The sequence below is a fragment of the Nyctibius grandis genome, chromosome 17 (genome assembly GCF_013368605.1).
Source record: "Nyctibius grandis isolate bNycGra1 chromosome 17, bNycGra1.pri, whole genome shotgun sequence".
Classification (NCBI taxonomy): domain Eukaryota; kingdom Metazoa; phylum Chordata; class Aves; order Nyctibiiformes; family Nyctibiidae; genus Nyctibius; species Nyctibius grandis.
In genome coordinates, this window is record NC_090674.1 from 10,407,369 (window position 1) to 10,478,417 (window position 71,049).

A 71,049-nucleotide genomic window follows, 5' to 3' on the forward strand; every position below is an offset into this window, starting at 1 on the left:
ATCTTGTTTCAGTGCTGAGTGAGATACCACGATCAGCAAAAGGCTTCAATATGCTAATACAGAGTCCTGGGCCTAAATCCTACTTAAACTGAAGCACTTTACACTGCTCTGGCAGTGAAAAATGCCTGTAAAAGCCTTTGCTTTGCCCTGAATGGCTTGAAGAGGTCATCAAGGTAACTGGAGTTGTGTCCCCGTTGGCATTGCCAAGCATGAATGTTGTTAATAGAGGGTGAAGAGGAATCAGTTGGGTGTATTGAATGGTTAAAAAGGTATTAGAGAAACAGATATCTCAACAGTTTGTGGAACCACTGGTGGCCCACTGGAGGATTAGCTGTTTTTTACCATGAGAATTAGGACATGCTATTTCTCATAATAAATCAGATCAATTGCCCATCTTCCCTAAGAATAGCTATCCATTCTTCCTGCACTGAAGAAAACTTAAAGTATCATTCAGACATTTATGGAAATAAGGAGATGGAAATACCCAAGCATATTAAATCTTTTTTGAAAAGCAATTAAACCGGTACCTTATTTTTTTTAAATTACTGTGTCATTCCCGTTGGGAACCACATGACTTGCTTGGTGGAAGCAGCGTTTGCTCAGGATCATATGGTTTTCCTGGAAGAGGGTTTCTATAAAAAAATTAGGATGTAAACAAATATGTAAAGCATGTATAGGTGGAACCTGTTGAGGTAGTTAGTGGTCAGGAGTCCATACCCCTGGGCTCCCTTGTTTCCGGAGATGACGCCATGCAAGCCATATAAAAAGGTTTGCATGTTGATGCTCACACCAGTTCATTTACTTCTCCCTCACTCATCTGCATTGGGGAACTGGTAAGTCTTTCTTGGATTTATCAGGAAGTAATGTGGTGGCTGTGTTACTTGATTGTTACTTGGTTGGTCAAGAGAATATCTCACTGATCACAGGAGAGCTTTGCTTCTGGTGTTTCTGTTCCGGGATTTGTCCTGGAATAAGGGAGAGGATGTTCGACTCTTATGTAGAGTTTACTCTTCCTCAAGTAGCTTGCAAATGTCCTGTCACCTCTTCCGAAACTGTGACTGTCTCTCATCCTCCTTTGTAGTCTATCTTCATTAATTTTTCCATACCTCATTAAGTCTGGAAATTAAATAAATTAGTGGATGCTGCAGAGTGAGTCTTGGGACTTTAAAAGAGATGGGTGGGAAGAAGCATTATCTGGAAGAAGGAAGCTGCAAAATACCCGAGGGCAAAGCTAAAGGAGACATCTGGGAGAAGTCAAGATGAGGAAATGGATTGGAAATGGGAGCTGCACCATCTGGGCCAACCCTTCTCTTATGAAAGGATGAGCCCATTAATTTTGATACAACTCCAATGATGTGCCATGATATACAGCTGGAGGATTTGGGATAGTGTCTGAATTTGTGGTCTTTGGGCTTTATCCTCAGGCATTAGCAGCTCAACGTCTACACAAAGGGGGATGTGCTCTGTGGGGTGCGTGAGGAACTGAAGAAGTAATAAGCAAAAAATAGGCCTAGGAGCCTCTGCTGATTTAATTAAGAAAATAAGGAAATGAACTATTTTCATGTTACGGCTTCTACAAAGTTTAACGGTGGGAAATTCTATAAAATTCAGGGTTTATGGCTCTAGTCTTCCTTTGATTTTGTATCTCTCTTCTTATCTTCGTCTTTAGCTTTACCATCACCTCAGAAGAATGTCTTACTTCGAGCAGCGCAAACAACCCTGCGTGCCCCCTCCCATCTGCACGCAGAGACGCACCAAGTGCGTGGAGCCCTGCAAGACGGTGTGCGTGGAGCCCTGCGGCAACGTCTGCGTGAAGCCGTGCCCCGTGCCCTGCGTGGAGGTCTGCCCAGCGCCCTGTGCCACCCAGTGCACCACGACCTGCACCACCCAGTGTGCGGAGCCTTGTGGCACCCAGTGCACCACGACCTGCACCACCCGGTGCGTGGAGGTCTGTCCCCCGAAGTGCATCGATGTCTGTGTAAAGCCATGTGACACCCAGTGCAGCACCCGCTGCGTGGAGGTCTGTCCCCCCCAGTGCATTGATGTCTGCGTAAAGCCATGTGACAATCAGTGCCCAACCCAGTGCGTGGAGGTCTGTCCCCCGCAGTGCATCGATGTCTGCGTAAAGCCATGTGACACCCAGTGCAGCACCCGCTGCGTGGAGGTCTGTCCCCCCCAGTGCATCGATGTCTGCGCAAAGCCATGTGACACCCAGTGCCCAACCCAGTGCGTGGAGGTCTGTCCCCCCCAGTGCATCGATGTCTGCGCGAAGCCGTGTGACAGCCAGTGCCCAACCCAGTGCGTGGAGCCCTGCATCAGCCAGTGCCGCATCAAGTGCGTGGAGCCCTGCCCACCCGCCTGCGTGGAGGTGTGCACCACCAAGTGCGTTGATCCGTGCGAGAAGGTGTGCGTGGAGCAGAAGGTTTGCTCTCGCCCGCGCTGATCGCCTTAACGCAGGAGCTGATGCTTCGGTGCATTGCAATACCCATCGTCTCATGAGCATCCACGGAATGAAAAACAGGTTACAGACCCACCCGCGACGTACCGAGACCTCTCCTGACCCGGTTACCCCACTCTCTGTCTTGGAAAATATTTTTCTGGATGTTTCCAGCCTGTATCTTTGCTTCCTATGACACTTCTGCTACTGCTGTGTCAGCATCTTTTTCTTGGTAGTTGCAGTTGGACAATATTATACTGCTGGGCACCTTGGGAAGATATTTAGCAATGGCTGTGCTGTAAGCAGTTGATGTTGGAAGATGTCTCACCTTCTGGTCTTTAATTCTTGTCTTTTATTGAATGTTCTCTTGTCTTTTAATGTCTATGTGCAACAATAAAAATTGACCATCAATGGCATCGTGTGTCTTCTGTCTTTCTTTCATCTCCCCATTTCCATGTCTTCAGATCCAAGGACATCTTCCTTTGGTTCTCCTTCTGAAAACTGTTATGGTTGTAGAGGATTTGTGCCTGCCATGCAGTGCTGTAAACAGAGAAAGTGTACGTTGTAACGTGGAGCAATATGTTCTAATGCCATAAGCAAAACATCATCTGGTCAATACTTTTTTGACAGGTATAAAACAAATTAGCTTTTTCCGACTTGAAAATAATGACAGAAATTTAATTTTTACCTTTATTAATGATAGAATTTTGATCTTCGTATCTCTAGATTTTGGAGGCAAATATTAGAAACTGTTAAAAGGTAAATTTAAGTGGAAGAAAGCCCCAAATCCAAGAAAGAAGGAATTGAAATGTTCTTGCTGAGATTTTAATTATTTCTTGAAAACATTCTGATGGAGATGAAAATGGTACGTTTGATGAATTCTTCCCATGATCCTCAGTCATTAAATATAGAAAGCAGGGGATTTGACTTCAGGAGATGAATCCTTTCATGGTCCAGGAATAGGTCTGAGCCCTGCAAGACTGCAGTTTTGTTCCCAGGTTTGCTGCAGATACTTTGTGTGGCTTTGGGCAGGTCTCACTCTTGTTATCTATCCATTCCCTGTCTGCAACAAGGAGAAGTCACATCCCTGACTGATAGAGTAGTTGGCATTTCGGGTTCATTAACATCTGGCAGGCACAATAATATTTTAATTCACTTATAAATGCATCATCTTCTTTATTTGGAGTCATAATTTTGAAACTGAAGGAGACCCATTGTCTGGAGGGATGCTATACCCATTTAAATACTGAGTTTCAGAGATAATGCTCCCATTGTCTTCCATGCTGTGCATGTGACTTGCTTACCTCTGTCTCCATGATGGCCACACAATTTCCATGTCTGGGATGTAGAGAATTGCTATCCACCTACCATATCATTATGGCAAGGGTGGAGAACATCTAATCTGGAAAAGAAAGGAGTTATATTTAGGTGTGTGTAAACACTGTTACCAAATCAGCTTTTAATGAAACCTTGTGTGCAGGTGTAGAGTTTAACAGCAGATTCTTTTTTGTGTTATTTCTGTCAACACCAAAAGGTGACACCATCAAACAGGAATAACGATAGGCAAAACATGTCTCAGTAAGGCAAACAAATTCTGCACCTGAACACGCCTTTCAGTTCAGGTGGACAAAGCAGGGGCAGGTGGACCAGATATTCAACAGCATGAAAATGGAGGGGGAGACTAGGAAGGTCCACCTCTAATTCCTACTGCTGAATGCAAACCTTTGGGGATAGAGCAGTGGACTCTGCCTCGCTAATAACTGCTTGCCGCTGCCACCCATGCAGCGTCAGTGCCCACTTTCAGGCATGGAAAAAGTCTTAGTCAGGAAGTCATATGCAGCCACTAATGACATCCATCCCGTAGGTTGGTCACCTGTGACTGATTTCCAAGCATCTTCATCCAGCTCTATCAGCTGTGTTAGTCATTTAAACCTTTTTTCTTCTCTCCCTCTCTGCTGTGAGCGTTGCACCAGTAATCACAGATGGGAGCACGCAGCTCTGAAAAGCCCAGAGGAAGTGGTGGAAGAGACCTGCTGGTGCTCATCACGCTTCCCGCGCCTGTAGGAAAACGTGCTGCTGACACACCGCTCTCCTACGCGCCTGTGGTTAGTCCTGAGCATTGCTGAGATTCCCCTGTGTATTTACAACAAATTAACAACATTCGGTCCACGTCAGCCTTGGGGTCATTAAGACCCCGGTAAATCAGACATGAGTGAGGGATGTTGAGATATGGGATGATGTTGGTTCTATTAGCACCTTCTGCTCTCCTACGCCCAGTGGAAGCCGTGTCCATCATCTCTCCATGTATCACACATCTGTAATGGACATTGGGCTGTAATTCGTAGGGATGAATATGACCCCACAGGGCATGGAGGAACACTCAAGGGAGGCTTGAACTATCTTGTGCATTAGAGCTAAAGACAATGTTTCAGTTGAAACATTTTCTCTGTTCCTTCCTTGGAAAAACTTCAAGGGCATTGACATGTTTTCTGAAACGTGGATCCACGCCCAGAAAAAAAGAAATTCTGCCACAACTTCAGCAAGCCAAACCCAGCGTTTGTAAAAAAGAAGTTTTAGTTGCTTCAGTGAAAAGCTACATGAAAGTGCAAGAAAAAATAAGGGGAAAGCTTTCTAATTTCTTGGCAATATAAGATGTTTCATTCCCCTTTTGGGGGAAGGAAAATAGAGAAGGACAGAAGCCAACCCCCAAAATGCAGACTGCCAAACACAGCCCTGCTGCCCTTCCCAGGAGCTGGGATGCAGCACCCAGACCTTCCCCACCCCACTCAGATTTGTGCCAGCTCAAGAACTGTCCTGGTGATCACAGCCAACACTATCGGGAAACACCTAAACGTTATGCAAACGTGTTCTGCTAACTCCGGAGCGGATCTGAGCCGTCTCTCAAATCTGAGTTCAGTTGTGGGATCTTTGCCCAGGGTCGGGACAGGATGAATTATTAATAAATTAGCCAGTTATTACCAGATTGGGTGTGCCTTGCATTAAAAACAACAAATCCCCCGCACCTGAAAGAGGAGGCATCTCTCACAGACCTTGACTGAAGTCCAGGTGTACGGAGGTGTCAGTGGAGCAGGTTCTGGTTGTGAAAGATTCTGGTCATCAAGTTAATCTGTTGTCATCAGCTCCCGGGGCTGACTTCTGAAAGCGTATAAAAGCCTCCCCGTTCAGGAGCCTTGTTAATCCAAGTGGCTGCTTCTCCTCTTCCTCCAACAGCAGGAGACACCAGGTGAGTCCTTCTGTGCACGTTTAACTGTATGGGTGGGGGTTTCTGGTACACTGCTCTTGGGAGACAGGGCTCTTTTTCTTCATTTTGTTTCTCTAGTAACAGTTTCAGCTCATCTCCCTGGCAATTTCACCTCCATACAGGTGAAAGCCATATTATGTTATTTTGAGACTTTCTGAGGCTCCAGACAGTGGCTTGCTGACTCTTTGGACCAACAAACCCTTGTCAACCCTCATCATTTTTTTCCAATTGATAAGAATCCTTGTGGATAACTCTCAGATAGTATCAGCTACCAAAGGATGGCATCTACCAGCAGCTAGTTTTGCATCTGTCAAGCAGCCGTGATCTGGTCACTGCAATCTCCTGGATCTCCAGGGCTCTGAGTTTCATGTCTTTGTATAAAATCATATCATCACTGAGCAGGAGGATGGTCCACCTGCATTCAATGGCCAGAGACATTGAGGCTCTCAACGAACTAAGCAGAGACGTGGCTGTTGCCAGAAGGGATTATTATCGAACGATTTTTCTCTTTCAAAACCGTGTGCCATACCGAAATGTCCCTAGCTTTCTGCTCCTCTTTGACTAGTTTTAAATGCTGTTCTGAGGTTCTCCTTGAACTGAGCATGCTTTCGTTAAAGTTTGTATTGCTTCTTAGCTTCTCAAAGCTGAAATGTTCAGAAAATAGTGAGCAGAGGGAAAGAAGAAAAACCCCTCTCACCGGGTCTCTTCCCTCAACCTCTGTAGCCCTTTACGTGTTTGGGTCACAACTTTGTTAGGATGGTGCTCGCCTCTTATATTGATTTATGCTTATTAGTTATGCCCTGAGGCCTCAGCAGAGCGGTTGATCTCCACAGATGCTCCCTGTGACAGGAGCCCAGAAAAGCCATATGGGGCAGCTACAGCAAACTGGGGTCAGCAACACAAATTTGGTCTGAACAGAAGCATCCTGAGGGATTTCAAAGGGTTTGGGTTTTTATTTTTGTATTTTTGCTAGTAGGATTAACTTTTAAAGGTTCTTCACTGTTGGTTTGATCTCAAAGCTGAAGAACTGACTAAAACTGTGACATCCAGAAAGGAGAAGTGTGTAGGGCTTAAAATAACTGAAATGGCACCTTGGTTTTCTTCCAGGTTTAGCGAAGATGTCTTCCCAGCAGAAACAGCAGCAGCAAATACCTTCCAAATGCCAGGAAAAGTGTGCTCCAAAGAGCGTGGAGCAATGCCAGACCCCGAAAGGGCAAGCCAAGTCTGTGAAGAGCATCCCGCAGCAGCAGCAGCAGCAGCAATGCCCAAAGCAGAAGTAGCACTAACAGCAATGGCCACAAAGTGCCACGGAAGATGCAGATACTTATTTCCAAGCTCTCCTTCTGTCTACTGGTGCTGCCAGAATAGCTAGAGATTTGCAGCACGCCTCCTTTATCTGCAAGCAGAAATTACTTCACAAAGAGATGCAATTCATTAACTTGGATTTATTCGTCATCTAGTACAGAAAAAAATTGTGGGGCCACTTTCTTCTGATCTTTAATTTGGAACATGCTACAATAAAATTATAAGTAACCTCATTACTTGCTTCCTGATATTTTTTTTTTCACTTTACTGGTGTCATTCATTCTCTTTTGCTTTCTTTTATCAGCCAGAGAATTACCTTTAAACATACACTTGTATATAAGGCGCACACACACAGGGACCCACGCACATTCGCCTTCCAGATTTCCCAAGGAATTATTTGTCCATATTTTTATTTCAGATAGATCCAGAAAGCTACAGCTTGACCAAGTAGACCAGAAATGTGAAGTGTCTAGAGCAAACAGGACATAAAATGATCACAGTGTTTAGAAAGACCATTTAAATTCAGGGTCCTCTGGGGCAGAGCTGCTGCCTGGGTGTCAAAACTGTCTCAGGATCAATGTGCTTCCCATCTCGGGGCGTTCTTGCAAGTTGTTTTCATGCTGAACTGGAGCAAAGTGGGGAAACTAATTTTTCTGCAACATATAATATTCTGAAGTATATTCTTGTGGCTCTATCCAATTAATCATGGGTTTAGGGTCTCAACTATGCTCTAAGTGCTGAAAGGAAAACGGTCTTTGGGCATTTTTAACACTGAAAGGAAGCTTTTGCTTGCTCAGAGTGAGCAGTTTCTGTTTTAAAAGAATCAGAAGGAGGATTCAGAACATTCTGGTTTCTCAGCAGGACATACTGGCTCAGCTAATTGATTTCCAGTCAGCTGCATGGCAGAGGAGGAGGAGAATTATGAATACAGAAACTGTCGAGTGATGTGATGATGGTGTCTGGCAGACAGACCTAAGCTTGCTCTGCAAACCAGGAGCCGTGTGTCTCGGTGCGATTCTGCGATCAGATGAGGTTGGGTGTATCTACCACCCATCTAAGAGGCACAGAGCCAGACGAGGGAGATTACATCACTCCTGGCTCAACTAAGTGTGGGAAAAAACACGTTTGCTTGTGCTTGCAACCTGCCTCGTAGACGTGCCCATGCCTTATGTCTGCTGCAGGTCACAGCGGGGCTGGGGATGTGTTTAAATGGGGCAGACTGACCACGGGGACAGCTGGGCATGAGCCAATGCCATGTGCCACGCTCTGGGGCGGGCTGTCTGGCAAAGAGATGTTTCAGTGCAATCAGTGTTTCAGTGCAATTAGTTTTTCAGTGCAATTAGTGTTTCAGTGCTATCGGCCCACGGACTGACCCAGCGCAGGGGCTCTAACTTGGGCACCTAAAGATGACCAGTGGACCCAGGGTCCTCGTGAGCACCTGAGTTTCTGAGTCCTGATTTGCCCAGCTTTGAGCCTAAAAAAATGACTGATTGTTGCAAGCTGAGGCTTCTTTTCATCTCTTTAAGCAGAAGCTATTAAAAATCTCCACAACTTGGTATTCAAAGTCATTTTTTATTGTTGGTTTTCACAGTGAAATAAATCCTGGATACAATATCAGCCTAAAATAATTAGAGGTAAGTACCAAATACATATGCAACAACAGTGTGTGGTGAAACACGTTCCAGGGTGTGATTGAAACAGCACTGCGTATGCTTCCTCCTTTATCCTCTCTAACAGATGGAAGCCACGCCTGAGGTTAATCTATTTCAAAACATGTCTGGATTGGATTTGGTTATCTCGATATTTTCCATAAATGATCTCAGCTTGAGCTGTTCTTTTACACATCCTAGAAAATCAAGGTGAGCTCTCTGAGGAAAGTGCTGATTACCACCAACTCGGCTAAGCAGATAATTAAGAGGTGATGGTTCTTTTGTAAAAATCTTTCTATTTCCTCTAGCCCAATAGATATTTTTAATTGCATAAAATATTCAGCACTATAGATTCTTAATTCAGAGTCTTGTTGCCACTGAGCAGAACCGCTTAGCAGCAACCTCAAATCCTATTATTAATAGGTAAAACCTCTAAATGCAAGGTGGGAGATGGCATTGGCGGACAGGGAGCTGGGGAGGAAGGCATGCAAACCAGGAGGCAGCTTGCGAGACGGGACGATGAGCTCTAGGTCCCTAACTGTGTTTGGGTTCAGTTTGAATATTCAGCTTAAGGAACCCTGAACGTGCCATCATGCTCTTTGGTCTCTTTAAGGATTGGGAGAGGGCAGAAATTCAGGCCGCTGGGAAGCTGAACGCACATGCCCACGACACCGCTTGAAGCCTTATTATCTCTTGACAGTCCCGAGGCGTCAGTTAGCTTAGGGCTGTTAGTGTGGGGTAACGCTAGCGTTAGCTGGGGGGAGCTGGAAGCTGTGCTTCTTGGCAGAAACGCTGCAGTGAAGAAAAGGGTGTTGGAAAACGACCTCTGGTTGTGAGACACTGCGAGAGGAGGTCTAGGGTTGGATTCTTCTTCTCTCTTCAGGGCTTCCCTTGTCAGCTGCGAGTTACTTCTGCACGGGCGGCCACTGGTTGGGCTGCTTCACCTGCTGCTGCTCGATGGGAGGACACTTCTCTGGAAGGGAGCACTGCTCCGGCTCAGGGCAGGGAGCAGGGACTGGCACGGGGACCTCCTTGCACTCCTGCTTCTCTGGAGGGCATGCGGTGGGCACAGGGATCTCCTTGCACTCCTGCTTCTCCTGGGGACAAGGTGCGGGGTCAGGACATGGCGCAGGGATCTCCTTGCATTGCTGCTTCTCCTGAGGACACGGAGCAGGTTCAGGGGCTGGCAAGGGGATCTCCTTGCACTGCTGCTTTTCTTGGGCACATGGTGTGGGTTCAGAGCAGGAAACAGGGGCTGGCACAGGGGTCTCCTTGCACTCCTGTTTCTCTGGAGGGCATGGAGTCGGCACAGGGATCTCCTTGCACTCCTGCTTCTCCTGGGGACATGGTACGGGTTCAGGGCATGCAACAGGGATTGGCACAGGGGTCTCCTTGCATTGCTGCTTCTCTTGGGCACACGCTGCAGCCTCCGAGCAGGCAACAGGAACTGGCACGGGGATCTCCTTGCACTCTTGCTTCTCCAGCACACACGGAGCTGGTTCAGAGCAGGAAACAGGGGCTGGCACAGGCACCTCTTTGCACGCTGATTTCTCTTCGGGGCATGGAACAGGCTCAGGGCATGATACAGGTGGGAAAGTTGGCGGTAGCTTGCATTGCTGTTGCTGCTGCTGCTCCTGGGGTGGACACTCGGGTGTTACGACCGCTGGTGTTTCTCCCTTGCCTGGTTCCACCACTGGTGTTGGCAACTGCACTGTTTTTTCTGGGCATTGTACCTCTACTACTGGGACTGGTTCTGGGCAAGGTGTTGGGACTTGGACTTCAGATTGCTGCTGTGGACATGGGACCGGCTCGGGGCACGGCACAGGCTCTTGGCTTTGCTTTGAAATCGTTTTGCTCAGGCCAGGTGGGAGAGTGATTTCCTGCTTGATTTGTGTTTGATTCAAAGACATCTTTGCAGGAAACAAGATTATCTGAAAGAAATATCAGAGTGTTATTGTGTCTGCTAAATGAACTGCATTGGGTGAAAAGATTGTAAGAAACATGAATCAACTGCAAGAGTAAAGTTCTCTTAGTTTGCCCTTGGTTTCCCAGGGCAGGTTGGCTCAGAAAGAATTATGATTTGCTCTTTCTTTTTCATCCTGCCTTTCAGCTCCTGCTCTGACTCTGTCTTATCTTGTTCCTGCTTTCTATTCTGCAATGTGGGACAGCCCTGTCAGGTCTAACTGAGGTAGAGCCTCTCCTTTGAACTTGGAGCTGATTTACACTTCAGAGCTCTTCCTCCTGTTGCTTAGCTCTTCCCAGCGTGTTAACTCCCTTTCATTTCTGTCCTGGGGAACTGATGAGAGGAGCTGGCAAATAACAGATATGCTGGTTTGATAGCGGTTTCAGAAAGTCAAAATAATAATCAAAAAATAATGAATGCTGAAGACGAACATTTTAAAAGTTTGGTGTATCAAAAAGTAGAAAAAACACAAATCTGGGCCCAACAGGATGTTTTACGTTGACAAAACTGAAATACTTAATTTGATTTTGCCCCTTTCGAAATGGTTTCCAGATTTTACTTGGAATTAGAAAGCTGAGGTGCTAAGGCCTCAAGGTGGACCTTACCAGTAAGCTGATACCTTTCTGTAGTATTAAGAGTCTTTACAGCAATAATAGGCCAGCTCCTCCTCTTGCTCTGGTTTCACTCTGACCTCATTGATGATGTAATGGATTGAGGTTACCTGTGGCACAGTCCTTCCAACTGCCACGGAAAGAATTAGCAGCGGTAATGCATCCCTATGTTTCTGGATTATCGTGGCCACTAATAATACATGTAGCTTGCATGAATCAGAATAATTAGGAGGGATTTCTTCTCCCAAGGCCAGTAATGTACAACAGGCCAAATAGGTTTTTCCTAACAATTTATGAAGCTGCCTCTGTTTCGTGGGCTGCTGAAGGCAGGCACCAGGCTCAGCTGGACTGGTACTGTGTCTTTGGTAAAGCCTGTGTTGCTGTTTTTCTAAAGACAATCTAAGGGCACAAATAAAAGGTTAGAATCACAGAAATGTTGGTTGGAAGGGGCATTTTTAAATCCCTTCAACGCAGGACTAGCACCAACACAGATCATGTGAGAGAGTGCAAGTTCGTTCTCCCATCCCCATGTTGCCTACTCCTCTCAGCACATCTTCAAAGCAAATTCATTCCTCTCTTCTACATCCTCCTAGATCCTCCAGATCAATATCATTTGTCTCTTGCTATTTTCTTTATAAGGACTTGATAAGATCTTAAGCCAAATTAATATATTGCTCTTGACATGGTTAGCATGAATGAGACAGCACACTACTTTCACCCTTCTGCTCCCTACAGCCCCTCGTACTCCCAAAACTATCTTTTACAAAATAATTCTTCATTGACATTGGAGTTTTAAAAATGTTCTTGTTCTAAATAGCAGAATCACAGAAAACAGATTTGGAAGGAGCTTTAGGAGGCCACTTAGACCTTCTCCTTCCCTGAAGGCAGGATCAGTTATACTTAAACCAACATAATTTTATCTAATCTCTTCTTCAGAAAGGATCTAATTTAGCACTTAACTATCCTCAGATTTACACCAACCTGAATTCGCCTTGCAGAGTCACTCCAAGACTGCTCGTCCTACCCCAATGCTCACAATTTCTCTTCTTTGAAAGAATCTTTTGCATATTCAAAGGCATCAAATAAAACACTTCTTTAAAGATTCTGCCTACATTAAGCCAAGCAGTAAAATTATAAACATCACAAAAAAGTATCAGTGTTCTCTGACTTACCGAACCAGTCAACAGGGAGAAGCACGAAGTCGAGTGGATGGTGGAGCACGGAGATTTGAGAACTTTTATATGGTTTCAAAGCCCTGCCTTCTGGGAATGAGTCCTCTTGGGTAATGAGCTCATTCTTTCACAACTGCCGTTGTGCATTTCCTCCACAGACTTGTTTTACACGTAGGCATTGTGAAGAGAGCCTCTTGGTGCAGAATGCATTTTAATCCCCTTTCTGACTAATCCGATTTGACAAAAAACTTTCTGTGTGAATAAAGGTTGTACCCTCAGGTTAATACATTCATTGCAGACCCCATCGAGATCAGGGGTCTTGGTGTGGTGACAACCAGCGTGGTTCCACTTCAACCCGTGCATGAGTCATTTCATGTCAGCTAATACCCCCGCTTCTTAGGATGGATTTGTAGTTTGAGGCAGGGGGCTAATCTGTACTTCTCTTGCCTGCTTTTCACCAATGAATTATCTAAATTGAATTTCTCGTGATTCTATAAACTTGTGATGGATGGATTTATTTTTTTTTTCCCATGAAGATCTTCATAGGTTTCATTCTTCTTTCATTTCAGAACAGATAATTTTGAATGCATGTTATTTTCCACGGTACAGAAGACACAGCTCCCACCCGTCTAAATGTGACAGAAGAGGGAACTGAGTTTATCCCCATGTATCATGTGAAAAGTAAAGGGATTTTTTAATTGTACACAAGATTTATCACATTCAAATGGAATTTGGACACTGGTCTCATTTAGGTGCCAGAATGGTATTTGAAAAGGTGTTTCAATCTACATGTGAAATAAAGGGAGCTTGCAGCGTATATGGTTTATTCCCTAAGCGTTATTCCACTTAAAAAAAAGTTTATTGAGTAAAAATAGGTCAGTGATTATTATCCTCAGAATCTCAGGGAGCTGTCAGAGTGCAAGTCGAACAGTCCTCATTTCTGATGGTAGGATTATTTTCAGCAGTGGAGACGACGCATCCCACACAGAGGTGAATGTCATCATATTTGCCTGTCTTGGGACTATCTTTGTCCTGTCTCCACCATTTTACCAGAGCTCTTATCAGAGCACGCACTCCAGATGCTATCGTTGCAACAGGCTGAGCTGGTACCCATCACCGGTTGGGATTCCTGGGCTGCAAAGGTAAGAAGGTGTTTCTGGCTGTGGTGTAACTTCCTCTGTTAATGATCATTTGGCAACTGAAGGACAGAACACCTGAATTTTAGACCACATCTTCTTCTCCTATAACATGACTTCATCTGTGCAACTTCCTTTCTTACCTCATGGCAGGTGGGGCCCTGCCTTGCTGGGTCTGAAAGCTCCTTAGTTTTAGTCTCCAGCCTTTGGTAGCGAGGGAAATATCCCAGCCCAAGACCTAACCCTGACTCAGGCCTCACCTGCTGCTCCGCAGGTACAAATTGCAGTCGTAGCTCTGCTGAAGGCAGGATCTGGGACACTTTCCAGCAGTGGAGAACCTGCCTGTCTGCTTTCTAGGCAGCTTCATGCTTCGCGGTTATCAAAATAGCCCTTGTGCTGAGATATGCTCCTGCAATACAGCCCTTCAAAGCAGGAAGACAGAGGGAATAAGCTCAGACTCATTAAAAAAGTCGTTTTTATCATTGTGCTTGTTGGCCTGAAGAGGACAGAGCAGCTGGGTTCGAAAGGAGACAGTACATTTCATCAGATCAAACATTGCGTTTGACTATTTGTGCAATATTCACAAGTGAACATGCACCTTCAGGTCAGAGCTCCAGTAACCTTTATATGTCCATCCATTAGAGCACCTGAGAGAAACAGGGCACGTAGCACTTGTGGAGCAGTGTTGAGGCAAAGGCTGTTACAGGCGGTACAGCCATGGCTCTGTGTTGAGACACTGCTTTTATTTAAGCAAGCAGTGAGGTTTCTGGAATATTTAGGTGTCAAGTTTCCAGCCTCAACTTGCAACATTGAGTGATTAAAGAAAATCACTTTCCATAGCTGGAAGGGAGACGACCTGAACCCTGTCTGGAGATCAGAAGGTGGAGACGTCCTGACCTTAAACACTGGTTTGGATCCAGGTCTGGAGAGGCCTGGGGAGGTCACTTCACCCTCATGTCAGCAACCTCAGCAGAAAAAATGATGGTAATTACCATCGAAGAGGCTCTGAAGTCAGCCCGTGGAAAGGGAGTGAATGTTTTTCCCATAGTAGCGGTGTAATTGCTTTCCCCTTCCATGTGAATTGCACAAAGACTATTTTTAGAGGCAAATGCAACACGCAGTGAAACCTGCCTTGCTGAAACCTTTGGGAACCTACGGGAGAAACGTGCGTTGAGTAAGGTGGCTTTACGGTGAACGTGGAGCTAAGCAGCTCCTCAGCTCTCAGCTGGTGGAGCCCGGCTCAGCTCCCAGTCGACACTGAAGTTGTACCACGAATTCCAGGGAATATAACAGCACAAGTGAGAAAAATACTGGCTCGAGCCCATCCTTCCTGGACAGAAAATTCTACTCCACACAGCTTGGGTAGGTCCTGCGCTGCTATCAGCCCATCAGTGGCCTTGCAAATGCTAATAAGGTAATTAAGTCCCCAAAAGCCTAAGATGCCCTGGGAGAGAGCCAGAAGTTTCTCTAGCAGCTCGGAGTGGAGCTCTGTAACTGCCTGCTTTGTCTGATTTACCATTGCAATGAGTCTCAGTGTCTCTGAGGGTCCTGAAGCTGTATTGCTTCAGCCTGAAAAAAAGGATCAGCTTTTTTTAGAAGTGAAGACCACTGCAGAGAACCTCAGCTCAGGGTGTGAAACACTTGCTGTGATCCTGACCTCGCGTTTGCATGGATGCTCTTTGAATTTTCTCCGTCCGGTACTTAGAACCTTTGTGCACAGAGAAAATGATCTGAGGAAACCATTGCACTCCTGGATTTCGTGTCTTGGTGTGATTCAGAAGTGGCCGAACTGGATCTCCCAAAACATGGCTCGCCCTGATGGCTTAATTAGACACTGTTTTGTTAACACCCCATCTTGTTCTTTATTATTGTGTCTGTCATCACTTTAGGGTGGACATCTTGATTAACTCATCTCATGAGACAAAAGACATAATTACCTGTTACTGAATTTCCTAGTATCGGTCTGTCTGCCTGTGAGTCCAGTCACTAAAGCACCTTCTCTCCTAGTGCTGGAGACTGTCAGGTCGTGTTAAAGAAGAGAAGCCAGTCACTCACAGGGATGGGCAAATGCTGTAGTGTCCAAGGACTGGATATGAAGTATCCATGCTTCAGTATTTTTTTTTTCTGCCTGTTATTCCATGAGTGATTCCTCTTTTTTTTTTTTTTTTGGTCACAATACAGCACCTGACCTTCCCAGGCAGCAGAGGATTTCCTAATAGACCTACATCTATGGATTAGTTTAACAAGTCTCAGGAGACACACATGGCTGAATCACTGCATTAAGTCTGTGACTCTGCATTCATAGTTATAAAACCTCGTCCATAAATTCACCAACCTCCACCTCAAAGCTTGTTAACTTATTGTGATTCCAATTTTCTAATTTGGCAGCCTCTTCCAGAGCCTGCCTGCACTGCTTCTTGAAAAGCTCCTAATTCCCTGCCTAAATTTATTCCTAACTGCCTCTGCAGAGTTACTGTGCTTCTGCAGTAAAACAGGTTGCCTCATTGAAAACCCATTGGGCACAACAGGAACACTTTCCAGTCAGCCATCACATCAAAGAGCCTAATTCTCAGTTGCTTCACTCATGCACTTGAACTCAGGAATGAACTTGTTGGAGTTTAGCCTGTCGTCACCCTTTTCTAGCCCATACACCAGGACGTGCAATTGTAAAGTAGAGCAGCCTGGGGGTCACCTTAGCTTTGTGCTCGTCTTTGCAGTGCTGCTGCTGGGGAAGGGGGAGCAGCTGGGGTACAGTGCTGCCTTTCAGGCTTCCCTGCGCTCTTGGAAGGGGATGAAATGCCACCTTGCTGGAGTACCAGCTGCGTGGTGGGCAGGCAGGAGCCTGGTGCAACAGGGAGGTTCTCGGGGCACTGCTTGCATTCGGATTAAGGTTGCTTTATGCTTCTAAAGAAGTCAGAAAAGACAGAATCACAGAATCGATGAGGTTGGAAGAGCCCTCTGGGATCATCGAGTCCAACCATTGCCCTGACACCACCATGTCAACTAGACCAGGGCACTAAGGGCCATGTCCAGTCTTTTCTTCAACACCTCCAGAGATGGTGACTCCCCCACCTCCCTGGGCAGCCCCTTCCAATGGCTAATGACCCTTGCTGAGAAGAAATGCTTCCTAATGTCCAACCTGACCCTCCCCTGGCCAAGCTTGAGGCTGTGTCCTCTTGTCCTATCGCTGGTTGCCTGGGAGAAGAGGCTGACTCCCACTCTGCTACAACCTCCCTTCAGGTAGTTGTAGACTGCAATAAGACCTTAAATGTCCCTGCGGTCCAGGCCCCACATTTTGATTTTCGGTGTGAATTTGCTGCCTGTGTTCTTTTTGTTGTTGTTTCGGGCAGGACGGAAGCCATAGGGCTTTAGAGCAGAGCATTGGGAAAACATCTGAATAAGAACAGGCTTTCATGCTTCAGGTGTGGCCAACACAACAGCCTTCTGCTGCTAAAATAGAAAATGCCTAAGAATGGGGAGTTTTCTCTCTTAAAGGTCAGGAAAAAACACCTGTTTCTGCAAACTGGGCAGTTCTGGAGCTGTGAAAAAAATACTGTTAATTAGACTTGCCATAATATGACTTACTGTAGGATTAGAGTTGGGTGATGGCAATTTCAGACTCTTCCATTTGCAAATGGAATTAATTGAGATTAAATTTCAGGAGCTGCAGGCTCTAGGAATTGAACTGTTTCTTCTCCAACCGTTTCTGCATCTGTGTAATGCCACAGATTAATGGAGATAATCTTGGTTATACCTATGCTATTCTTGTGACTTTGATGGCATCACACCGTTGCACAAGGTGATTATAGGAAGAGAATCAGGCCCAGAGGACTCGGAGATTATACAAACATGCCTTGCGTTATAATCCTAAAGCTGCTCTATTAGCTGAATTGTTATGAAAAGAGGATATTTTAAAAGCTTAGTACATCCTGAGTATCTGATTTAATAACATGTGCTGGCTGATAGAACAAACTCCCTGGGGAGGAAAAGGAAGGGGTAAATCCTAGAGCAGCAGGAAAGATTTTGTGGATCCTCACAGCCTTGCACGAGTGCTGTGTCTGACAAAGCAAACTCTGACCCAACCTTGGCATCCTCAGAGGTGTTTGGGCTGCAAAGCGACACTAACACGATTGGGTGCTGGAAAAGGGACCATCTGACAAGGCCTGAGTAATGAAAGGGACATTAAGCAGATGAATATACAGCAGGAAGATGGCTCGGGAGGGGCAATTATTGGTCTTCAAGCTTGGGAGAGACTTATCTTGGATCTTCCCCTTTCCCTTGCTCTGAGTCAGTCATTAAATCATAACAATCCTGAGCTCTCACAATGTGCTTTGTTCTAACACCTGTATGTGGATAAAGGTGAAGCTACCAGTGTTTCGAATAGAAAAGTGCTGCTTTTGCTGCTGCTTTTCTCTCCTCTCTTGGTTTGTTGTTTTATGAAAATAAAAAAAAAAAGGTGCAATTTTTTATTTCCTCAAAAACACTGGATTTTCTTTTTTCCTCTAACATTTTTCTCAGTTCCTGGCTTGCAAGAAGGATGTCCTCCCAGCTAAACCAGCAGCAGTGCAAGCAAGCTGCCCCTCTACCACCTGCAGTAGGTAAAGCCCTGCTGGAGCTGGTACCAGTCACCCAGCAGTGGCAGAGCCAGACACAGCAACAGCCAAAAAGAAATGAAACCTGAAGAGCAGCCTCCTGCTCCGAGGAGAGGCTGAGGGAGCTGGGGCTGTTCAGCTGGAGAAGAGCAGACTGAGGGGGATCTTCTCAATGCTCACAAATACCTTCGGGGCGGGTGTCAAGGGGATGGGGCCAGACTCTTCTCAGTGGTGCCCAGCGCCAGGACAAGGGGCAACGGGCACAGACTGAAACACGGGAAGTTCCATGTGAAAATGAGGAAAAACTTGTTTGCTGTGAAGGTGCCAGAGCCTGGGCACAGGCTGCCCAGGGAGGGGGGGAGTCTCCTTCTCTGGAGATATTCATACCTGCCTGGACGCGTACCTCAGCGCCCAGGTTTCTCTCCCGTTGGAAGCCCAGCTAATGGATGGTGTAGCTAATGGGTATGGGTGCTGGGGAGAGAGAAAGTTGTGTTGAAACTCCACAGCTCAGCTTAAGTATTTTAAAAGTGACCAGGGCTATTACGATCATGTAGTCAGATTTTCTATGGAGACCAACCTCCACCGAGCCCGGTAGCAACCAGAACAAAGAGGTGTGTGGGGCTACTAATTGCAGAACAGCAAGAGTTCATTAAGTAATAAAACACTTTTAAAATGAAGCAAGGAGACCAAGTGATGAGCGTTTCATCCTAATGTATGATGGGGTTAGTATTTTACCTTCAGTGCTGTTAAATCATTCAAATAGTGAGACTGCGAATTTACTGCTTGCTGGGCTAATAATATGTTAAGTTTTATTATCTGCAGCCTGCTTTCTAATTACAAGTTTGATACAATAAAAGTGCAATCTCTGCTTATTCTCTCATGTTTCCTTTATTCTCCACCCTCCCTTCCCTGCACACACCTTACTGCCCTGCAGCCATCGACTGAACAGACTCACTCCCTGGTGAAGAACACGGCGTGCGGCCCAGCTGCCCTTCCAGTGGGTGCTCTCAATGCCCAGATCCACGCATACATGTGGGCAGCTGGACTAAGGCACTCTGGCTTTTACAGTGGTGGCACCAGGAGGCTGTGTTTGGGCTGCAGGGACCATTGGCAACTCAGATTTATCTTCATGCCAATGCCTTGGTACAATAAGCTTTCAGATCTTAGGATTCTGTGACACAAAGGTGTTGGGCTGGGTCTAGTTCACAGGCTGCCAGTTTAAACTGTTTTCCTGGCGAGAAAGGGCATCTGAAGGCAGCTGCCCAGCTACCAGCATCTGGTTCTGCAAGGCTGTTGCAGGAGGTCGTTGTGTGTGCGAATGCTGCGCTCTAGTGGCTTGTACAGCTTGGAGGAAATGTCCAGGCCTTGGCAAGGCTGGAGGAAATGTCCATGCCTTGCGAGTTTGGAGGACATGACCATGCCTTGGAGAGACTGGAGGAAATGTCCATGCTTTGGTGAGGCTGGAAGAAATGGCCATGTCTTGGCAAGGTTGGAGGAAACAGCCATGCCATGGTGAGGTTGGAAGAAATGGCCATTCCTTGGCGAGACTGGAGGAAATGTTGATGCTTTGGTGAGGCTGGAGGAAATGTCCATGCCTCGGTGAGACTGGAGGACATTACTGTGCCTTGGTGAGGCTGGAGGACATGGCCATGCCTTGGTGAGGCTGGAGGACATGGCCATGCCTTGGTGAGGTTGGAGGACATTACTGTGCCTTGGTGAGGTTGGAGGAAATGGCCATGCCTTGGTGAGGCTGGAGGACATGACCATGCCTTGGTGAGGTTGGAGGACATTACTGTGCCTTGGTGAGGCTGGAGGACATGGCCATGCCTTGGTGAGGTTGGAGGACATTACTGTGCCTTGGTGAGGCTGGAGGAAATGGCCATCCGAGCCCCATGCAGGTACTTCTCCAAGGCAGATCTATCTCTTCAAGGGAAGACTCTTTTCCTTGGCTTTGCTATTGTGGCCTAACACATGTAGTGTCCTTCACTACTCACTGGTTTGAGAGCTTCACAACTCCCCGCTGTAGCTCTCTCCTGCGTTACAGCTCTTTGCCTATTTATTGGTATTTTTTTGTTACCGTTAATGCAGGAAGGCTAATTTTACACACTAGAGCTTTCAACTCAATATCCCAGATCACACCTAGCCAATTTATCTTGTTTCTTCTATCTTCTGTTTTGACTGGCTTGTTCTTCTGCCAAATTTATATCTTTGGAGCCAGCAGGGAGCTTTGCATTCCTGGTGCGTTGGCTCATGCTCCAAAATAGCTGCACTGTGACGGTGCTCCTTTACATTCCTGACTTATTAAAGGGAAGGTGGTGGATTCCCTATTGTCTCACCTGGCGTCTCCTCCAGGATGTTTTTCAACTTCCCTCTTGGTACTTCTCAGTGCCACAGCCCTGTTTTAACTTCTTTTCCCACCTTCATTTCATGTTGTTTTCCAGGTTGAGTCAGGCACGTTAAAAAAACACGGGAGAATTTCTTAGCTGCCAACCACTGCGGGGCAGGGCTGGCTTGTGGGGAGAAGGTGGCTACTACCAGGATAGGCAGATGATGACAACAGAAGCACACATTTTTGACAGGCGTTGTCATGTGAAAGTGAAAACACTCCCTGAATAGTTACATAGTGAAAGTCTCCAAAGTTGCTCTGTTGCCAAACTTAAAATGAAGCATAATTGGGTTTCTGTTTTTTTAATTTCTTTCTTTGATTCTGTAGTCTCCCAGTGTATTCACAGAATCAATGAGGTTGGAAGAGCCCTCTGGGCTCATCGAGTCCAACCATTGCCCTGACACCACCATGGCAGCTAGACCAGGGCACTAAGGGCCATGTCCAGTCTTTTCTTAAACCCCTCGAGAGATGGTGACTCCACCCTATTGATTAAGAGGGTTTAGATACATAGTCTTACACATATTACTGAATATTTACATGAAAGACAAGTTAATATTGTGATCAAATAATTAAAGTTTACCTGGGCTTTCAGGAAATTAGGCAGGTACATGCGGGGTTTCGGTCAAGTATGGAATGAAATAAAGATTTCTTTGAAGGTTGGGGCAGTGCCTGCATCCAGACTAGAATAAAAAATAATATAAAGGTGAACTGCTCCCTTTGGGTAACAGGGAGGATCACACCTACGACCTTCGGAGCTAAAAAGCAATGCAAAGTTGTGGCTTTGGATCAAAGAACCAGTTTCTGCTGGAGAGATACCACAACAAAGCCACATTTCTTGTGGTTTAGGGAAAGACAAACACACTCAGTGCTGACCAGCGAGGGTCAGGATTTGTTCCTGCTGGAGAAGCCTACGGCGAAGGGAGCATTTCACCTGCTGTCATTCTTGCCCGGCGTGGGGTGTAGTTGTCCAAGAGTTCCTAAACTTTATTCAGTTTCATTACAAAATTATTTATGGACCTTTTTCTGGCACTTAGTGCCATGATCTAGTTGACATAGTGGTGTCAGGGCAATGGTTGGACTTGATGATCCCTGAGGTCTCTTCCAACCTGGTTGATTCTGTGATTCTGTGATTCTTCACCTCAAAAACCACCTGGGAAGAGCCATTGTGGGATTGGACTAGATGATCTTTCGAGGTCCCTACCAGTCCCTACCATTCTGTGATTCTGATTCTGTGTGAAACCACCACTTTTAATAAACATACTCAGGAACTGGGTTTCATCTTGGGCAGTGCTGGATGTCGGTGGGGCAGAGCACCCCTCTGTGCTGGTCACCTCAGCTGTCCTTGTAGTCAGCAGGGAGAAATTGTCACTTTTTAGGGACATTTCATATGACAATGTACACATGAAAACATTGATTAAATCTTCAGTGACTTAAAAAAAATTAATCTCCCAGTTTTCTAACTAGTTCCTTTAATCTGGGCGATAAGAAGTTGACTCACTGAGAAAGTCACCTGCAGAACTGGAGGAAGTTTATCTGCTCCCGGTGCTTTTTGTCGTGCTGCCGGTCACGGCTTTGCCAGCTCAGATTGTTGTGCAAGGGCTGTGATCAAACGTGACTGTAGCTCATCTGAGAGTCACTGGCCGGTGTATTCCCATCGCTCTGATAACAGGTGATTGCCTTGAGATCACGGGAGCATCAGGGCACCAACAGCCAGGTGCTGCCCAGGGTTACGTGAGCTAAAAATGAGGTTCTCTGTGGATGATGAACTGCACCCACCTAAGGGGGTGAGTTGAGCTTTACTGGGAGCTCCTGGAGCGGTCAGTGCAGCTCTCATGGCATGAAGCCATTGCCATGTGTGTGCAGAAAGAGGCCACGTGATCCATGGCCCCATTTCTGGGGACCACCCTGACATTTCTGGGGACCACCAGGACATTTCCTGGGACTGTGAGTCCTCTGGAAAGCTGTAACAGTCTGCTCTGGGGTTCACCTCTGCCTTGCAAACCGCTTGAGGCAGGGGATGCCGCCGCTGCCTGCCTCTGCAAATACCATTCAGTCTTCCCATGCCAGGGAGGGTTATACAAAAGGTAATTACTCTTACTACGGGGAGCTGACATTCAACTACTCATCCTCAGGGATGAGTACACCGATGCTAGTCACTACAAGTCTTGCACACAGGACAGCTTTTGCATAGGAGCTAATAGGATATGTCGTGGGTACCTCATACCTTCAAGGCACGTTTAGTAGCTATATAAAAGCTCTCCTTCTCGTAGGGCTCACTGGTCACATCACAAAGCTGTTCTCACCAGGGAGCTGGGTAAGTCTGGTTTGCGCTGAGCCTCTGGAGCTGCTGAAACGCAGATTTATTGCTGCTTTTTTACCTATGGGAAAAGCTTTTAAAATGGGTTGGTTTGAGTTGCTGGGTTGGAGGGGGAGTGCACTCTCCTACGGTGTCTCCAGTTGGGCATCCGAGGCCAAGAGACACCCCTGAAAAGTGGGAGGAAAGGTTGTTAGGAGTAATTGGGGTGCTGCTGGTGTCGTTTGCTTTTGAGGGTGCCTGATAACAGTCAGAGCCGCTTTGGTGTATCAGGGAACAGAATGGTAGAAGAGCTGTAGGCAGGTTTGTGTTCAGTTGTGGTATCGCTACCCTTTAATTGGCTTTGCTTCCCTAATGAGCATGAACTTTGTGATGCTGGGGCTGAGCTGGGAACCTCTGCCTGCCCGCGGTGTGATGGCATCCCCAAGCAGCGGTGCCTCGGGTGCTCTTTGCCTCTCCTGCTGTGGCAGATGTGGCCAGAGTTTCGGAGCTGGTTTCTGGGTTGGGCAGGAGGGGAAAACTGGATGTCATGAGGGAAAGGCAGCTCTGAGGTCGGCCATTCCTCAGCTGACCCCAAGAGCGGTTTGCCCTGGGGAGGTGCAGGTGATGGGAGGGAGTTGCAGTCTGGAGAGATATTTAGTGCTACATGTCTCTCTTTGTGCCATGTTTCGGAGTTTAAAATAATCGGTTGGGTCCTTGGCTGCTGCTGGTGTGGTTTTGGGGCTGTGGCGTAGGAGGGACGTGTCTCTGGCACCCTGGGAAGTGAGGAGTCCTGTGGTGCGGGCAGCAGCGGGACAGCGAGCAGCTCAGCCGGGTGCCTGCCTAAAGGCTCTGCTTTCCCTCGTGTCATTCCAGTCCTGCCAAAGCCTCCCCAAGATGTCGTGCTACCTACAGCAGTGCCTCCCACCAGTCTACCAGGAGCCCATCCCCATCAAGTGCCCACCGATGTATGGTGCCAGACACCTCCCAGTGCCCACCTGGCACTCGACACTGTGCATCCCACAGCATGTGACCCCCTGTGTCCCCCGGCAGCGGATCATGTCCTCCAGCTTCTCCCAACAGCAGTGTGTGACCAAGTGCGTGCCACAGCAGTGTGCGACCATGGGTGTGCCACAGCAGCACTGTGTGACCCAGCGCGTCCTACAGCAGCCGTGTCTGCCTCGGTGTGTGACAACCTGCGTGCCGCAGCAGCAGTGTGCGACCACGGGTGTGTCGCAGGAGCAGTGTGTGACCAAGTGCGTGCCACAGCAGTGTGTGACCAAGGATGTGCCGCAGCAGTGTGCGACCAAGGGCATCCCGCAGCAGCAGCGTGAGAGCAGGTGCGTGACCACGTGTGTGCCACAGCAGCCATACATGACCAAGGGCATCCCGCAGCAGCAGTGTGCCACCAAGTGCATCCCGCAGCAACGTGTGACCACGTACACCCCAGAGCAGCAGCACTGTGCGACCAGGTGTGCCACCATGTGTGTCCCGCAGCAGCGTGCGACCAAGTGTGTCTCGCACCGGTTTGTGACCGCTTGTGCCCCGCAGCAGTGTGCCACCACGTACATCCCACAGCAATGTGCGACCAGGTGTGTGACCAAGTGTGTCCCACAGCAGCAGAGTGTGACCAAGTGTGTCCCACAGCAGTGTGCCACCGAGTGTGTCCCACAGCAGTCTGTGACCAAGTGTGTCCCACAGCAGAGTGCCACCAAGTGTGTCCCACAGCAGTCTGTGACCAAGTGTGTCCCACAGCAGCAGTGTGCCACCAAGGGTGTCCCACAGCAGCAGTGTGCCACCAAGGGTGTCCCACAGCAGTGTCCCACCAAGGGTATCCCACAGCAGTCTGTGACCAAGTGTGTCCCACAGCAGTCTGTGACTAAGTGTGTCCCTCAGCAGCAGTGTGCCACCAAGTGTGTCCCACAGCAGTCTGTGACTAAGTGTGTCCCACAGCAGAGTGCCACCAAGGGTGTCCCACAGCAGTGTCCCACCAAGTGTATCCCACAGCAGTCTGTGACCAAGTGTGTCCCTCAGCAGCAGTGTCCCACCAAGTGTGTCCCACAACAGTCTGTGACCAAGTGTGTCCCTCAGCAGCAGTGTCCCACCAAGTGTATCCCACAGCAGTCTGTGACTAAGTGTGTCCCTCAGCAGCAGTGTGTCACCAAGTGTATCCCACAGCAGTCTGTGACCAAGTGTGTCCCACAGCAGCAGTGTCCCACCAAGTGTGTCCCACAGCAATGTCAGTCGGGTGGAGTCAAAATTTCGAGTCACTCTAAGAAGTACTGCTCTGCGCCCAAATGGCCCTGGTAAGAAGGAGCAGGGGAAAGGAAGGTCCACAGAAAAAGAGCGAGGTACAGCTTCGGGGCAGGGGTTATTTATCTTCTCGTACCACCTGCCAACTAGTTCCTCTTGCTTCTGTCTGCTTTATCTCTATTTTCCGGTGCTTCCCCTGTAGCTCAGCTCTATTTTGGGCCAGGGCACCATATTATTTCCATGGCTGCACTCCAGGTGCCTGTGGGTTGTACCTTAACCTGCTACAAGGCATAGTTTAGTGGGATGCTATTGAAATCTCACCTAATTGAAATGAATAGTGATTTAAAAAAAAAAATAAAATAAAAAAAGAAATAGAAATTTCTAAGGAATCCAGATCACAACAGCATCAAGAGGACTGGCAGTGCGGCCGGCCGAGGGCTGGCCCATGCCCGCTCCGAGTTTAGTCCTGGCTTTGGGAGACAATGTACAGGTTAACTTGGATTCCACGAGGCTGCGAGTTCTCCAAAACAGCTGTTTTCACTCACGGATTTGGAAGCCGAATGTGAATTTGCCAAGCAAACGGTGTATGAGTCTTATTCCAACGGCCTTCATTTCAGAAGGCGGCCAGAAATCCCCGCTGCTTTCAAACTCGACTTCAGCAGAGTCCCCAGACAGGATTTCTGGCTCGGTGAAGTTGGTCCTTGCTGAAATTTTATACATGAAGGTTTCTATTCACTTAGTTGCTTTAATTAAAGTCGAAAACACAACTTGAAACAGAAGAAAGTGTTTGAAATGACACTGAAAGTTGTAGCACGACTGTGTTATAAATGTTTGAGCTGTAAAAGCGATTGACTATGTTCTTTACGCTGCCTGAAGATGTGTGCTCTATACTGTATTGAAAACAAACCATATATATATATGTGTATACTTATATTATACATATATATACTTAAATAAATATAGTTGTCTGACCTCAGATTAAATATCTTGCCTTTTTGCCCTCTGGTGGTTCTTCTTTATTAAATACAGCGAACTCCTGCCTGCGAAATACAAAAATCCTGTAATATGCCCATTAGGACAATGAGTAGTAGCTCACACTAAGTAGATCATGGGTATTTGGAGGCTAAAAACAAGTGTTGCAAGACGCCGAGGAGGGTGTGACTGGGGCTGGGGCACTGCCCCGCATCCTGCCCTACTCCACCTTTGCTTGGTGACCTTGGGGTGCCACCGCGGGCTGAAGGCAAGGAGGTGGCTGAGACCTGAGCATCTAGCAACTTCGAGGTGGCATCTGGCTGCTTCCCCGCGGTGCTCAGTGGGCCATGGGGGAGCAGACCCTTCTCACACCTTCTCCTGAATGTCCAGTGTTGATGCTTTGGCCCAGAGAGGCAGCGTCCAAGAGCAGCAGTGACCGTGGTCCTCCTGCTGCCTCGCAGGGCCGGGGATGCTCTCACAACCCAACGTTTTGTGTCCCCTTTAAAACCAAGAAATAAGCAACCATGCGGCCTTTTGAGGAGCTGTCACATCATTGTGGCTTTCCCCTAGGAGCCAGAGCCCAGGGGATCCTTAGGAAAATCTGCCTGGGTAGGTGGGTGACGTAGGACCTCATCTCCCAGGAGTGGAGCAGCTCTGCCAGAGCACGGGGCTCACTTTGGAGGTGTTTGCCATGGAGTCTGGTTCTGCCCCTGCCTCTGACTCACGCTGAGCCACCAAGTGACCGCAGTGCAATATGTGCCTCGGTTTCCCCTGTGCTTAATTGGGAATAATAACAGCCCCCACAACAGTGCCCCGTGTGGCACTGTGCGTCTCGCTGAGATGAAAGGACTTTACAGATGCTAATTAAGAACGTTTGGATGACAGGGCACGATGTTATCATCGGGTTAATATTTTGCTACCTGCACTGGAAACACTAAACTGAATATTAACATTACTTGAAGGCTACTTGATCCAGAGCTTGCCCAGGAACTGGATTTATGTAGCTTATAAAAATTACATTAATCTGCTTACCTGCTCTCTGACACCACCTTGATTCCTAAAATCTTGGGTCAGATTATTTAACATTAAAAAGGGCGTTGTAGTGCAGGGGAGCGAAACGCAATGAAAATTAAATCCAGGTTGAATTCAGTGCTTTTGTCTTCAGCTGCGGAAAATAAGATAAGCCTAGAGAAAGCACCCTTCCCTTTGGTATTTATAGCTCTCACAATGGTGGCATCAACTGGGAAAACATGCACTTTGTGGTCTTTTTTCTGTGATACTGAGGGAGATTTTTTTTGTTGGAAAATCAGAAATGTAAATAACAAACCTACCTTCAGGCTGCCAGATCTTCTGGTGAGAACAGAAATAGAATATTTACTCAGTGGTTCATAAGCCGGAGATCAATATTCTGCTTCAAATCATAGAATCATTTGGGTTAGAAAAGACCCTTAAAATTGTGTCCAACTATAAATGTAACAGTGCCAAGTGCACCAATAAACCATGCCCCAAAGTGCCACGTCCACACATTTTAAATACCTCCAGGGATGGCAACCCAGCAGCATCCGCCGTGCTTCGTATCAGTGAGAAATATTCCACCTACTCCATTAAAAGTTATTTCACCCCTTTTTATTTCAATGTCTGGGACCTCACCTGAATTCCCAGCGTGCTGGAACTTAATTTGTAGGTGGAAAAAAAAATGCCAGGGCCTTCGCTTCTGCAGATGTGACTACGTAAAAATGTATTCCCTGTCGGCACTCACGCCACTGTTAATTTTCCCTTGGGTTTGTGGCGTAAACAGGGAACAAAGGGAGGGATGACTGGTGCAGAGAGTGCGCAGCAGAGCAGGAAATGGGATTTGTGTTTTCAGGACACGGGGCCGGTTTGGTTGAGCCGCCTTTCCCCGGGCCACCCCAGCACTCCGGCTCGGCCCTTCTCGCCTTTGTTGTGCCGGAAAAGCGTCACCTCTTACAGCAGGTTATTCACTTGGTGGCAAGTCCTTTTTAGTAGCCGTCTTGCTCTTAGCCCAAGGCTTTCTCAGTGCCAATCATCCGTTTCTGCCCTGGGTTCCTCGTGTAAGTGAAGGAAGTCTGTGCGCCACAGTAATTATGGCCTGCAACAAGTCGCCGAGAGTCCTTCCTGGATGGTGGTTTCAAAGGCACCAAAGGGACTTATGCACACAGCTGCCGTGGAAATGAGGAGTCCCTTGGGCGGTCCCTTTGGTGGTCTCAACCTTTTTCTGGGTGGAAAGGTGTGTTTTAGCCGGCCTGGATTTGCGATGGGCAGGCAGGGATGCTTTGGCATCGTGCATGGGGATTCATAGCGTGAAGGTCACAAGCAGCCCCGGCGCGGGGTGTCCTTGGCCTGCCCAGGGCTCCACTGGTCCAGTATGTTGGGCGAGGAGGTTCCCCCTCCCGGGGCTCACGGGTGAGCCAGATGTCCCTCGCAGAGCGAGGACAGCCATTCCCGCCGGCACGAAGCTGCACGTGGCTCAGGCAGGGCTGGCAGGCAATTAGAGCATCACCCAGCCCAGCTGCCTCGCTCCCCTAGGGCACTTATTCACTGTATAAAAGCTCTGCCAGCGCGGGGCTCTCCTAGGCACTTCTCTCCGGTTGTTCTCACTGATGAAGTGGGTAAGTCTGGCTTTTAATGGAGCTCCTGAAATGCTGGTTTATTCCTGGGTGGCCGGAGCAGGCAGACGTCCTGCCTGGGTACACGGAGAAGCATCCTCCGAGGGATGCTGCCTTCAGCACCGGCATGCGCGGCTCTAACGGCTGGAGCATCTCCTCCGTGGTAAACCGAAGAGGACTGGGAAAGCACTTGCAGATGGACTGTGAAGTCAGGAGTGGGATTTGTGGGCTTTTCTACGCTTTCTGTTAGTGCTAGTCCAAAGGAGGCTGTTGACTATGTAAAGGGCTCGATGCTGGCAGGAGTCGGGTATGAGCTTGAATGCGGAAAGGCAGCTCCTCTGAAGGAAGTGGTGTGGAGAAATTTGCTGCTGTTTTATGGAATTTAAACAAAGCAACTTTTCAGATAATAGTAAGAAGCCGAGGGACTTCAGTGACAGCCAGCAGAGAGACTCTCTAGCTAAGTCTGAACAGCTTAAAATTTCTATCTAGGCTAACAATGATGTGTGAGATGCAAACAACACCCTGGGAGCAAATAACCCCCCCTATTTCAGAACCTATTTATCTCAATGAGCATCACCAGACACTTTAGCATTGTACATGTAGTAGTAGCAATTGCTATCATATTGTTTTTCAATGGGTTGCTTTTATTAGTTGATGATTATTATAATTGTAGTGATAAATTTTCCTAATGATAGTAACACATGGCATTGTTATTGCTAGTAGTCACCAGTGACAGGCTTTTGGAAGATAAAACACCTTACTGTGATTATGGACAGAACTAGGGGTGTTCAGAAAATGCAGTTTCTTTACAGTCATTTAATTATATGCCTTAATCTCCAAACAATCCTGAAATGAGAAAAAGATTTCGGTCAGAGTACCTTTCACATGTCAGTGGTTCCAGCACCTGTTGTGCTCAAAGTAATCCCGTTAAAAACTCAGAGAACTCCCTGACACTGGAGTTTTCCAGAGTTGGGAATGAAATGGGATGGTTTCTCCTACGACTCCCAGGGCCAAGGCAAAGTGAGACATTTCACAGTGGTTCAGGAGGAACGTGTGGACCTCCAGAAGGTGCCACCTTGTCCCTTCCCCAGGGATGCGGTCTTGGCCAGACACCCCTGCTTCATGCTGCTCGCACACGGGGCTGCCAGGATGAGGTTTCACTGTCAGAGCTGCTATGCCAGGTGTGTTGACTGTGGGTCTTCGGGTGACCACAGCAAAACCAGGACACTATGGCTTGCTATGAGTGTAGTGCAGGACTGGAGGCTGCTTTAAACAGGTGTAGTTCTCTCAACTGGCTGAAACTTGACCAGTTAACACCAGCTGAGATAGTGCCTTGATAGCTTCTCCTTTCCTGCTATGGTTTCACCAAATCCTTAGAAACAATCCTGTTGTATTTCCTCTTTTCTCGAGGATGCCTACACAATAATATGAAGCTGGGACCTCAAGGCTTGCAGAGGCAGCAGAGCTCTGAGCCTGTCATCGCACGCTGCCAGCCCAGCAGACCCAGGCAGGCAGGCAGGTCGTACGTGCTGAGCTCCGTGCTGCCCCAAACCTGTCCTTACCCTCAGCTAGCTCATTTAACCTCAGCTTGGGTTTGCCCACATCAACTGCAGCCACACCTGAGTATTACAGCAGGGACACACCTTTAATTTGGGCTTGCTTTTCATCTCTGGTGCTTGGGAGTTGCGGGACATAAACTCAAAAGGATGTCCCAGTGGGGACACGGGAGGTTTCCAGGAAGTAAGACAGATGGTCATAATGTCACTTCTCCTTGGTGAAATGCTTTGATGGACACTTAGCTGGTCTTTGAAGAGCAGCATGAAAACTCCCCAGTTTCCCTGGCTCCGATCCCCAATAGTTTCTGGGCTTTTAGGAGAAGGGTGTGGGGGCATGAGCTGAGAACAGACTCTTCTCTCCTCACCTGGGTAGTCACAGCCTGGTCTTGAGTCACCCAGAGCCTCTGACCTTCAGGAGAGCTCCAGTGTGGGCTTGCCACGTTGAGATGCCTGTGGGCAAACTCCGAGTCCTGCATCACCACAAATAGCCGATGCCTACGTGAACTGTCTGTCTTTTTCCTGCTTCTTTCAGGCATAAGCACCCTGCACGACCATGCACTATTATGGGGAGCGGTACAATCACCTGTACCTGCCAGGACCGGGTTGTTACACCGAAACCATCCAGCACTGCACGTCCCAGTCCGATGTGTGCAGTACCACGTGCCACCCAGTGAGCGTGATCAAGAGCCCCGTGCCGAGATGGCCGAGCTACACGCAACCTTTCACTTACCTGTGCCCACAGCCAAGCGTGACCCAGCTCTCTTGCCAGCCCTACGTACAGCAGTGCGTCCTGCTGTACCCTGAGCCTTGCGAGACCACCCGCCTTCTGCCCTGCAGGCAGCCCAGCCTGAAGCTGAGCACGCTGCCGAGCTGCCAGCCCTGCGAGACCAGCTGCCCCGAGAAAAAGCGCGTGGCCAAGAGCCTCCCACCGTGCGCGCCCAGGTGCCCAGAGCCGACCAAACTCAAGTACCCACCGTGTGGGATCAGGTACTCGTCCTCGTGCAAGGACGAATGCAGGACGCAGAAGATATCCAAGTGCTCCTCGCAGCGGTACGACGCGGAGCTCCGGTCCGTGCCGGGGGTGACAAGCAGCTATTCCCCACCCCTGCGGGGGGTCACCGAGTGTCCCCCCCAGCAGTGCGTATCGCAGTCCTTTCTGCAGGAGTGCGTGAGCGGGTTCCCCCAGCAGAAGTGCATGAAGGGCTACCCGACGCAGGAGCGCGTCACCACCTACTCCTCGCAGCAGTGTGTCAGCAAGTGCCTGCCGCAGCCCTGTGTCCCCAAGTGCCCCCCAGGGCAGGCCATAAAGGAGTGCTCCTCCTCGCAGCAACGCGCGGCCAAGTGCTCGCTGCCGCAGGAGGGAGCCAAGCACAAGAGCTCCTCCACACACCACCTAAGCAAGTCCAAGTGCCTCTACCCACGGGCCACCCAGCACTCCACGCAGCATCACGCAGCGGGGGCGAAGCGTTCAAGCCACTCCAAGAAGACTTCGAAATTTTGTGCTTCGAAATGCCTGTGGTAAAGGAGAGAGAGAAGCAGCTGTGAGAACAGCAAGCTACGTAGCTGAGGTCTGAGGTTGTTTTTCTTCCCCAGTTCCCATTCCTGACCCCCAGGGAAGCTTTGGCCTTATTTTACCCCTTATTGTAGCCGTATTAAATTCGTAGAGTGTGTTGCTTTTCTTTTATGACCACACTTCTGTTATTCCTGCAACAGAAAAGATGTCAGTGAGAAGTTAAGTAGCTCTGAGGAGGTGCTCAGGCTTTGAGCTTCAAACCGATACAGCTCTGTTATGGTGTTCACACCCCGAAAGGTTTTTACTGTTGCTGGATCAATTATATTCACCAGTTGTACCAGTCATATTAAACTCAGGTCGCACCTTGATTCCTGCTCTCTGTCTTAGTTATTTCACTTTTTAAAAAACTGTTTCTAATACCTACTACTGGAAAAAACTACTCCCCGTTGTTATACCACTCCTTTGTGTAAAACAGTGGCTTTTAGGACCAGATTTACCATCTGTGGGTACAGAGCTTGGTGTTGAAAAGTTACCCAGGGATGTAGTAAAAGAAGCAGCACAGGGTGGCATTTAGAAGGCAGCTTGAGTAAAGTAATGAGACTCGTTAGCAGCCCTCAGACAGGAGTTTACGTCTATCCAGGCTCAGCTCGTCGCAGGGGAGCACACCCCGTTTGCCCGTGGATCACACAGGACACCTTTCAGTCCTGCACCCTGGGACCAGGACAAGCTTCCCCCGGGTGTCCCCTGCTCTGCAGTTTTGTCCCTGGACAAACCACTGCTGAACAGATTGGGGAATGGGTTGTGTGGGATAGTCCCTGGTGCAGCAGGAGGGCAGAGGATGCTGCAGAAGGGCTCTTCTGATGCCTGAGCGGGCCCTGTCTGCATCGGACAGGTGAGCAGCATCAATAGTCTGTGGTTATAAAACTGTAACCAGAGGGAAAACTAACTTTCCATTTCAGTTGTTCCTTGACAATAATATTTTCGTAGACAGCAGAAAATAGTTACTGTGCTTCGTCAATATTTTGATTTGCTAGTGTATATTTATATGTAAGGGGAAAGTCCCAAAGCACCTGTCTTTGCACATGCTCCTGGGGTAGCACTGGGCAAGCAGAAGCTCTGCCACCTTCTAAAGGTGCAGTGGGAGACCCGGCAGCTCCTCCCGTCACTGCTTTCAATCAATCAATCCATCAATCAATCAATCAATGGGGTTGGAAGAGCCCTCTGGATCATAGAGTCCAACCATTGCCCTGACACCACCATGGCAACTAGACCATGGCACTAAGGGCCATGTTCAGTCTTTTCTTAAACCCCTCCAGAGATGGTGACTCCACCACCTCCCTGGATATCTCCACTGATAGCTCAAAGCAAGCACTAAACAGTGCCTGAACTTTTTCTCTTTCTCTGCTTGAAGGTGGTTTTTATGCTCTCTTGGTCCCTTTCTCCTCCCACTACCTGCTCTGGCAGCAGACCCCGCTCTCCCTCACCAAATGGATTAGCAGGTGGGATCTGTTCCTGGAAAATTATGAGCACTGCAAAAAGAGGAGCTGGTGTCCCAAAAGGTGCCGTGAGGCAGTGCTGCATCCTCGTGGCAGTGAGGGCCAAGTGCAGGCTGGGCTGCAGGCGCCCAGGCAGCAGCAGGAGTGTTGATCTCCCTCCAGCTGGCACTCAGGAGGCCACATCCAGACCTCCGTGTCCTGTTTAGGGTGCTGAGCACAAGAGCCTTGGCCAGCCAGGAGGGAGTGCGATGGAGGCTGTGGGGTGGTCAGGGCACAGGGTGCAAGAAGAGAGAGGCTGGGAGAGCTGGGTATGTTTGCCCTGGAGAAGGAAACACTGAGGGGACAGTTTATTACCACCTTCACCCACCAACTGAGTGTTTAGAGCAAAGAGGGGCTCCACTCCGAGGTGGACAGTGACAGGGTGAGCTACAAAGAGGCTTTTTCTTTTTTTGGGGGCTTACCTTGCACAGCCTTTCCATGCAACCGCTGTCCTAAGGGGTTCTAGTGCAGGATCCTGCAGCTGGACAGACCCCACATCGCCCAGGTTATCAAGAGGTAGAAGATGTTTAGCGTTCTGTTTCTACTCCCATGTCCAAAGGTGTTTTTGTGCAGAAAGCATCACAACTTCTAGAAATTAAACAGCAACCTTGCTGTCTTTTCTTCTTACAAGGAAGACTGCGAGGTGTAAATGAGTTCCCAGTTCGGGGTATTTGGATGCTCTGCAGGTCAAGTGGCGTAGAAACAGGAATTTCCTTTTTTTCCAGACACTTTTCTCATTTTTAAGGAAGAAGGGTCTGATCAGAAATTGGTTCAGAAGTCACCAAGAGATCCATAAACTGCATGAAATTGTCAAAGAATATGAAATGTGATTTTTAACATATATTGCCAGCAATCTCTAGTAACAGAGCTCCATGGGGTTAGTCTCTGTCGTGGGCTATGAATTCGGGGCCTGGCTTTTTGGATAACTTTGTATGAACTTTCCATTGTCTTTTGTGAGAGGATGGGGAAAATAATCCCAACAATTAGAGACTGGTGAGGTGAGGTTGCACACAAGAGGGAATGTCAAAACATTTCAAAAATGTTCATTACTGATTTATGCATGCAAAGTGGTTTATCGTTACAATATTAATAGTATGTTATCTGAGAGAAACCCCTCGGGGCTAAGAGCAACTTCAGAATATGTGTTTTTTTGATGGAAGTGTCTCAGTTGTTCTCATAAACAGGATGTTGTTTTCGAGCCCTGACAACTGAAGGCGTTTTGCATTTTCATTAAACAGGGCACTTCGGTTTGCATTCAAAAGCAATCATTTCGCAACGGGTTAAAAGGCAGCTGCGGTTAAGCCTGTGGGAGTTGTGACTCTTAACTCTGACAATCCACCCGGATCCTTGGGAAATCAGTGAGGCTCCACAAAATTCAGCAATTCCCCTACATCAGTAGCCACGTGACTAAAAATTTTTCCCCATACTTAAGTCTCCCTTGATGCACTTTGAGCCCATGACTTCTCTTGTCCTCAGTAGGTGCAAAAGGCAGCTAAATGCTTTCACCTTGGCATCTACCTTTTATCTGCAGAAATTATTACCTTATCTCCTTCTAATCTTCTCTTCTGTAAGTGGGCATCCTTCAGAGGTTGTTCCTTAGCCTTCTGATCACGCGTGGCGATTGGAGCCAGGCACTCGGCAGCTGGTCAGTACCTGGAGCAGTAGTAGGGATCCCCGAGCAGAATGACATCCTCCAGCTGAAGCTGTGACAACAGTCACTGAAACAAAGGACAGAAAGCAAATAACCAAATCCGTTTCATCGGGGGAAAAAAAAGGGGTATGTGCAGTCTGCAAAATACTGTTCTCCACGCCTCCCTCCTCCAAGCCACAGCCCCATGGTGCTCCAACTAAATGCTACAGTGGATTTAGGGGAACGAATTAAAATTCCCCACCTAGCAGCAGATATGGCCAATATATCTTCAATACATCGGTTGCTGCCTGCAAACCACTGCTCACGTGGTCAATGTTTAAGTCAAAGCTGAACAAACTGGAGTGAGCTGCATCCCCACATTAATACAGACAGAAGTGGTAGAATCACTTGGACATCACTTGGTAGAATCACTTGGACATGGCACTTGGTGCCATGGTCTAGTTGACATGGTGGTGTCAGGGCAATGGTTGGACTCGATGATCCCAGAGGGCTCTTCCAACCTGATTGATTCTGTGATTCTGTGATCACATCAGCAATTAATTTAAACTGTGAAAATGTAATACAAAGGGAACCCCACAACATGTAACAATATGTACCATAGAAACTTGAATAACGCTGGTAAACAATGTTAAAATAATTATAGTAATTATAAGTGTTACACATGTGGAAAAAATTGTTTGGGAAGTAATTAAGACCTCACGCACAAAGATTGTCTCATCTTCCTGGGAAGTTCAAGAAAGCATATAAAACTCAACGGATTCAGGGCTCCTCTGGCCATTTCTCTTGACTTCTTCCTGGAGAGCTGGTAAGTCCCATTCACCTCAATCTAATTATACTGAGTAAAACATTGCTTTAACATGAGCTGGGGTTTAGCAGCAAGCCACTCTGCGGTTTCTAAAAGTATTAATGAGATTCTTTCTTGAAAAGTCTGCTAGAAATTATTTAGTTGTATACTTGGATGATGTGCAGCCTTAAAATTATGTCTATGGGAACTTGCTTTGGGTTGGAAGGGACCTTTAAAGGTCATTTAGTCCAAACCCTGCAATGAACAGGGACATCTTCAAGTAGATCAGGTTGCTCAGTAACATTAGTATTAGTATTTTTTCATTTTAAAAATTGGAGAATATCTGAGATGTTTAAATTTGTTTTCCAAAAGTCTTTATTCATAAATCATAAATAGGGACTAAAATCTTACCTCCTTCCTTTCCTGCCAGAACAATCATGCTTGCAGCCAAAACACAGCTAGAACAAAGGGTTCATTTCAGTAAGAAGTGATGTCTCCCCAGTTTTCAACTGGTCCTTCATAGAGGTCTGTTCATGGCTGAAGCCTCCCTCTTGGGGTTAAGGCACCTTTATCACAGCACTATTAGGAGAAAGAAACTCTGCAAGGACAATTGTTTTCATACTCAATGTCTTCAGGGCTTTTCTGACAAGAGCATCTGATGCTGAGCATTGACATGAAAAGCTAGACAAGATAAGTCATGGGATCCTTCTTAACCTTTCTATCATAATCGGTGCAGAGAAACAGGCATTTCCCATGAGTTACTTAAACATCTACCTCTGAATGGGCTTGACTGCACTCTGAAAGTGCCTGTTTTTCTCCAAGGACAAAAATAAAGTGGCTGCTTTATAGGTAATCATCTACATCACACAGTTTTTAACTTTGACAGATAAATCCCACAATATATTTTTGTAATTAGTTCCAGTTGAATGACCTAAAAGACGGATTCAGGGTCTAGGCAAAAAGGTAGGCACCAAAAATCTCTATGAAGTTCTTGGCTCTGCCACAAATGGTCTCCGCAAACCATCTGGAGGTACCTGAAGGCAAGATTTCCCTAGGAGCTCAGGGGCTAGCATGCAGAATGGCACCAAAATCGGGTCCTTCCACCTCCCACACAGCAGTCCCCAGGTTGCAGAGCGGGATAATGTGTTACCCAAATGAGGGCTGGGTGTGCTCTATCACTGAGACAAACAAATTATCGCAGGCAAGGACATTCTCCAGCACAGGGATATAAAATACCCATTCCTGTATGACCGGTGGCCTTATGGCCCAAGCAGTGGCTATGCTGGAGTCACTAGCCACAGCTGCAGAACCTCTCCAGTCGTCCTTGGTGGACAGCCAGGATCTGTAACGGGGAGAGGAAAAAGAGGCACGGTGTAGGGGCAGAGGTGGAAATGGCCTGTGGGAAAGCGATGGCAGTGATAAAATGGGATGGAGGATGTTTAAACCTGGAGCCCTAAGGGTCCTTTTTGGAAGGGTGGAGGCAGGGTAAGAAGGGCTCAGGGTGATGGGGATGGGGTGAGTGAAGCAAAGGAACAAGCCTTTGCATTTCCTGAAATCACAGGCTCATGTTGTCTCTGCTACAGCATCTACATTATCTGCACAGCCCCTGTAACTAAAATACCTGAGCTGCTCTCTTGTCCACTTGCACCTCTTGTACCTTCTCCTCCACCACAGCATGTCCCCAGCCGTGGCTCGTGCCTCACCCTCCCTGCAAGGAGGGCAGGAGAGGAGCAGGAGTCCTCCCTGAGGCGCAGGGGTCTGCAGGGCGAAGGGCAGGGTGTGGGTTGCAAATGCTTTGAGAAACACTCCTGTGGTCTTCGTTGTGTGCTGCAGGGTCACCACCATTGCTCCCAGATGTCCTTCGGTGGGGAGCGGGATGCAGGACGGGGCTTCTACTCATGCGATGCGCAGTGCCCACAGCCTCTTGCTACCAGCTGCAATGAGCCATGTGTTGTATCCTGCGGTGCCTCCAGAGTCATCATATACCCCCCTCCCGTCGTCGTGACGTTCCCGGGGCCCATCCTCAGCACGTGCCCGCAGGAGGCGGTGGTGGGAAGCTCTGCAGTCCTGGAGGGGGGTGCACCAGCCCCGCTGACATCTCTGAGAGCAGAAGTCCTGTACTCTGAGCCACCTGCAGAGAGATACATCCCAAAACACGTGCCTCAGCACGCACCACGGTGCTCCTACGTGTTTTCTTCCCACTGGGTGCATCCTTGCAGTAGACCCGGTTACAAAGACCACCAAGCAGCTGAGGGCGAGGGGGAAGAGCAAGCTCCAGAGAAGGAGAAGCCAGAAATTGAAAATACAGATACAGAAAATGAGGGCAAAGAGACCTCAGGAGCATAACACGGTCGTACCAACCCCAATGACCAAGTCCAAAGGCCTTGTAGACTCCTAATGCCTCTCTAAAGCAGACTTACCTCTGTCTTCTTTAAATTATGCTTTACCTTAAGTTAATAGTTTTTTTTCCTCAGGTACATTCTTGGGTGGGTGATTAGAGTAATAAAATGCTCCCTTATCCTAATTTGTGTTAACCTGACCTTTGAAACATACAGTGTCTGTTTCTCAGGAACAATTTGTTCCTTTTCCATTGCTTTCCAGAAAAATGAAGGCAGCAGCTGTTTCCAAAACACCACAAATGTGGTCAGTTGAGACATAACAAACCCTTTCACTGCTAGACCTAATTAGTCTGGTCTCAGCATTTAGGAGAATTAGTCACCAGGAAATTTACTTTCCCCTTTGATAAATATACACACACAGAGACACACATCATTTGTTTCTGGCTTTCAGTGTCATTGAAGAAGTGTAGTGGAAAAGAAATTGATCCTCTCTTTATATTTAATTTTATCTAAGAAAAGGGAAAAAACTACTTGATGAAATGTATCCCTTGCATATAGAAGTCAATGCAGCACACAAGAGTCTGCAGCTGGAGCTGTTATTTATTCTGTTATTTAGTCTTGTTCTGTCCTTTCCCTTCCCATTAAAATTATTCTGCATCATCATGGTGGTTTTCTTGTTTTCTTTCTCTTGACTCTTGATTTGCAGATACCTACAGGTGAAATTTAGACAGCAAACATCAAAAACAAATCTGCCAGTCCTGCTTGCCCATGAAGTGAGAAAATAACCAGCTCCCTCTTGCCCTCCTCAGCCCCGTTCACAGGCTGCTGCAAGAGGCTGTTTCATTTTCACTTTCCTCCCACAGCTTTCACTTTTTCCTCATCCTGTTAAATAGAGCTTGTGGCTTTGAGAGTTCGTGGCTTGATGTGTCAGCTGAAAAGCAATAAGGTGATGAAAAGGAGTGACACCCTGAGAAATTTTCCTTATTATTCGCTTCAGGGGAATAAAACCCAACCAGCTACTCCCCTCTCCTCCCTCCCCCTCCTCAAATTCTAGGCTTCTATTCCCCTAAAGATTTCCACGCATTTTAACTGCAAGCATTGTCCTTTTGGTGCCAAGAAGAATATTAGTTTAGTTATGATTGGGCACCTCTGCCAGTCTTTGCATGCTAAAAGCCCAGTATAACAGAAGTGAAATAAAATTTATAGACAAACTTGTCCCTAAAACTGAAATGTGAAAGGTGGCTAAACTCTAATTCCCCATTGTCGGGCTGGTGAGTTTTGAGAGCTGCTATTTAAAAATTTGCCCTCACCTGTGGAGGCAGATGCCCATGAACATCAGGGTGTGCACCTTATTCTGCAAGCAGCCCATGCAGCCGCATCCAGACGCAATTGTTTTCCCAGAGGCTTCTTCAAAGAGAAAAGGGATTGCAGAAAACTTCACAGCAATGTTAAAACATCCCATGAAAACATGCGAAGCAGCCTGGGTTCCTGCCAGCATCTCTGCTTACCCTGCCCTGCCTCCCTGGGAAGCTGCCAGCCTCTGAGGAGACAGTTTGCCCATCCATCAGCTGCAGCCCCCAGGGTTTCACCTTTGCTGTGATCTGCTCTTTGCTCAGCCAGCTTACCTGGACACCTGCCTGGGAGATGGACAGCCCGTCCATGCTCCCTGTCCACTGAAAACCTGCTCTTTCTAAAAGGATCCCCTCAAATATTTGGTGTATATATATTTAAATCTTTCCCTTTACAAGACGAGAACGCCTATAAATCTGCTTGTTTATCTTGCAGACATTAGCATGTGCCCTACTTTATCGATCCAGTATGAAGATGTAATTACTATATCTTGGAAGATTAGCTTGTGAACTGTGTCTCCATGTCACGCCCTAGATAAGCTGGGAGGCAGGGCAGAGATAGCAGCTTTATTGATTGCCTGGCTCATGCAAAAAGTGTCGTGAAAAATTTGGTAATGAGGTCATGGGCAAGGTGGAGCTCTCAGGAGCCTCCAGTCCAAAAGTCCCAGTCTTGGCTCATTATCTCCACTCCATCCAGTCCAGCAGTTCAAGAAGTTTAAGAATAATCTAGTTGTACAACAAGATTCAGGAAATTATTTTCACCTGCTGAAGATGACTTGCAAATTATTCCTTTTTTTTTTTAAAAAAATGACATGCCTGAAAACCTCTAACTTGGTTCCCCTTGAGAATGAAGTAGCTTGCCCGAGACAGTCTGTCCTTCAAGTTCCTTGCTGAGGCTTTTTAGGGAAGATCCATTAACCTTTCAGCCTGGGAACTTTGAGCTTGATCTTTTTTGAAGATATTCGTGTATAGTATCCATCCTGTGCACCGTGCTGCTGTGCTGTCTGAAACGCAGGCACATCATTTGGGTCCATTCAGTGTGTATTGACACGTCGCGTTTTCAAAGAACCCTCCATATTCTCTACTCACCTGCCTAAGCCATATCTCAAGACATTTTGATTAACAGCCTAGCAATAACCCCAGTATTTCTGATAATACTGAATCTTTCCGCCAATTTGGCCCTCACTTTTGGTCTTTTCTCCTTTGCCTGCCATTTAATGACCCCCCATTTCATTTGTTTCTTTTACACTGCTCGTTTCCATGTTTTCCACCCATATCGCCTCGCATGTGGGAGCCCAGCTGTTCCTCTACCTTTCCCTGCTGTTCCAGTCGTTATAAAGGATGCCATGTTTCGTTGTCATTATAACACCCCACATCGTCTTCTCACTGCTTCTTGCATACCTTCTTTCTCTTTACACTCTCTGTCACAGACAATGATCATCTTATTGTGGGATAACTGATGCCCAAAAGCCACCTGCCCTGTCTAAGGACACTCAATGCATAAGGGTGGATCTAAGACTTAGACACACCTAATTATTATTAATCTTATTACTTATAACCTGTCATTATAATTCCAATATTGCACACTAGCCACATTTACGATGGGGTCAGAGAGACAAAGGCATGGGACAGACACAGGAGAAGGGGCAGAATGAATCCTGCATGGGATGCCCAGAAAAGGTGCTGGTGCAGGGCTGCTTTTACTGGTTAAATCCCTTTTCAACTTGGGACATGGGTTACCAGGAGCAAGGCAGGAGTGCACTGGCCTTTGGGGCAGCTCTCTACTCAAGTTTTAGCCTTGTTGACCTGGAAGAAGCAGCCTTGTACAGATATCTGCAGCAGAGGAGGACCTGGCACCATAATTCAGATATTTCCTCTGGTTAGCAGAGCTCTGCTTTCCCTTTCCTTTTGTGAGAAGAGCCTTCTCTGTCTCTAAGCTCAACTATAAATTCATTTATCATGGTTCTGTACCACCAAATCAGCACTCTTTTAGTCTAATAGCCTTGAAGGAACTGGAAGTCAGCTGCCAGTTTTTCTTGCTGAGATTAGCAGGCTTAATTAGGTAATGAACCAGAATGAAGATTTAATTAATAGCTTTAGAATTAATAGATTATTAAATTGGATATTAGCACCACACCTCTGTGAGCCATGAGGTGATACAGGAATATGAATCCACTCTAGCAGTATCAGCACATACCATGAGCACTAACGAAGTATTAAAAATTAATTATTTGCAAGGGTGGGACGTCCAAGGCACTCCACTCTAAATAACCCAAAACTTGGACTCATGAGCACCCACCTTACTAAGAAACAGGTCTATACACATCTCTACTGTACTTGCATTTTAAGAAGGTCCAGCCAGCCCCACACCCCTTTCATCATGGGACAAAAGTGCTATTCCAGGCTGTCTTTGTTTGAATACACAATTGCCACTCCAGGGAGTGCACATCACTATGTCCTTCTCACCTCTACGAGCCTCTTGGTTCAGTTCTTGCTGAGGTCCTTCACCTCTTTGCAACAGCTCAGACACAGAGAAGAAGGTACAAGCCTCCTTCTCAGAGCCCGGGTCTTATGGGGTGGAGTGGGGTGAGGTGGTACAGGGCTGGGCTGGGCTGATTTATTGAGCAACCCAGCAGCCTTATCAATGCTGCTACATCAGCTCTTCCCACACCTGGGGACTTCAGGTGCCCCAGTAGCCCTCCGAGTCCTACAACCCTGTTGCTGGTTGGGCAAGGTGGCTCTGACCTGGAAAACACGCTTGGGTGATGGGTATGTTGTGTGGTACACACTGGCCAGCTTTTGTACAAGGCTAAATTATACACAGATGTGCAAGCTGTGGTTACACCTTGAGCTGCAATTTCACATACAGGTTTTACTGAGGAGAGCAGCACTTGTATGTTAAAGAGCATTGTTCTGGTTTGTTTTTAACATAAAGATGGTAAGACTGCAGTGGTGTAATTATTCTTGAGCTCCGAGCAAATCTCATTTAGTAGGAGGGAAGAATTTTTTCAGCTTCAGAATTATTTGTGTGTATCATTATTTAATCACCACTTTTTGTTGCACTGTAGCTAGAAAACGTAACCAAACCTATCCGTAAGAGAGGAAATCCACATAACAAGAGCTCTGCATTTTGCCCTTAAATACTTAAAGATGAGACTAGGTATTCAGGATGCAAATGAGAGATGAGTAGACTGAGGTCACTGACTATGAATTCCCCCTGGGATCAGGGTGAATTTTGCTGAAAGGGGATGAAGAGAGGAGTGTGGAAAAGGCAAAAAATAGAAGGAAGTCATCTTAGTGCCAGTGGAAAAGGGAACATGCAGTGGTGGCTGAATACAGGGTCTCCATATCAGCAGGGTTTCTAAACTTCCAGTACCCTCAAAGAACAGCTAGACAGTACTTCAAAGAGATGGCAGAACTGCTTGATTGATGAAATGTGAGTATTTATGGAAAGATGAATGCATGGATAGATCTCCAGGCTCCACCAAATGTCTCTGTTGACTGTAAGAGAGACTCAGATAGGTATTTTCAGACACCGAAGTGTAACTATCTCAATCTGGAACTGAATCTAACCCCCATGTCCTCCTTTCTCTTTTGGCAACCACGTAGTTACACAACCAAGTCCAACTTTCAGGCACAACGACTTGTTTTACTTTACTGAGTGACTGACAGGAGAAGCAAGTAGGGGTTTAGGTTCTAACAAATGGTTACTGGAGAAGATTGTTATAAGACAAAGCCCGAGAAACAGAAGGCAGATGTGGGTGTGATTTTAAGAAGAAATGAAGTTCCTTTGATTTTGGGAACTGGTGGAAGTATCAGTTTTTCTGGAAAACTACAAATTCTGTCATCAATCTAGACTCTTCTTGGTTTTTTTTCTGTTGTCTTGTGCTCTGCTCGGCCCACAGTCACGAGGTTTCCTATACTTACAATAGCATAATCTGAGTAAATCATCTCCACCAGCTCCAAACACAGGGAGAGGAGTAGGCTGCCAACAAAGAAAGATTTTTTTTTAATTGAGATGAACAAAGGGAATTAAGTAAATGTAATGTACAACTTACAATGACCATAAAAGTACAAAAGTGAGATACTACTATGGTCTGAGCAATATAATAGCACTGAATATACAGATAATGAAAGAGCAGACAGTGGTGATCTAGTCCTTTACTTCCTTATTTCATCTTCAGTCTTGCAATTAGGCAGTGAAAAAGCACTCTAATATTGACCCTCCAGTTTGAGCAGTTTTGGAAATAGGTTTCCAGGTGACAGGTCTTAGACCACACTGGAAACCTGTGCCAAAATGTGGCTGTCCAGGACCCACAGCAGCCTTAAGTTTGCCCTCTTGCACAAGGATTCCTGTATTTTAGCCTATTTGTTTTGCTGCAGGCTGTTGGTTGTTATTCTCCTACAAGCACTACCTGCCGGGAATTGCTATGATAAAATCTGTGGAAAAAATGAAGGTTAAAGATAACGTTTTGCTACAATCTGTGGTAATAATATAGGCTATTTCCTTCAGACAAGTGAGCTTTCAGACCAATTTAGAAAATTATAGCATAGGTGAGAGCAATAGCAATTAAACCAGCTTCCTCTTTAAGATTTAATCTTAGCATGCAAAGCAGCTGTGGAAGGATCAGAGCACAGTACTGGGAATTCTAAAACCAGAAAATCAATGAAGCCGACAACAACAACAACATGCCAGAAAAAAACAAGATGAGGAATCTTTCAGATAATGCTTCAGAACTGCTTTACTCGAGGTGAGTTTAAACCTAAAGCTGTAAGCACCAAGTCTGGGATTCCTCAGCCAGGCCAGACTGCTGGTTTATCTAAGTTTGTTGCTCTGTATATGAAGCAACGAAGTCTTTAGAGAGAAATACAAAATTCCTGATGTTTTTTCATCATATTTTCAGAAGTATTTAGCTTTTTCCTGGTGAGGGAGGATATCTATTTCTCTATCTTCAAAGGAATCCTTTCATGTAAGGCAGCTGAGGCTCAGGTGATGTGAACAGGGATGTTGGACCAATTGCTTTTCTGCATTTTGTATCTTATATTTTTAAAAGGGTATCTGTAGGTATGAGGGCTGACTCACTTTGAGCTTGAAAGACTGTATCTGCTCTTATGGCTTCCTACCTTATGTAAAACATGAATTCCCCTTACTTAAAGCTGCCCCAGTTACAGAAAGCAAACCGTACCTGTGGCCAAGCCAGTGTGACTTTCTGCAGCGTGTGTTAACAAGCTGTGTTTTGAATGAGTTTTCTATACATTGGAAAAACCTCAAAAACAATGAGATACTTACTAACTTTTATAAAATATTTGGTTCGGTAACTCCTTTAATTGTCAATCGCTGTAATTATTAGTTACTTCTCATCCCCATAAATTATGTGAGTCATATTACTCTGTGCAGCTTGCTGTCATATCTCTATCATCTGCATACATTCCTCTGCTCATTATATTGATTTAATGGCCATGAAATGTAAATAAAGTAATCTGTATTTTTTTTTTTTAGCTTTAGTTTTAATAATTTGCCACGAGAACATAGCTAAGAGGGTTTTTTAAACGTAAATGTGATTATGTGAATCACACTATCAGCATTTGTCAGGCCTTGCAAATATATTCTAGCTGAGGTTATGGACCTGTACTTCAGGTAATATTTCCTCTGGATCCTCTAGTCTCACAAATAATGTATATTGTTCATCTCCTCCTATTGGCCTCCAACAAGCATGCTCAGAAAGGAAAATTCAATTTCTTCACAGTTATTAGTATTTTTTGGTGTCTATTCTGAAGGCATCTTGGAAGGGCATGATTCCTTGAGATGAGGAACTGATGATAAATTGTAAAGCTTGGACAGATGCCTCTCTTTAGCTGAATTTCTAATTGGATTATTGTGCCTGATCCTAGTGCTCACAGGAGAGTCTGTGAACTGCTTTGGTATCTCTTACTTTCTACTCACTTGGGACGTGGTATAGTCACGTAGGAGAACATCTGTCCAAAGGACAGTCCCAAGCCATAAACTCCAGACCCAAAGCCCTGGCGTGAGTACACAATGCCCACGGACACTAATGGCTACTTCATGTAAAAACATTTCCTGCCTTTAAAGAGGAAAAATTCACAAGGCCACTGGTTACTATTACCTGAGATAACAAATGATAAGCTGGAATCCTGTGCTTACTAGCAGCAAGTAGTTTACCCATCTCTGACCTACCTTCTCAAGTATTAGCAAGTATTTAAGAGAAAACCAATCTCAATTTATTGTGAGATTTTCAGCGAAAAGACAAGATGGGTGAAGCGCGTGCATCATGCTGTGTGGGATTGGAAATTATCGAATAATAATAAGCTGTTATCAAAACAGTTGCAACAAAGGAAGGCATCACCAGCAGAAAACATTCTGTTTCACAAGATGTAGAGGATGGTTGCGTAAAGGTATCTGCCAATTTCTATTCTCTATGACAGCATATAAAAGTGCTCGTAACTCAGGTGTCAGAAGCTGACTTGCTGACTTGCTCTTCTTGGTGACTGGGTAAGTCTGATTTAACTGGATCAGTTCATAATTATAGATATGGATTTATAGGTAGCATTAATATGACGTTATATATCCTACCCTATTTTAGGGTAGGACCTCATTCTTTAAAAACATTTTAATTGGAAACTGTGACTTGCAAATAGAGTGGATATAGACATCACTATGCGTGGGGGAAAAAATGACTGGGAGTTTCAAAAATGTGGATGGTAGCAATTGCTAGGAATGGAGTAACTATGGAGACGGGACACTCCAAAAACATCATCGGGATAGGACTGACTCCTAGACAAAAAGCCCAACACAGGCAATGGTGTGAGAAACGGGCAGAGAGACATTCTTCCCAGAACTCATTTTGGGAACAGGCTATGGGGCAATGGAGCACTAGAGAGGAGTGAGAGTTAACTTAGAAGCCTCTACCCATCAAATCATCTCACTTGATTCGTGAGATCTGTAATGCACAAATCTACTTCAGAGTAGAATGGATTGTGCCTTAGAAATAGTGATTTTTTTAATTCTTTTTTTTTAATCACTCACTCTTAAGTTTAGTGTGGATGACTCGGACATATATCTGCATCTGTTCCGATGAGTGCCATTCAACACATCTACACAACCCATGTTACTATAACAGTTTGTTCTTTCACTTCCCTGGCTGTAACTTTACCAGGCTAGTGCACTCTCTGTCTTTCAGGTTGACTTGCCTTCTGGAAAGATGTCTTCCTATGGACAGATGCTTAGCTCCCGCTGTGCTGAGCCATGTGAAGTGTCGTGCCCGCAGCCGTATGTCAACTGCTGGAATGAACCATGTGTCAGCTCATGCGGAGATTCAAGAGCAATCGTGTTCGCGCCACCCGTTGTCGTGACTTTCCCAGGACCCATTATCAGCTCGTGCCCTCAGGAATCTTTTGTGGGAACTGCCATACCTGAAATTGGTGGAGGAATGGGCTCCGGAGGTGGAGGAATGGGCTCTGGAGGAGGAGGAATGGGCTCTGGAGGAATGGGCTCCGGAGGTGGAGGAATGGGCTCTGGAGGAATGGGCTCTGGAGGAATGGGCTCTGGAGGTGGAGGAATGGGCTCTGGAGGAATGGGCTCTGGAGGAATGGGTTCAGGAGGCGGAGGAATGGGCTCTGGCGGTTCCTGTGGTGGAGGCAGCTCCTATGGGATGGGGTCTCATCATTCAGGCAGTTCTTATGGTGGCATGGGAGGGGGCTCATATGGTGGGGAAGGCTCATGTAGTGGTGGAATCTCCCGTTTCGGAAGCTTTTACCGAAACTCATTAGTTTCAGGATATGGTAGAAATAATTTCCCCTATTTTTCCAGAGGGTACTATAGGTATCGCTATGGAAACTACGGGCCATTTTAAATCTTTAAGAAAGAGTCATGACTGAAGGAACAATAAGATATAAACTAGTAGCTGACATATAGACCTGGAAATCAGACATGCCAAGCGGCCTCTGCTCCAGCCAATATCGGTAGGAGCTGGGGTTGCTTGGGATCTCTTTGCGCTATGTTCTACCTAAGGCTTACAATCCCAATGTTGCCTCGCTTTGTCATTTGCTTATGTTATGTTTTGTTCTTTCTGAACCTGAAGAGAGTAAAACAAATAATGGGACTAGGCTATGAAAGTGTCCAGCTGAAAGAAGGATGTCCTGTGAGCCCTATGCTCCTCTGAAGGACTGATTGATTGTAGTCCCTGTTGAAATGGAAATTACATTCTTTGTCTCTGCATTGCCTCATTCTGCAAGAATGTATTCCACTTCTTGTTTGTATTAAAGGCCTGTTGCATCATAGCACCGTCTTCTGGCTTTCATTTCTCTGTGGTTTCTTAGTTACAAACCAATTTGAAAGAAGTTAACTTTGTGGATCAATTCTTATGCATTAATCAAGGATTATCATCAGAAAATAGTTAATTCCTCTGTATGGCACATATAGTTTTTCAGAAATACTTCATTAGAGTATTTTTTCCCCTTTCGGATATATACCATGGCATACATACTAATTAGAACCGAATCATAGAATAATTTAGGTTAGAATGACCTCTGGAGATAGCCTGGTACAGCTCCCACTAAAAAACAAGGTAACTTTGAAGCTAGGTCAGTTACTCAGGGTCATTACCAGTCATTCCTCAGGGTCATTACCAGTCATTCCTTGAATATCCCTGAGGAAATTGTTTTAACACTCAGCGGGAGGTTAAAATGACTGCAAGTGTCCTGACTCAGTCAGAAGGCAAAGTTGTGCTCTGATTTATCTAGTCTTGATGGTAAAATAGTTTATCTGATTACAGACTGCAAAGGGCAACGGGTCAGCCTAGAGTATTGTAGGCAGGCAGGGCCAAGAGAAATGGGAAGAAGTTATCTGTATGCAATTGAGAATCAGACTACACATCTTGCACCCTGCCTTGAAGCTGAGAAATTCACCCCAGCAGCTGTATCAGTATTTTTCTTCAGGAGCCATTTCGATTGTGCTGCTGTTCTCGACAAGAGAGGGCTCGTGGGTAGGCTGAGCAAGTGCTGCTGTGCCAAGCATAACATTCATTTCCTTCCTTTGATTGTCTTAATCCTTGTGGTTTGTTAACTTAATTGACGCATTTATGCAGCAAATGATCTGAGCTTGTCAAGCATCACCACGGGATCCCTCAGGCAACAGCTACAAGGGTGCCTTCGTGCTGTCTCAGAATTAAGGATCACAAAGTGCCTCATGCACAGTCATTGCCAGAACTACCTGAGAAACAGATTCTTCCACCACAGCTTTGCATCTGGTTTTAAATTTTTTTTCATTGATATCTTTTACACAGATCTCTCAGATAACATGTCTGTGAGTCTTTTGTTGGAAAAGGAATTTCAATCAGAAAATCTTAGGAGAAATATTCAAATAGCTCTGCCCATATTGTGGGCTTATGCATGCAATGTGCTCCACCATAACTTTAACAGAATATTGCCTGAATTATATCACCCAGCGGTAATGACATTAGTTTACAAGAAGCCTATCAAGCAAAGTAATGATGTTCTGCTAGTTGGATCATAATCCATAGACTTAAGTAATAATATATTTTTATTGTTAAAAAAGCAGAATTGCTTTTATTTGGGCATAAATCCTTTCTCCTAGTGCAGAATTGGTATTCTCAGCTGTTTGAAGACATGTACAGAGATGTGTGTGTACACACTACAGTCCCAAAGTACCGAAGAAGTTACTTAGGTGTTGTATCCAGTTTTAGTCTCAGCTCAGGAATGTCTGACTTTAGTGCACCGCAGATAAGATTGTAGCAGCAATGCCCCAGCAATTTTCACTCTCATTACTCAACATTTCGTCCCTCAGCCTATTGAGTAAGAACTGTGTGGGGGTGTAACTCTGCATTGTAAGTTGTGAGGCATCACCTTCACTGAAGTCACGTGTTTGGCAGTTTATATAGACATTCCTGGCTCAGCCTCAAAATCACTGACTGATCCTCTTAGTACTGTGCGAGTGCAACTGCGTGAAGCTGAATGTAGGTGCAATTATCACTCATCCTCTGCAAACCACATTATCTAAAATGTTCTCCAATTGAAATGAGTGCTCAGGGATGACTCCTTCCAGGCTCAGCCACTAAGATGTGTAGAAAAACCTTCCTACACAGAAAGAACAGGGAGATTGGTGCTTTGTGCAGCTGCTCATCAGGGTATTGAATTCTACTTCCCTTTACAAACATGGAGCTCCACCTCCTATTTTGACTCCCACTGAGTTCAATTTCACTGAAACTAGTTTGTAAAGCAGGATGGAAGAAAAGGAAAACCACAAAGCTAGTAATATGATTCAACAAGACTTTTAATATGACATGAAGTGCTACAGAATAGAATGGTGCAGTTCATGAATGGTCTCTTCTGTAGTCCAAAGGCAGCCAGACCATCCGTGTCGATGATAAAAGGCACTGCACGTTACAAGGTAAAGCTGAAATCTTTGCAGCAAAGTCCCACTTGCAAATTCTGAAGCATTTCCATTCCACCAGAAAGGACACGGTACAAGACTAATAAGAATTTAAGGAGAGAAGCCATCATATGAAACTGCTATTGATAGAAGATGAGGCATAGCATGGAAGAAAGAGGCGTGGACCCTGTTTTCAGAGGTACTGAGCAAGGGTGGCTCCCGTTGATGCAATGGGCTTTCACCATCTCTGAAAGCCAGCCCCAGCTGCGGATCTGGATCTTGCGTTTTCATCTCCTAAGTCGTTGTGCGGGTATTCGGGCTGCCTTAGAATGAGCCACAGTTTCCAAGGTAGGATCCACGCCTGGTGCTGTAGGACCTCCTGCTGTAACAGCTCCCCGTCCCTGAGGAGCCTCCATACCCAAAGGAACCCCCAGATCCAAAGGAACCCCTCATCCCTGACATACCTCCATACCCAAAGGAACGCCCAGATCCGAAGGAACCCCTCACCCCTGACATACCTCCATACCCAAAAGAGCCCCCAGATCCAAAGGAGTGCCCCATTCCTGACATGCCCCCAGAACCAAAGGAGCCCCCCATCCCATAGGACTCATCAGAGCTGTATGAGGTCAAAGCACCATAGGGCTGGGGAAACAATGTTCCCACAATGCACTCCTGAGAGCAGCTACTGAGAGTCGGGCCCGGAAAGGTGAGGGTGACCGGTGGGGCGTACACCACAGCTCTGGAGTCCCCACACGATGCCACGCAGGGCTCAAGACTTCTGCTGTAGGCACATGGCTGCGTGTACATCACCTCACAGGTGGGCAAGCACTCAGAGCTGATGTTGTTCAACATCATTCCTGGAGAGTGGAGGTGAAGCTGGGAAAGACAACAGTCAGTCAGGAAACCATCACAGTCAGGTGCCAACAGGTTTCCACTATGAACCAGGTGCACCTTGTCCTTCTCCTCCAGTTGCTCATCAACTCCCAGTTCAACCCTCCCTCACAGTCTCCATTTTCCCTCCTATTTCCTTCCTGACTGACCCCTTTTAAGGCTTCTCAGTTCTTCTTCCTTTGTGTACCATCCACATCTCTTATTCTTCTGAATCTCCCAAAAGTTATTGCTCTTTCCTCTGGGACTAAATTACCTGATCCTTATACAATTACTTGTTCAGAGAAGTCCCATTCATTCTCTTTTCAAAGTAGACCTACAGGAAGATTCGCCTATAACTTTAGAAAGACTCCAGAGGAAAGTAAGAGAATCTTGCCTGCTCTGTTCTTCCCTTTCCCCCAGCTTTTCTAAGAATTCTTGCTAAATCTACTCTTCTCTTTAGCTCAGCTTTTCTAAAATTGCTAGCATTTTGCAAGATAAAAAAGAAGTAAGCTTTAAGTATTCTACAGCTACAAAGTGCAACAAGTTAGACTTACCGTGTTGTCTTGGAGGAATAAGTCAGTGGAGCTGGCAGAATAGAAGATTTCTTAATTCTCTACACTTTTATACACTTTCTTAGACAATAGGGAGGATATGAGGTCATCCATTATTCACTGAATTCTCATCACTTACCAAGAAAAAGATACTCTTCTAAGCCTTGCAATTGTTTTCATTTCAATTCATACTTAGTGGTACATTTACAGCCCTACTTTGAGTGACATGCATCCACCACCCAGCAGTTTCCCTTTGTCTCAAACTTAATGGAAAAAAACCTTTTGGCATCATTCTGGTTCCAACAGAAACAGGAGTTGCTCTCTCTGTTTACTCCTCTTTAATGGCATTAAGGAAGGTGGCTTACTGATGTGTCAGGCCCACAATTTATTTGTAAGCCTTAGATTTAGGTATAATACCTCCCAAATGGAATCATCCAACCCCACCTTGGTCAGCGTTCTTTGCAACCCCACCTATAGCTATTGACCGAATGGATGATACAGCACCATGACAGAATCAGGCCTCGCAAATTATTCTTGAGCACTGGCCAGGACAAGGCCCTGCAAAAAGTCTTTCAAAACACAGGTAAATGGCATTGAAGTGACACATGACATCTCCTTATGGTCTGAGCCCTCTGAGTAATTTTACCCAAGTATGTATCAACATTCACTTTGGGATGTTACGCTTAGAGCCTTGTGATGAGGCTGACAGTGGGGCCACTGCAAGGGCGTGCCCAAAGATCACCAGATCTTTTTGCTCCAAGGTGGATCTCAAACTTGAGAAGTGAGGTTGAACTTCAAAATTATCTCATGTTGCTCAGCATCAGGGTCTCGCCATTGTTGCAAGAAGATTTGCAGGACTGATGTTTCTGGAGGTCCCTTCTTGGTAAACAGTTAGCAAAAAACAGTAAGCAGGGGTCAATCAGTTTCCATCATAAATCCAGTGTAGTCAGTGGAATGATATTGCATAGGAGTTTGGCTGTACAACGTCAACACAATAGAAAGCCCAAATTTATTATATGAGAGTCATATTGTGTACGTCTGTGGATGATTTACTAATTAAAAACTATGAAAATAATTACAGGCATTAGAGGAGTCACCCAGAAAAGAAAACTCATAGTTTGGTAAGTGCTAGAGATTTTATGAGATGCTTCACATCCCTAGAGTTGCCTGCAAAAAGGTATAAAAGCAGGAACAACTCAGGAGTCTCCTAAAAACTTCTCCTGACTTGCCTGTCCTGGTGCTCTAGGTGAGTTTGATTTAAGCTAATAATTCTATATTTGTCATGTCTCTGTAGGGATAGTTTTAAATGAGGACTCTTTCCTGTGTCTGTATTTTGTGGTTTTAGCAATGAGATAAGATGTCGCAGTGAAATCTTACTTTTCATAGGAGACTCACTGCAGTAACTTGTAGACAGTGGCAAGCATCAATTTTGCATTTAAAGATAGAATTTTAAGAGTTACTTTATTTTTTCTTATGTCTTTCAAAACTTGAGGTGCAAATATAAAGCTAAACCCTACTGAGTAAACAAAAGTCCTAGGCATTCTCCTCAGGGGCAAGAAGGGAGGAGGAAAAAGGATCACAGGACAAGAGGACTTGGGGGAGGAATAGGAAGGATGAACAAGGATCTAATCTGCCTACCTAACCCCATTGCTGTCACGTGTGTGATGGGCACCCATCAGCACCTGATTGTGATGGTTTCCTGACTACACGTTGTCTTTCCCAGCTTCACCTCAAACCCTGAGAACAATGTCCTACAACATCAGCTCCCGGTGCTTGCCCGCCTGTGAGGTGACGTGCTCACAGCCGTGTGCCTACAGCAGCAACCTTGAGCCCTGTGTGGTATCGTGTGGGGACTCCAGAGCTGTGGTGTATGCCCCACCGGTTGTCGTCACCTTCCCAGGCCCAATTCTCAGCAGCTGCCCTCAGGAGAGCATTGTGGGAACATCGTTTCCCCAGCCCTATGGTGCTTTGACCTCGTACAGCTCTGGGAGCTCCTATGGGATGGGGGGCTCCTTTGGTTCTGGGGGTTCCTTTGGTTCTGGGGGTTCCTTTGGTTCTGGAGGCTCCTCGGGGATGGGAGGTTCCTTTGGATCTGGGGGGTCCTTTGGGTATGGAGGCTCCTCAGGGATGGGGGGCTGTTACAGCAGGAGGTCCTACAGCAGCATCTGTGGCTCCATCCTTGGAAACGGTGGCTCATTTTAAGGCAGCCTGAATACCTACAGACCACGCAACAACTTAGGAGACAAGAACGCAAGATCCAGATCCGCAGCTGGGGCCGGCTTTCAGAGATGGTGAAAGACCATTGCATCAATGGGAGCCACCCTTGCTCAGTACCTCTGAAAACTGGGCCCACACCTCTTTCTTGCATTTTTCACTTGGTGTATTATTAACGACAGCTTCTGTTAATCATCTCACGATGCTAGATCCCTGTTTTCTTTGTGGCAATGTAAGGAAAAAAAATAATTTGAAAGGCCTGACACAGAGTTTGTCAATAAAAACTGTGACAGGAGAAGGACAACTGGTGGAAAATGGACTCTTCGTAGGCAGTGAATGTTGTGCCCTTCCTTGGAACTGAGGAAGCGTCTGCTTTGTGTTGTGTGCCATCTCATTCTGCAGTGTATCCCCTTTCCCCTTTGCATTAAAATCTTCCTGCATCATCAAATTTTGTTCAGCTTTTCTTTCTCTGCAAGACTGGTTGGTCCTATGCTTTCCACTAGCTCATTAGGCTTCCTAGAACTGGTTACATAGCCTGTGAGCAACAATTATGTGTTTTTATGGTAATATGATAGTAATTGCTTAAGTAACAAAGGTGTTGTGAAAGGGATGGTTGAATGAAGTATGCAAAATCGGAGCACACAAAACAGTTCAGCGTTGTTTCTCCATAGGGCACAGAGGTTTCTGAAGCTGATGTCTCAATACCTTGCTCTGGTGTATGAAAAGACAGTGAACAGAAGTGCCCTGCCACAGATAACCCTCAGATAACTAACTTTTCATCAGGGCAGCTGTTTCATTTCATGTCAAATGAGGGATGAGATTTAAAATGCCACATTCACAATCAAAGTGGTTTGTAGGTGAAAAGGTGAAAAAGAAGAACATTAGGCGAAGGTACTGATGCAGCGTAGCTTTAATGACAGGGAAGCACGGGATACATTGGGTGAAGATGGGCACGCAGAGCACAAAGGATGTTTCCCAGGGCTTTGGCAAGTGATGCAGCTCCACGCGTGGCAGCAAAGTCGGTCGCTTGGACATCACCGGGCTGCAGCTTCCCTGCGAGGTCAGCACAGCCCAGGGCTGCTGCAGCACCAGACGTTGCCCCTTCAGAAATAACCGGAGCCGCAGCTTCCTCCACCAAACCTCCTGTAACCACTGTAGCCCCCACCGCTCCGAGAGCTCCCCCCACCCAAGGACCAGCCTCCTCCAAAGGAGCCCCCACCGTAGGAGCCGCCTCCTCCACAGGAGCCCCCAAAGCCCCCACCATAGGAGCCAGAGCCAAAGGATCTTCTGCCTCCGTATGAGCCCCCAAATGACCTGCTTCCTCTGTATGAGCCCCCAGAGCCAAATGAACTACCCCCTCCATACGAGCCCCCCATCCCCATGGAACTACCCCCTCCATACGAGCCCCCCATCCCCATGGAACTACCCCCTCCATACGAGCCACCCATACCCAGGGAACTGCCCCCACCATAGGAGCCCCCCATCCCCAGGGAACTGCTTCCTCCATATGAACCCCCAGATTCAATAGAGCCTGTTGCCCCTGAGAACCCCCCAATGGGTGATGGGAAGGAGGAGCCCACGATGCTCTCCTGAGGGCAGGAGCTGAGGATGGGGCCTGGGAAGGTGATGACCACGGGTGGTGGGTAGACCACGGCACGGGAGTCCTCACAGGAGGTGACACAGGGCTGGCTGCAGGCATCTGCGTATGGCTGTGGGCAGGTCACCTCGCAGGGTGAGGAGCATCTACTGCTCAAGAGCTGTCCTCCTGAAGACATCTTTTGTGATCTAGATAAACCTGCAGCAGGAGATAAAGCATAAGTACAATGTCCAAATGCCAAAGGGAAAAAAGCTTGCTCTGATGTCTTTCATGAGCATGAAAATAGGGTGGAAGAAGAGTGTTTAGAAAGATTCAGGTTTCTCTCTCTTAACATGTTTTTCTGAACACGCATGCACTAACACCTGGTACTTCCCAAAGTATTTTCTGCTGCTCTAGAGATACTGGTAAACATGGACAGCAAAGCCAAACTCCATGTGTCTTTGGAAGCAGCTCATCTTCAAGATTTTGTTGGATTATAATGTACATAATTAATGTACAGTATTGTTAGTAAAATACTGTACTAACTGACAGTATTGAATTCATCCAAGTGCCCATCAAAATCCAGTTTATAATTCATCAGCTGTGTCTAGAGAGGCACACATTGAAACGACTATAAAAATTAATGTATGACAGAAGGCAAACGGCGTTGCTTAGCATTAGACTTTCTGCAGAAGACTAAGTCCTCAGTTAACTACAGTTAAATACTGAAATTCTTAATGGTTCATATAGAGAGCAAAGGAGATCCAACTCACCAGGTCTGGAGAGGTGTAGACGAAGAGCTGTCGTTGATGAAACTGAAGCATTCAGAGCACTCTTATATACCTCTTCAGACCACCAGTGGAATGTGATCCATGCTTTGTGCAAGAGCTTCCTACGTGTTGCCAAACTATGTTTTGCTGTATGGATTATTTCTTTAATTGTTCTAATTGTTGTCTTAAGTGATGTGATCACGACTTAATTCTTAATTCCAAGTCACGTTACAAGCGTGACTTGGAATTATTTTTAATTTTTGGAAATATTTTTAATTCCTCGTTTTTATTTTATACCCTACTCCGACCCCGACAAAGTCGCCTAGCAGCTGATATTGTCCCTGGCCCTCACTGGAGTTGGAAGTGGGATGAGAATAGATGCATGTGAGGGTTATATCGACTTGATAAACAGGTTTTGTACATAATATTCCATTTTTCTTCTTCAAAATTTGGATTGCAAATAGTTGGGTGGTTCATAGAAATGCTACCACTTGCCAGTGGTGCTGAAATGTGAGGAACAGCAGCAGCGCCCAGGGTGTTCTTCATGTAAATTGATATTTCTCAACCCAACCGTAGGAAACCAGGAAGATTTACATTAACTGAAGAGTTAACGAAGAATTGCTGACTAGCAAAACTCTCAAATCAAGGGCTGCCCACTGATGCCTGACAGGACTCGTTCGCATTCTGATGCAAGATCTTAACCGTATAAGCTGTTTTCTAATCGGGCTTCAAAACACCAGAAATATGCGGATATAAATGATATAAACATTAAACACAAACTTTATAATGATATAAACATTATGTGTAGAATGATAAGCGGAACAGGCTGAAAACCCAACCATTTAGATTGAGATAGGCTGCCGTTGCTTTCCTCCCACAGCTACGACTGAGAGTCAAAATCTAGAATTGCTTTAGTTTACTTTGATTTAGAAGTAAAACATTTCAGTTGCGTGTTCGATATCATTGGCATTAATCCACATGCTCTTTGTCTGTTACAACCACACAAAAATATTGATCACATCTAATGTTCTCACTAGGTTTCTGGTTATTGATAAAGGAAATTTTGCTTAGAGATATCTCTTCCTTTTTATACACTTGTACCTCTGTCTCCTAATACATGAGGCTTTTAAGTACTAGTCCAGGAATACTGCTGTGGCTTTCTTGAAAAACATAGTCCTTGCCATTCCTTAGATGCTTTTATTTTGTTTTAGATTAAATCATCTTTATACACTCTACATGCACCCATTCCATGTCCAAAAAGACTTTATTTTTTCTCAAATGGTGCCGTCTGGACAATAGCAGTGTGTCTTGCTAGAATACCACAGCTCTCCTGAAAGGTGACAACAGGAGAAGGATGATAATAAAATTACTACATGTTCTCACACGGTGCTTCCTTTTACTGACTTGGATGACAGTGGGCATTTGATCAAGCATTTCTGTAAGCAGTTATTTGGGTGGATGTTAAACAGGCAGAAAAAATGACCCCTCCCGTCTGAGGAGATATAAAGATTAAATTTGCAGTTTTCCCAGCTCTGTGCAATTCTGAATTTCAATGGAATATTCCTCAGAACAGAAACTATTTCTCCTGACAGAGCCAAACCAATGTTTTTATCTTGCTTAAGAGAAAGACTTAAGGGAAAGCCTTTACCTTGCGAAGCAAATGGGGCTCAGTTCGTTACCATTGCAATTCAAACGAGGTCAGGAGATGGCACTAGTCATAAAATGGATATAAAAATTATTTAAGGATTACAGTAAGACAAGGGGTGTGTTGCACTTATTGTATGATGCGGAGTTGATTTACTTATCATTATCAGTTATCAAAACAATTATTACAATTAGAAGTAGCTTATACAGCAAAATGTTTTTCTGGCTAACTATTACGCCTCGTGTACAAAAGTGTGTTGCGTATCCTGGTAGCAGTCTGAAAGGGTATATAAAAGCACTGCATTTCCTCCAGGTTCACTAACAACTTCTCTTCAGGCTGGTTTTCTCTGGGAGCCTGGTAAGTACTCTTCCTTTATGTTCCCTTGTATTAACTGCGACGTTGCTATCTGTGTTTAACTTGGGAATTAATTCTATGTCAGTTCTCTGCAATGATCAGCAATATCAGTTCTGTTTTATTTCTTAAGCAGATAAGTTTTCTGTAGCCATTCAGCAGTAACCATTGGTAAACGCAGGTCTTAAAACGTGAGGCTGTGTTCTTCCAAACCACAAAGGGAAAGTGTCAATTAAGTCCTGTTAATTTGATAAGGAGGCTACAACTGAACAACTTAGAGCTTGGCATTTATTAAAATACGTGTGTACACACACACGCATACACCTAGACGGCAAGAACCACTGTTGATTTCTTTTTCTAACTACAGGGTCTGTCAAACCTGTTTCTAAAAGAACCCAATAGCTGAGATGAATAAATCAGTGATTTGTCCCTAACAGAACTAGAGGTTAGTGGTGGAAGACAATAAGAGATGCTCTCAGAACGAAGACAGGCTAAAGATGCTTTAGGAAGGTATATTCCTTACTGGCAGCTACACTGGAGTGCAAGAGAAGTCTGTATTATTTAGCTTTAACCATGCTGAAGAGCAATATTTCAGACTGGAGTAGAGTTAGGTATCTCCACAAGAGTAGTTCTCATAGTTATAAGAAAATAATTCCTTCTATCAGGAAACTTACACCTTGTATCCTCACGGCGATTGTGTAAAGGCACGGAGCTGCACGTACATTTTAATTTACTCCTTAATCTGTGCTGTAGGTTTATCTAGATCACAAAAGATGTCTTCAGGAGGACAGCTCATGAGCAGTGGATGCTACTCACCCTGCGAGGTGACCTGCCCACAGCCATACGCAGATGCCTGCAGCCAGCCCTGTGTCACCTCCTGCGGGGACTCCCGTGCCGTGATCTACCCACCGCCCGTGGTCATCACCTTCCCAGGCCCCATCCTCAGCTCCTGCCCTCAGGAGAGCTTCGTGGGCACTTCCTTCCCATCACCCATTGGGGGGTTCTCAGGGTCAACGGGCTCTATTGAATCTGGGGGCTCATTTGGTGCTGGGGGTTCATATGGTGGGGGCAGTTCCATGGGCATGGGTGGCTCATATGGAGGGGGTAGTTCCATGGGTATGGGTGGCTCGTATGGAGGGGGTAGTTCATTTGGCTCTGGGGGCTCATACGGAGGAAGCAGGTCATTTGGGGGCTCATATGGAGGCAGAAGATCCTTTGGCTCTGGCTCCTATGGTGGGGGCTTTGGGGGCATCTGCGGCGGAGGCGGCTCCTACAGTGGGGGCTCCTTTGGAGGAGGCTGGTCCTTGGGTGGGGGGAGCTCTCGGAGCGGTGGGGGCTACAGTGGTTACAGGAGGTTTGGTGGAGGAAGCTGCGGCTCCGGTTATTTCTGAAGGGGCAACGTCTGGTGCTGCAGCAGCCCTGGGCTGTGCTGACCTCGCAGGGAAGCTGCAGCCCGGTGATGTCCAAGCGACCGACTTCGCTGCCACGCGCGGAGCTGCATCACTTGCCAAAGCCCTGGGAAACATCCTTTGTGCTCTGCGTGCCCATCTTCACCCAATGTATCCCGTGCTTCCCTGTCATTAAAGCTATGCTGCATTCAAACTCAACCCTCTATTTTTATTTTCCTTGTAACTTGTGTTTTCAAGTAATCTTTTGGGTGACTCAGCAATAGCCCTGGGAAATCTAGGAGTGTCCTGGAGGAGAATCAGGCCCATTTATTACACCATAGCATGTTGTTGATGGGGGGGAACATAAATCTCGCACCACATCCTTTAGTATTCGCCAGTAGTGTCACCTGGCATAGAATCAAATGGGTAAATCAGCTGACGCCTTCCTAGAAATATGACCTCGTGGCAGACATGATCCTCTTGAAGACAGGAACATACAATATCAGTTTTAATTAGTTGTAATATAATAATTCTTTCACGTGAAGGGCTCTGGTTTTTAGATTTTTCTTACAGAAACAATGAATATTTAGATTTGTGTGCACACATGCCCTTCAGCTCTCTCTTGACTTAGTGCTCCCTGCTCCCCTGAATTTAGGAAGCATTTCTTCTCAGCAAGGGTCATTAGACATTGGACAGGGCTGCCCAGGGAGGTGGTGGAGTCACCATCTCTGGAGGTGTTTAAGAAAAGCCTGGACATGGCCCTTAGTGCCCTGGTCTAGTTGCCATGGTGGTGTCAGGGCAATGGTTGGACTCGATGAGCCCAGAGGGCTCTTCCAACCTGATTGATTCTGTGAAATTCTGTGATGAGGATACTTTCCCGTAACAGCATGACTCACCCTTGAGGATCTGGTTGGACTGCTCAGCTGACTGACATGCAGCACAGGATGTGTCCATGTAAGACCTAAATGTGAACAAGAGAAAAGACAAAAACCAGTGGTACAAAAATAATGAATATGATTTGCTGCTGTCTCTTCCATGCCTCTGAAGGTCTGCAAAGGTGGTTGAGAGAAAAACAAGGCAAAAGCACTGAGTCCTCACAGACTTCACCTGCCTGGGGGAAGCAACAGTGGCAGGAAGGTGAATCACAGATCTCTACCCAGATTTTAAGATAATGGGAAGAAACTCTTTCGATGCCAAAAGCAGCTACACTAGCTAGCTTGAAGTTAGGTCTACCATGTCTATATGAACTGGGGACACAATTTTTATGTCAATATAGACAGAACTGTGCAGTTTATTACCTAATTGTATAGCCTTCAGGTTTTTTTCTTTTTAATTAATCAGAAATCTTGCAATACCTTCTTTTCTCCTGGCATGTGTGCACATAAGGTTTTCTTTCTCTGCTCTATTTCTGCTATTCTATCAATTGGAATAAAAACATGGAAGCGACAGGTTTTGAGACGGGGTGCTGGTGCCACATTGTACCTTAATTCACAACAGATATTTTGTGTTCTCATGCCTACAGACTTTTTGGCCAAGAGGGATCTTCTGGACGATATGAACCAGAAAATATTACCCAGTACTTTCTCTCTATTCCATAATTTCCCTTTAAACTATCATGTACTTTTTGCCTGAACACCCATTTTTGGTTTAAAGTCTGTAAGGAATCACTCATCTCTGCCGAATTATTCCAACAGTTAATTATAGTTATAACTAAATGCTTGCACGTTCCTCCTTCTCTAATTACAGTGTTTCCTAATTAGAGAAATGTCCCCACCCCCTTGCAGTTATTTGCATTTGTTTAAGTCTCTTCTTTGTCTGATTTTACAGAAAATATCCTGCACATTTGATTTGTTTATTTTGGGCTCATAAGAAGGAATATAAAATCATAAAGCATTACTTCAAGGAGAAAGGTAATAAAATCCCCTTTATTCAGTGGAAAAGCAGGAGATGAAGTCATCATCTTACATTGCAATAAAGATGACTGAGATTAGTTTAAGGTGGAAAAAAAAAACCACTTTCCAATTGCAGAAGCAGCCAGGTGCTGACAGATTTGCAAGTGAGATGATGGAATCCCCATACTGGAAGACTTTTAAGAACAGCTTAGACAAATCTTTTCCAGGAATAATTCAGGGGAGAGTATAAGTTAGCCAACCCCACCGGTTCTCTTTCACAATGATTTCCTGTAATTCTGTTTTTTTCCCAAATAATTTCTTTTTGAGTCCTTTCTCAGCACCATTTTTGAAGAAAGTTCACCTTCTCGAGCAATTCCTAGTCATTTAATTTACCTGTTCACAACAGCACTTGTTACTTCACCACTTTGAAGTCTAAAATCCTTTACCGACAGCAATTGCACAGTTAATTCCTTATCACTGATTTTATACATGTAAATAAATAAATATATGTAAGAGACTAAATGCATATATGTATGTGAATATCGGGCTCACTCAAAAGCTCCCTCTGGAGCTGCTCTGGATAAGTGAGCCGGTGCCAGGAGGGTGAGAGCGGCTCTTCCCACAGCCCTGCTCCTGCCGTGGGACTTTGTGGGAAATGCCTCTGAGTCAGAAACATGGCAAAGGACAAACAGCTGAAGCTGGAAGTGCCTATTAGAGAACCAAATACAGGGCAAAAGCTGCGGGAGGATGCTGCCATGCGAGCAGGAGGAGTCATGGCAATTTTTGGCATGGGTTGGCACTGCTGAAAGGAGCTGGAGATGGATGCTGGTCACTCCACACTTTTCCAAAGCTGCCAGACGCTGATGTGTTGGGCTGCGCCTGTAAGAACAGCACCTGACAGATACTGTTCAAATCCTCTCTCAGTGGCACGTCTCATCTCCCCTACACAGCTCCAGAACAGCGGGTGAAAGTTAGGTATGTGACTAGGTGGCAGTTCTGGTTGTCACCATGATCTCAGGACCTGCCAGCCCAAAGTGCACATGCACATATTGAACAGTTTCTGGGGTCATTTCCCGTCCCTCATTTCCATACATATACAACATTTTTGCTTATTATTGTTGCAACTTCTATGCTATCAATTATCTCTTGGAAGCAGAGTGATTTTGGAGCATCCTCTAGGCAAGAACACTCACTGGAAGTGTTCTGAGGAAATGCTTTCAGATAGTTTTGCAAACACCCACTAATGTTTTATACATGCAAAGTGTTGTGGTGGTATGATGTTAATAACAGGCTGCCACTATTAAACTCCACAGTATTGAATCATAGCGTCACTTTATAATATATATGTCAGGGCCACCCAAGTGATTCTTTGAATCAGGCAATGACAAACACCTTGGGAATTTGGATCCCTTTGGTTTTTCTGATTAAAAGCCAGCTCTGCATTTGTTATCCTAATCATACTATTTAAAACAAGTTGGCCAAATATTCACCTTTCCAAATCAGGACTTATTTGCTGATTTAAATAGTATTATATCATTTGAGGGGGGGTGTGTCTGTGCTCCAAACATGGCATGAAAGGCTGCTGTGTCACAGCAGGTCAAGTTGGGCACAAATCGGTATTGGAACACTTAATCCTCTATAATGCCAAAGCCCTCCTGAGCAATCTCGAATAAATCAGTTGCTCCTCTTTTCCCTGGCCCACCTCTATGTCAAATGGGGGATGCCCAGCTTTGCTTGCTTTGCCAGAGCATTGCTCACCCACCTTGAGTTTCCTGCAACGTTCTTCTCCATGCTCATAAGCATTTTTCTGATGCAGCCGTAACCATAACCACCGTGAAAGGGACTGGGGGTAGAGTGATTTATTCCAAACCAGACTGAGCAATTCCTAGATCCCTCTCACCTTCCCACTTTAACCAAAATGAGCTTTCTCCCCTCATGTTTCTTCCTGGGCTTGGCCAGGAATCATACGGCAGAGAAGGAGAGCTTTCATGCTCAACTGGGGCTTTGGCTACCCCATCACACCCTTACACTGTGTTATATTCTTGCCTTGGAAGAGACTTAAACATTAATGGGCTGCCCAGGGAGGTGGTGGAGTCACCATCTCTGGAGGGGTTTAAGAAAAGACTGGACATGTCCCTTAGTGCCATGGTCTAGTTGCCATGGTGGTGTCAGGGCAATGGTTGGACTCGATGATCCCAGAGGTCTCTTCCAACCTGATTCTGTGATCCTGTGATCAAATGAGGAGCCAGGCCACCACGGACAATGCTGTGCCCTGCTAGGAGTGTCTCTCCAAGGCAAGCCTGACACTACAGTCATGCAGTGACCACAGTTTCTGTAAACACGTCCTAACAAGCTTTAAACTAGCAAGCACACTTGCTGCTAATACTAGGTTAGGCTCTCATGCATTCTTGGACGTCATGATGTTAAGCAAGGAAAACAAACTCTTCTTTTCTAAGCAACTGCAAGGATGAGTCCTGCAGAGCCTCTGACCTGCTGCAGAGCTGCCAGGGCTCCCGCGCAAGCCTGAGCTCGGTCCTGTGGGCTGCCGTCACGCCGACACGGCTGCAAGAAAGGGTTTGATGCTTAAAAATGTGAAATGAAAGGAATTCGGGGATGGGACTGTGCAAGTCACGTGCTGGTGAGAATAGGGTAATGAACACAAACAGTAAGCAAAACAATTACTATAATTACATGTCAAATTTTGTTTGGGGAGTAATGGAACCTAATGCACAAATATGACGTTATTTTCTTGCATCAGCCTGGTGGTCCAGGAAGGTATATAAAACCATTCATGATTCAGAAACCTTCCAGCAGGTTCTCTTGACTTCTCCTCGGTGAACTGAGTAAGTTGGATTCTGGTATAACTTCTTCTTCCTAACAAAATAAAAGAAGTATCTTTTTTTTAAAATCTTTGAATTTACTTCAGGCCTAAATTTTGGATTAATAGACTGCGGTTCTGTACAATATTCAGCAGTTTATTTTCTTGAAAGAGTCGTTTTGCTAGTTATTCATTCAGAGGCACTGATAGATTGAGGTTTAAAAATACATTTGAAATCTAGATAATATTAAAGATATCTACTTCCATTACTTTATGGAACTTTAATGCATACAGCATTTAGGTAGCCTTAAAATATCTTAGTGTGCATCTGGGAGTGCTGTTCTGATGTTGTGGCTTCCAATTTTTATCTAATTTTGGACAGAGGTATCATGTGTAAATGTTGAGATAGGCTACGTAAATACTGAGATGGCGAGATAGCTCCAGTCACCTGGACTGGAGCCAGCTACTAGGACGCAGCGTCTCTGGGGACGTGGCCCTACAGGGTTCCTGCTCTGCCTTTGGAAATGCCCCATCTGGGACCCTCTCGGGGACTTGCTGTCGGTCTGAAAGGCCAGGGCTTTGCTAAATCATCTCTCAGTTCAGCTACACAGAAGAAATGGGAACCCAGAATATGTCTGCTTAAGGTGTATATTCCTTGGGAAGTTGCTTTGGGGTTTTTTTGTCCTGTTTACGCAAAACAGTGGTCTTACGCAAAACATACAACAGGTTGTGCAAGAATATATTATCCACTATAAATGTTTTGTATTATATGTTATGTGTTCGGGTCTGGTTTTCAGCTCTCTATTTTCTCTGGCTTTCTTTCTGCTGAGGGATTTGCAGATCAAGTCAAGAACACAGAATTAATGGATGTGGTAGAATGAAAGGGTGGGAACCTGAAGATAGTGTCTGGATTAGGGTTTAAGGTCAGGAGAAGTTTAGGTGAATAATGGGTATTTTGGCATTGTGTCTAAAACAACAAAAGAAAAAAAAAGTCTGAGAAAAATTGCTTGAGTCAAACTGAGCCCCACCCAGGCTTTTCTAATAGCAGCTCAGACAAAAAAAATAAGTAACTGCCTTGGCTGACACCAAAATATTCCATTTAATCTGAAACAACAGATTAACTATCTTCTTCATTCGGTGCTTTGATTTGGAATCTGGATAAGTCTGAAATGACATCCTGAAATGTACTTTTATGACATTTTCCAAATTACCTCCCCACTCTTCAATTTATTTCAAGAGAAAGAAGGAAGGTGTAGAATTCAGTCCAGGTTTGTGAACAGTTTTACTCCCTCTGAAATCTAAATTCAGGAGACCTGCTTTCAAGTTTTTGCTGTGCTTCAGCTTTTTCCTTGTGGTCTTGCAAAAGGCTCTTCTTTGTTTAATTTTCCAAGTGAGCTTGATACTAAATACGCTGTGTTAAAGCCACCTGTCACAAACTAACTGCACTAAAGACGTAGTACTTGGTATCCTTATGGGATCAACTCCCTTGTGTGCAATATAGAGATTATGTACCTCTTTCTGCCTTTTGTCTGCTTAGCCCAGAGAATATGTAAATTTGGCACAGTAAACTCTCGTGTTTTCCATTTCTGCAATGCTTGGTGCTGTATTACCCTAATTTTACTGAACTCCACTTCTGGAGTCCAAATTACGCAGAAGAAAGCAGATGTTATTTAAGGAGCAGCCCCACAGAGGTGGTTTGGTGTCTGCAGGAAGGAATTGGCTCTCAGAAGAGCAAAGCAAAGCAGAACAGGATGGGTATCAGCCTAGCTACCAACTTGTGTCTCTTCAGGGCTCGCCGTAGCTTAGCTCAAGTGTTGATCCTGTCCTACCAGCTCCTTTGGTTTTATATTTGCTCCCTGCAGGTCTACAGCACAGCTACAAGATGTCCTGCGAGAAAACTCTGTGCACTGAGCCGTGCTCTGTCCCGTGCGACGTGAAATGCCCTGAGCCCCGTGCCGCTGCCTGCAACGAGCCCTGCGTCATCGCCTGCCCAGACTCTCGCGTGATTATATTCCCACCTCCTGTGGTCGTGACCTTGCCAGGACCCATCCTCACCACCTACCCCCAGGAAACCATTGTGGGCTCCACAGAGTCAGCCCAGCTGGCTGGCTCATTGCAGTCGGGCGTAGCGATTGCTTCAGCGCAGAAGGGCGTTGAGTGCCTGGAGCCCTGCATCGATCGGTGTGCCACACAGCTCGTGACGAAGTGCGAGCCCCAGTGTGCTCCTCAGTGTGCTCCTCAGTGTGCTCCCCAGTGTGCTACCCAGTGTGCTACCCAGTGTGCTACCCAGTGTGCTCCTCAGTGTGCTCCCCAGTGTGCTCCCCAGTGTGCTCCCCAGTGTGCTCCTCAGTGCCTGCCGGAGTGCTCCTACACCTATTCCACCCGCTGGAAGCATCCTTGCCAGAGGGGCTTCTCTAAGAAGATCTAATCAGCTTAAAACAAAGAATAGTCACGGGGAAAAGAACAAGCAAAGAAGTGAAAGAATATGGCATGTGATTTCCAGGCATGGCTACCGGAGAGCGAAGCACCCCTGAAAACCAGGACCCTACATTTAGTTCCTACATAGTGCTTTAGCTTAGATTAATGCTTTCTTTATTCTTGGGGCTTTGCATCTTACGTCTGCACTTTTAACTTTCTCTACCCAGTTTGACACTGACCATGGCTTTGAAACAAAGCACACCTCTCCTATGAAGACAGGCTGGGAGAGTAGGGGCTGTTCAGCCTGGAGAAGAGAAGGCTCCGGGGAGACCTTCTAGCACCTTCCAGTCCCTGAAGGGGCTACAGGAAAGCGGGAGAGGGGCTTTTGCCAAGGGCAAGTAGTGACAGGATGAAGGGGAATGGTTTTAAACTGAAAGAGGGGAGATTTAGATGAGATCTGAGGAAGCAATTCTTTGCTGTGAGGGTGGTGAGACCATGGCCCAGGTTGCCCAGAGAAGCTGTGGCTGCCCCCTCCCTGGCAGTGTTCAAGGCCAGGTTGGACGGGGCTTGGAGCAACCCGGGCTGGTGGAAGGTGTCCCTGCCCGTGGCAGGGGGGTTGGAAATAGATGATCTTTAAGGTCCCTTCCAACCCAAACCAGTCTGTGATTCTGTGATTCTATGATAGGGATTTGAATGTCAGTCTCAGCAAGAGTGAGGAAAGTGAACATCTCGATGAAATGCGTCACACTGGAATGGGTAATTGGTTTTAGCTTTTCTTGTCTCTAGAAATATGCTCTTTCTAGTCTGCATTATTCTTTCTGCAAATGTTTACTTACATTAAAATGCTGCTGCATCCAACCATTGGCCTTCTGAATCTCCTTTTTCCTCTTCTACTTATTTGCAACGCTCTCTTGGCAACACTCAGCCTTGCACAGAGGGACGGAAGATGGCCTGGAGACTCTTCCTAGACCACTCAAAACTTGTTGCTCAGGTAAAATCAAGGATTTGGTTCTGCTCTGCAGGCCCCTGTGTGAAAAGGGGATGTCAATCCTGTAATCCAGGTTGCAGTCTGGAAACCAGCGAGCAGAAGTCCTATTCATAGAGAAACATGATTCTGCATCTTCTAGCTATACATGTCTAGATTGTAGCAAAATGTACATTTTTAGAGTGTCTTGTTCTAACTCACAACCAGTCCTATGTGGAAGCCTTCTCTTCTATAAACAGAGCCAGATTCAAGATACTCTTCATATTTCTGCATCAAAACTTTTCCAGCCTGCTTCTGCAAAGAAGTCTTTTTCACGTGTAAGTGTTAACAGGCACGTGTGAACCTGGAGCACCAGTTTCTTACTTGCTCCTGGATGTCCTGGTCAAAGCCCCAGGTACCTACGTCTGCCTGGGTGGTGCCAGCAGTGGATCCCTCTAGGCAGATGCCGTTTAGGACATCAGGTGTGTCCTGCTCATGCCAAGTAATTTCAGATGTTGTTTTTATACTAAAGATTATGTTAATGTCACTCTTCCATAATGGCTATGTACATGTGGTTGCTTATTTAAGTCACGGTCTTTTGGTGCCTAGGAAATACCATGTCATTCTCGCAATTATACCCACCCAGAAACATCCCAAGACTTCCGCAGAACAAAGGGAGTCAGGGTGCTTCACAAACACACACTGGTGTATTACACATGTAAAGTGGTATGTTAATATAATGTTAATAGCATATTACTTGGGTTACATTCCCCAAGACTCTGTAATAACTGATTTGGAAAAAAAGGTCGTGTTTTCACACACGTTTATCTCCATATCTTCTCAGGATACTTTTTTTCAAGTAAACTGATGATTTTCACTATGAAGTTGCTTTTCTTTTGTTTTATGATGATATCTTCCATGTCAACGATCAAGGCATAGGGCTGTTTCCAGTCAGCCCAAATTTAAGAGAGGGGCTCACAAAATACATTTGGACCCCTCAGCCAGTAGTTCCAGAAGTGCATGTTCACTCTCCATGTGACTACATTGTAAAAAAACCCGTTTTTTTTTAACATTAAAAAAAAAACAAAGCAGTTTTTATCCCTCTATTGAGTAGAGTTAGGTAGTTCAATGGGGTAAAACCCCACCAGCCTAAGTGTTTTTATTAGGGAAACCACTCAGAGAGCAACCCTGTCAAGCCCCCAGGAAAACAGGAAAACCTGAGCGATAAACCAGCTCTAGATAAACCACCAAAGCTACCATTGTAAAGACACTTGGCATCAGCCAGGAAGCCATCTTCCCATGGCCAAGAGGGTCTGATGGAGCAATTAATAAATGTCTCCATCTGAGGAACTGGAGGTTCCTCTTTATTCCCAGCTCCCCTCCCAGCCTGGGGCATGTGCTCTGGGGCAGGCTGGTCTCTCCTTCAAGGAGAGGGTGAGGTTGGTGGGGCTGTGGGAGCCAGCTGGGATGCAGGTCTGGTCGCCCAGCTCCATGCTGGGGCTGCTGCCCTCCTGTGGAGTCACCTCGGGCTGCCTCAGACCCTGATACGAAGGCAGCTCAGCAGGGATTGCAAAACCTACCTGCAAGTCTAGATGCAGCCTCCAGGCAAGTCTAGGTACGTGCTCCCAGCCAGAGTCACCATGAACTAGCCATGACAGTGCCCTGGGTTGGTGTCCGAGCCCTTGCTGCCAATCACATGCCCAGGAGAGCTGCTGGTACCTACAGCCTCTGCAAAGTCTTCATCAATGCCTGCTCAGGAAGATCAGCCCAGTGATAAGCCTGCGCCAGTCCCTTCCCTTAATCTCTTTTTCTGTTTACACTGTGAGACAGCTCCGACTCTGCTGCCTATCACTTTCCCAGCTGTTTTGCTTTTTATCACGTCTTGACGTGGCTAATATTTTTTCGAAAGTAGGTAGTTACTGTGTCACTTTTTATAGAAAAGATAATTGCTGCCCTGAAGCTAAATGACTTGCTTACACGGAGAAGCTTGGATTGGACTCGGCTGTTGCTATCTTTTGAAACGTCTATCATAAATTGTAGTATTTCCTAAGCACCACAGCTAAGTTTTAATGTTTGGCTGCCCTGATATAAACGAATTAACAGACAGTTTTGACCTGGCAGCAAGAAAAAAATAGACAAGAAAGAAAAAAAAGATCGTTGGGAGGAGAATTGATTCATATTTACAGTTGAGGTAGGGACATTCAGTAAGTGGCAAACTTATAGAACAGTTTATTAAATATGAAAACTTTGGAAAGTCTGAGCCCTGTGGATCTGTGTGGGGCCCTACAAAAGCTCCATGGGGTGAGTGAAGAAGCCTTCACCTTCCTGCCTCTCCTCTTGAGGGTTACCTGGCCCTGAGCAATGCACTTGGTTACCCGTGACTATGGTTATTCTTTAGAAGAGCTGTAATAAAGCGCAATACAAAGGCCAACACTGTGAACGTATTAAAAAGATTGACAAGTATCAACAATTATTCCATTCTGAGCAAGCAACATTTTCAAAGCAGTTCGGAACGTTTCACCACACATTTGGGCAAGCACAGTGCTCACAATGCCGTATCCCTCATCAAGATTTAATCTTTGTGCATGAATCAGCCCTTCATGTCTTCAAGGCAATACTCTTTAGTTTCCAAAACTTGAGTCAGTAAGACATGTTAATGAATTGAAAGATATTATTTTGCAAAGGTAATGCATAAGAGGTAGATCCTCCCATGATGCAAGTTATTATTCCCTCCCTGTAACGATTCTCTGCCAACCTACAATAGTAAATTACCAGGCTCTAAAGCGACATAAGCAATAGATTTATGCCAAATAAAGCTAGAGACACTTAGCTTGAAAAATACTATTTTGAACATGCACAGCTGGAACTCAACGCTGTCCAAAATCATATCTAACAACAACACACCCCATATATGCAGATCAATGGCTATTTGTGGATGGAGAAGAAGGCACGATCTAATTAATGTGGAGAAGCCAGGATGGTGACAAATTTTGGTGGTGGCTGCATTTCATCAGAAAAGACCAGGATGGAGCTCTGCACCCTGGAATTACTCATCACTTCTTGCCATAAAAAATATTTGTGTTTCTGTGCTTAATTTGCTCATGTTTTTCTCTTTGTTGACCAATTTGCTGCCAGTGTGTCAAAATGATCTTCATGGTGAGTCACTACAGAGATCCCTGGAGCAACAGCCTGGGAAAGTCTTGGGCTTGATCAGAACAGGCATTTCAGGAGATGTTAACGATGATGGTTGTCTGCAGTGAAGGGCAGAGTTATTACCATCCTGGCAATTGCTGGAGTAAGATGCCCCAGTGTTGACTAATCATTCCTCCCTAAAACATAACACTGATGATGTTTCCCCAAGGAGTTTATGACTGAAAGCTTTAGACTTGATGGCCACATTGTTAGTTTAACTAAAACGTTTTGGTGGCTCTTTCTTTTCCAACACCATGGGCCAAGCCCTCACCTAAGGACGCAGCTGAGAGCGTGGCTATGGCCAGGAGCCAGCACTGGCGTAGAAAAAGCTGCATTGCATGGAGCTGCTGTCCCGAGGATGCTCTGACATTGCGCTTTGCTTTTGGCTAGCACTTGTGGGAGGGTTGTGCCAGGGCGTTTGCTGCTCTGACGCCGTGGTGTTCCTGAAGCTGGGCTGGGAAGCCCATTTAGGCTTCTGGGAATGGGATGAGGAATGGGAAAGAGCTGTGAGACAGTCAGAGGCTGAGGGCTCCCCATAATGACAGCTTGGGACCCGTCCCACTGGTGACTTTATTCGGTTCTAATTGATGGGTGTTCGGAGGACAAA

The 71,049-nt window shown here is 46.0% G+C and overlaps 4 protein-coding genes across 4 annotated transcripts; 3 read left to right on the forward strand and 1 right to left on the reverse strand.

Moving 5' to 3' along the window:
• The first annotated feature begins 1,690 nt into the window (after positions 1-1,690).
• Positions 1,691-6,979, forward strand: LOC137671542 (keratin-associated protein 10-5-like). The gene is made up of 5 exons (XM_068415138.1): positions 1,691-2,020; positions 2,057-2,164; positions 2,201-2,422; positions 5,669-5,681; positions 6,807-6,979. The coding sequence occupies exons 1-5, from the start codon at positions 1,691-1,693 to the stop codon at positions 6,977-6,979; spliced, it is 846 nt and encodes a 281-aa protein (XP_068271239.1).
• Positions 6,980-9,558: 2,579 nt separating this feature from the next.
• LOC137671100 (uncharacterized) lies at positions 9,559-10,563 on the reverse strand. The gene has a single exon (XM_068414385.1). It carries the CDS (start codon positions 10,561-10,563, stop codon positions 9,559-9,561), a length of 1,005 nt encoding a protein of 334 aa, XP_068270486.1.
• Positions 10,564-23,703: 13,140 nt separating this feature from the next.
• LOC137671681 (protein piccolo-like) lies at positions 23,704-25,116 on the forward strand. Its single transcript, XM_068415324.1, has one exon. It carries the CDS (start codon positions 23,704-23,706, stop codon positions 25,114-25,116), a length of 1,413 nt encoding a protein of 470 aa, XP_068271425.1.
• A 5,651-nt stretch (positions 25,117-30,767) lies between these two features.
• LOC137671058 (uncharacterized) lies at positions 30,768-31,736 on the forward strand. Its single transcript, XM_068414288.1, has one exon. The coding sequence runs from the start codon at positions 30,768-30,770 to the stop codon at positions 31,734-31,736; it is 969 nt and encodes a 322-aa protein (XP_068270389.1).
• Positions 31,737-71,049: the final 39,313 nt, after the last annotated feature.

Coding starts and splice junctions, on each gene's coding strand:
- LOC137671681 (XM_068415324.1), top strand. CDS start 23,704: ATGTCGTGCTACCTACAGCAGTGCCTCCCACCAGTCTACCAGGAGCCC.
- LOC137671100 (XM_068414385.1), bottom strand. CDS start 10,563: ATGTCTTTGAATCAAACACAAATCAAGCAGGAAATCACTCTCCCACCT.
- LOC137671542 (XM_068415138.1), top strand. CDS start 1,691: ATGTCTTACTTCGAGCAGCGCAAACAACCCTGCGTGCCCCCTCCCATC. Junction 2,021..2,056: donor GCAGCACCCGCTGCGTGGAG/GTCTGTCCCCCC, acceptor GTCTGCGTAAAG/CCATGTGACAATCAGTGCCC. Junction 2,165..2,200: donor GCAGCACCCGCTGCGTGGAG/GTCTGTCCCCCC, acceptor GTCTGCGCAAAG/CCATGTGACACCCAGTGCCC.
- LOC137671058 (XM_068414288.1), top strand. CDS start 30,768: ATGCACTATTATGGGGAGCGGTACAATCACCTGTACCTGCCAGGACCG.